The sequence below is a fragment of the Thrips palmi genome, unplaced genomic scaffold (assembly GCF_012932325.1).
Source record: "Thrips palmi isolate BJ-2018 unplaced genomic scaffold, TpBJ-2018v1 HiC_scaffold_15, whole genome shotgun sequence".
Lineage (NCBI taxonomy): Eukaryota > Metazoa > Arthropoda > Insecta > Thysanoptera > Thripidae > Thrips > Thrips palmi.
In genome coordinates, this window is record NW_023144624.1 from 7,271,841 (window position 1) to 7,333,550 (window position 61,710).

The 61,710-nt window shown below is 61.2% G+C and overlaps 7 protein-coding genes and 1 pseudogene across 8 annotated transcripts; 7 read left to right on the plus strand and 1 right to left on the minus strand.

Annotated features, from left to right (window-relative positions):
• The first annotated feature begins 4,061 nt into the window (after positions 1-4,061).
• Positions 4,062-8,629, plus strand: LOC117640967 (transcription factor ETV7). Its single transcript, XM_034378026.1, has 3 exons — positions 4,062-4,278; positions 6,283-6,378; positions 7,316-8,629. Exons 2-3 carry the CDS (start codon positions 6,285-6,287, stop codon positions 7,531-7,533), a joined length of 312 nt encoding a protein of 103 aa, XP_034233917.1. The 5' UTR covers positions 4,062-4,278; positions 6,283-6,284; the 3' UTR covers positions 7,534-8,629.
• An 8,488-nt stretch (positions 8,630-17,117) lies between these two features.
• On the plus strand, positions 17,118-28,724 carry LOC117641483 (aquaporin AQPAn.G). The gene is made up of 7 exons (XM_034378850.1): positions 17,118-17,228; positions 24,697-24,903; positions 26,333-26,476; positions 26,564-26,776; positions 26,934-27,014; positions 27,085-27,210; positions 27,642-28,724. The coding sequence occupies exons 2-7, from the start codon at positions 24,706-24,708 to the stop codon at positions 27,678-27,680; spliced, it is 801 nt and encodes a 266-aa protein (XP_034234741.1). The 5' UTR covers positions 17,118-17,228; positions 24,697-24,705; the 3' UTR covers positions 27,681-28,724.
• Positions 28,725-30,906: 2,182 nt separating this feature from the next.
• LOC117641200 (protein obstructor-E) lies at positions 30,907-32,386 on the plus strand (the record flags this gene model as incomplete). The annotated part of the gene is made up of 4 exons (XM_034378347.1): positions 30,907-31,141; positions 31,326-31,526; positions 31,607-31,802; positions 31,880-32,386. Coding segments are annotated over 4 exons (822 nt in total), but the record flags the coding sequence as incomplete, so codon positions are not given.
• Positions 32,387-34,177: 1,791 nt separating this feature from the next.
• LOC117641571 (protein obstructor-E-like) lies at positions 34,178-37,207 on the plus strand. Of its 2 annotated transcripts, none has more exons than XM_034379027.1 (5): positions 34,178-34,255; positions 35,092-35,292; positions 35,386-35,592; positions 35,666-35,879; positions 37,034-37,207. In XM_034379027.1, exons 1-5 carry the CDS (start codon positions 34,204-34,206, stop codon positions 37,134-37,136), a joined length of 777 nt encoding a protein of 258 aa, XP_034234918.1. In that variant the 5' UTR covers positions 34,178-34,203; the 3' UTR covers positions 37,137-37,207. The 2 variants fall into 2 exon arrangements, with proteins under 2 accessions (XP_034234918.1, XP_034234919.1); XM_034379028.1 differs by lacking the exon at positions 37,034-37,207 and adding an exon at positions 36,105-36,807.
• A 2,384-nt stretch (positions 37,208-39,591) lies between these two features.
• On the plus strand, positions 39,592-42,130 carry LOC117641572 (protein obstructor-E-like). The gene is made up of 5 exons (XM_034379029.1): positions 39,592-39,668; positions 40,431-40,661; positions 40,965-41,168; positions 41,349-41,562; positions 41,729-42,130. Exons 1-5 carry the CDS (start codon positions 39,614-39,616, stop codon positions 41,784-41,786), a joined length of 762 nt encoding a protein of 253 aa, XP_034234920.1. The 5' UTR covers positions 39,592-39,613; the 3' UTR covers positions 41,787-42,130.
• Positions 42,131-43,702: 1,572 nt separating this feature from the next.
• Positions 43,703-47,023, plus strand: LOC117641134 (protein obstructor-E-like). The gene is made up of 5 exons (XM_034378251.1): positions 43,703-43,804; positions 45,844-46,041; positions 46,129-46,323; positions 46,425-46,626; positions 46,732-47,023. The coding sequence occupies exons 1-5, from the start codon at positions 43,756-43,758 to the stop codon at positions 46,751-46,753; spliced, it is 666 nt and encodes a 221-aa protein (XP_034234142.1). The 5' UTR covers positions 43,703-43,755; the 3' UTR covers positions 46,754-47,023.
• A 533-nt stretch (positions 47,024-47,556) lies between these two features.
• Positions 47,557-49,542, plus strand: LOC117641001 (protein obstructor-E-like). Its single transcript, XM_034378088.1, has 5 exons — positions 47,557-48,004; positions 48,271-48,504; positions 48,611-48,811; positions 48,989-49,196; positions 49,315-49,542. The coding sequence occupies exons 1-5, from the start codon at positions 47,941-47,943 to the stop codon at positions 49,400-49,402; spliced, it is 795 nt and encodes a 264-aa protein (XP_034233979.1). The 5' UTR covers positions 47,557-47,940; the 3' UTR covers positions 49,403-49,542.
• Positions 49,543-49,837: 295 nt separating this feature from the next.
• Positions 49,838-56,906, minus strand: LOC117641000 (annotated as a pseudogene).
• Between the last annotated feature and the right edge of the window lie 4,804 nt (positions 56,907-61,710).

A 61,710-nucleotide genomic window follows, 5' to 3' on the forward strand; every position in this document is an offset into this window, starting at 1 on the left:
TATTCCAAGCTGTACTCCCATTCATGTGATTGGGAATTAGTATTTCCCCTGAACGGAGGAGGTGTCAGATGGGTTGAATATATTTGATTGGAATTTATTAGTATAGGAAATTGTTGTTGAAACGTTTAGCTAGGTACGTTGTATACCGAATGGCTCGGCAGCATAGGCCGGTAAGCCTTAGCAGTGACCGTCGGTTCAACTCAAGCATAGGCACCGATTTTTGAGGACTTTTTTTTGCGTTCAAGGGTTGAACGCGCCGTGCCTCCCCATACTGCAGGTTGTTTGTTTACACGCCCTTGTTGCTGTCATTGGGGGAGGCGGAAACGTGCCAACCCAGGAGGAATAATGCGAGCGGATGTGGTGGGGGGAAGGGGGGGGACAAAGGCCGCGTTCGGGGTTGGAAGGGCGGACGCCGGGCTGCGCAGGTAGAGCCGCGCTGCATCGGCTGCATCGGCTGCATCGCACTGCAGCAGCCTCGCAGAGTCAGGTGCAAAAAGGATGACTTCATTCAGGACACCGTTTCCGTTTTTTGCCGCTCGTCTCCGTTCGACAGCGCGGAAACATTTGATTGGTTCGCGCTCGCGAACTGAGCGGCGGCACGGTGTTGTTGGGGAGAGAGAGTGGGGGGAATGGCATTGAAGCTCTTAGAATAACGAGATTGCCCGACAACGACGACGGTCCTGGCGACCTCCTCCAGGGCGGGGCGGCGGCGGTCGGGGGCGTCTTGGAGGGGCTCACGGCGGGGGCAGGAAAGCACGTCCATGTCCTGCAGGACGCCGCCAGGACGCCGCCAGGACGGCTGTGAGAGCGCCCGCGACGCACCGACGCGAAAAGGCCGGGGAAATGGGAGCAATTAATTAAGACTATAGTGATGAGAAAGGAAACGGAGGAAGAAAGGGAGGAAGATGCGGGGGCGGCGGGGGCGTGACTCCTTCCCACGAGCAGGCCCCCCCGGGCCCCGCGCCACTGGCCAATTTTCCCCCAGGTCCACGACGACGACGTCGCAGACAGACGGACCGACAGACGGACCGACAGACGGACAGGCTATTGGGGATTATGTAATTTCCACGCCGCCCGGGCCCAAAATTTTTAGCAAAAATTTACCTCTCGTTTCCGGCGACTCGCAGGGCCCCCCTTTTGCATCCACTGGTCTGTCCGAGGCGGCATTTTGCTTAGAGAGCAAGGTCGGACCTGCCAGCCATGCCTCTGTTACCCCGGACTGCCGATTATATTTAGTTTGGGAGCAGTATTGTCTCAAATTGGCCAAAACGCCGAATGTCTTAAAAAATCATGGGTTTGGGGATTTTAGCAGCCACTGCGCTGATCCAGCGGGCCATTGCTCCCTCAAGGGCAATTGGTCTTTGGACTCCTTTAGCATTCTTTCGTGCGATTACGCTAGTTTGGGAGCAGTTTTCTCAAAGTGGCCAAACGGCCAGGTCAAAGACTGTTCTGGAGGCGTTGCAGCCATGGCTAGACTCGACTGCCATTTTGTTCACGGTGTCTATGAGGTCCTGCCCAATTGCTCTTAAGAATGGACGAAATACAGCCTTCAGACGCAGTCTCAAAGGTCCAAAACAACGATTTTTCAAAGACATTCTGACCGTTTGGCACTTTGAGACAATACTGCTCCCAAACTAAGACGAAATCACACTCCGTAACAAAGGCAGCTAAAGGAAGGGTCAAAGACCAATTGCCGTTGGCGGAGCAATCCCCGCCTCGGTCAGACGCAGTGGCTGCTTAAAATGGCCAAACACGATTCCAGCATGTCTGCCGGCTTGGATTTGACGCAAGTCTGCTCCCAACTGCGAATACACCTGCCCGATATATATGGCAGGAAATCGCTCAGGGGCCGGGCAGGCCGGCCGTGTACTTACGCGACGTTATGGGTATAGGGCCTTTTACTGCCGTTTTCCTTTCCCCCGGTGGGTGCTGCCCCTGCTGCCCCTGCTGCCCCTGGTGGCGGTCGTCTTTAACGAGGTAATTGAGACATTTTTCGGCCTGTAAACCCCCGTGAGGGTAACGCGTGTCGAACGCACCGCACCGGGGGCCGTCCCGCAACGCGGTGGTCCAGGCCGGTCCGGGCGGGGCTTGGCCGTGCTGGACCGCGCCGCCCCCGCTTCGCCTGGCTTACGCGCCGCCCCCGACTGCATCCTGTTCTGGTGTTCCACCGGTGTTCCGGAGCCGAGGCGCATTCCGAGGTGGTATATGGCCCCCGCATTATTCAAACGAGATCATTTCACTGCAGGCCGGCCGGCGGAGGTGCAGCGTGGTGCAGCGTGGTGCAGCGTGGTGCAGCCTGGTGCAGCACGCCGAGTGCCTGTAGGTGCAGCAGCGGCCGTGGCGGCGAAAGAGGCCGCCGAGGCCGCCGTGTGCGTACGTACGTAGTGGGCGCGGTGGGCGCGTAGTGCTCGCATTCCTGGCCCATTATTGGGCTGACCTGTAATGACCACCTCGGCGATGGCTTGCCCGGCTGCCCGTCAACGGAACCCGCTTCGGGCCCCTGCCCGCGGGGTGCTGCGGTGCTGCGCTCGGTGCAGCAGTCCGGTCTAGCCGGCCTGCTCTGCCAGTGCACTGTCCGGCCGGGACGGTCCGGGACGGCTAAAGGGATTAACGGTTCGGCATTAGTCGGACATGACGGACTCGTCGATACATCACTGCAGCTCCATTCTCGCTGTCTGCCTCGGCGTGCCTTGGACGCCACGAGGCTGGGGCTTGCTTGGGGCCCCCGGCGTGGGGCTTCGGCCGACAAAGTGCGTCCCCCAGGTTTGTTCCACATTTGCTCCACGATGGCCCGTCGGTTGGCCACTCCAGGCCGCCGCCCCCGGCCGGGGCACGCCGGGGCCTTCTGGTGGCGCGGCACTCCGTGGCACTCCGGGGCGCTGCACCCCGACTGCTGACGGGCACGCCGCTTCCGGTGGAGGTTCTGCGGAGCGGATGACGGAGCGGATGGGCGCAGCGAGCAGACGAGGCAGACGTCGTGGAGAGGAAGGGAAAGAGCGGGCTTGGGCCTCGGCTTGGGCCTCGGCTTGGGCTCGCTCTGCTCGCTCACCATCTGATCTGGCGCTTCCGGCCCTCGCACACCGGGATGGCGGCCTGGACGGCCTGGACGGCCAGCTCGCGACTCCCACGCGAGGTGCGTCGCGAGCCCCGCCGCTCACCTGACGGCCACCGCCACCGTGGCCGCCGGAACCAGTGTCGCCCGCGTCCCCTACAGCGTGGTCAGCATAACCGCCCTGTGCAGTGCGGTGCAGTGCGGTGCCTCTTCTTCGGACCTTGGCACTGACGTGCGAACACACGCACGCGAGAATGAATGAATGAGTGAGTGAGAGAGTGAGTCACGGCGCGTCCGCTGGTTGGCGGCAATCGGCACGCGCGTGACGTGGTGCGGTCGCCGCGGTCGGCAGACGGCCGGGGTGACTAAGGTTGGGGATGATAAGGCGCGGCCACGGCGACGAGGGTCATCGCCACCGCCAGCTCCGCCAGCCACTACGAGCCCCGCCAGCGCTGTGTGGGGCCGAAGTGCGCGGCGGATGCAGCGCGGGGCCAGTGTGTGAAGGCTGGCACCTAGACGGCGCCGGGCCGCAGAACCTGAGACTATCTGTCGTGCGAAACCAAGCCGCCGCCTCAAGGCCGCGTGTGTGACGGCGACGACGACGGCGACGGCCCGGTCATAGAGTTGACGTCGTTGACGAACGGACTGCATTCTGCGCTCCTAAGGCACGAATGCACCTCCCCCCTCCACCTGACCCGCTCCCGCCGCTCCCCCGCCCCGCCCCCTTCTTAAGGTGGCTCGACACCAGCGCGCTCTGGCGGCAGCCGCACGGCCGCGCCGCCAGCCAGGGCCGCCAGGCAGGCATACGGGCGCGAGTGCAGGCAGGCCAAGGCAGGCGGGCAGCCGAGCTGGCGGGGGCCCGAGCAGATGTTTTGGTCGCGGGGCCCGCACCACGCTGCGCCACCCTCCCCTGCCCTGCCTCGCCTGGCTTGGCTGCTCTGGCTCTGGGTCGGGGACGGGGGGAGGCAGCCGCCCCGCCACCGCCCGCTCCACCCGCCAGCCACCAGCCAGCAGCCAGCCAGTTCAGTTGGTTCCAACGCGCCGAGTCGATCGGTCGTGCCGACGCGCAGTCAGCGCCACGCTCCCGTTGCCCACGACGAGTACCTCGCGTAGTGCCTCACTTGGATTACACACCAGTGCACCCCGCTGCCCTCGCCGTCGACGCCGTCGACGAGCAGCCCTGTGGATTAGCCGAGCCTTCTTCTCCTCCTCGCCTGCTGAGCATTGTAAGCATTGACGCAGGCTTTCAGCTTTCAGCGCGCCCCGCCCCGCCCCGCCCCGCCCCGCCCCGAGCCCTGGCCGCGCCTGCCCCTCTAGGTTCACCGAGGTTCACCACCCCCCGGTGGGGCGGGGCGCGCTGCCGTGCTGTCGGGTCGGGTCGCGCGGAGGGGCGTTTCCCCTGACCACCCCTGTCGCGCGGTTCGATCCTCTATCCCCTCGCTCCGGGCTGCGGGTCCTCGGCGGGTCCTTTGCGCGGGGCAGCCAGGCGCAGCGGCAACCGCGGCGGCGCAGGGAAGGGCAGCCGTGCTGTTCCTTGTGAAAGTTGAACGGTACCCTACCAGCCTGTGCTGCGCAGCGCAGCCATGGCAGCGCAGCCCGCAAGCCTAGCCAGGCGGGCAGCACGGGAAAAGTCGGCCAGGCAGCCAGGCTGCCACAGGCATTCCATCCCGACGGGATTATGCGGCTGGATCAGGACCCTGCACCGAGCTCCAGTCACGACCGAGTCCCGTTGCTCGCGATTTGGCCGCGTTGCGCGGTAGAATCCCCGCAGCACCGCGCAGCAGGCCGTCACCGTCAGCCCCGAGGTGCCTTGATAAGCCGCCCCCCGGCCGCGACCCCCGCACTCCAGGACGCGCCGTAGTACTCGGGTGCAAGCGCCCCGCCAGCCAGCCCGCCCAATCGGGAGCAATTACGTGACGCCCCTGTCCGGGCTGCTGCCTGGAGGCGCGCTTCGCAGCGTCGCAGCCTCGTGGCGCCTCAGCCGCCTCGGCGCACCCCCTTCGGCGGGTGCCCCCTGCCCCGTCTCTTGTCTGCGCAAATTGAAGAGAATTGAGTTGGCTCGGTCGCGTCTGCCAAGTTTAATGGCTGCTGCGGCGGTGGTGCACGCATCGAGCACCGACGACGACGCGATGACGCCGAGCGTCTTGGGCCGCGGACGGGCATGGCGCCCGGCGCCCCGCCCCGCCCCGCCCGCCCGCCCCGCCCGCCCGCCCCGCCCGCGACGCCGCCGCCGGCGTCTGTACCACAACCTTGACGGGCTCGGCGGTGGTCGAGGTTGCAGAGGAGGGGCGCGGGGCGGTGCGGGGCGGTGCGGGGCCGTTCGGCCAAGACACACATCTTGGAGGGCACGGCACGGCGGCGCTTAGAGTCCGCCGAGCCGCGCCTCGCCGCCCCGCCCCGCCTCACAGCGCCAAAAATTTCCAATCCGAACCGGCTGCGAGTCGTCCTGAACTCTGAGCCTGGCAGCCTGGCAGCCCCGGCCGTGCGTGGCGGTGAGGGCACTCCTGCAAGGCCCTCCACTCGACTGATAAGGTGCGCCAAGCACGCCGCCTCGAGACCTCGTCGAGTGCATCGATAGCCACTGATAAGCTCCTGCACCACTCCTGCACATGTGCCGCTCTGCCGCTCCCACGAGTCCGCGGGCTGCCCCTCTGGTGCGCAATTAGCCACGCTGTCGCCGTCCTCCAGCCAGCCAGTCTCGGCCACGGCCTCCTCGAGGTCCACGAGCGCGGCCTGCAGCCTGCAGCAGGCGCGTGGTGCTCGGTCCAGTCACCTGCTTCCTGCGGTGCAGCGCCGCGCTTCGGGCCTTCGGGCCAGTCGGGCCAGTCGGGCCCCGGGGCGGCCTGGCAGGATGCAGCGTGCAGCACGCCGAGCAGGGGTGGCTGGTGGAGCTGGCGGGCTGGACGGACGGAAGGAGTGGCGACGTCCTGTTCGGGGTGCCTCCCCCTCCCCCTTCCCCCTCTGTTGGCTTCCGGGGGATATACACTCCGCGCGGAGCCACCCCGCCCTGCCCCGCCCCGCCCCGCCCCGCCCCCCGCGGTGCCGATGTAAACACAGATGTTCTAGCCGGATTCTTTCGCGGTCCCGCTACTCGCCCGAACGGCCGTGGCGCGCGGCCACGCGGCCACCGCACTGCAGGGCCTAACTGACCGCAACACGCTGTTGCTCCTCGCTGTGCTTTCTCGACGAGACGCTGTTGCTAACCTCCACTTCTTCTTCCTCTTTTGCAGAGATGCAGTTGAAAATGGGGGTGCAGACGGAGCTCAGATCATGGGAGTGGAAGACCTGCCACGCTCCGACCTACCCGGAGCCCGACCTACCCAAAGGTGAGCTCTCGATTTTGACAACGACTTGCCGGCGAGAAGGACAGGGTTTCGAGTTTGAAAGCCCGAATAACGTGGCTGGCGATGCCAAATAAAAGCAAGGCGCGGCGGGGCCGGCAGGCCGGCGGGGGAAGTCCATCGGAGAAAGTTTTCCCAACGCCGCGCCGCGGCGCGTGGCTCTGGCTTTGGCTTTCACACTCTCAGCCGCGCGTGCGCGGATCGGGTTTGCGGCGGCCCGGGCCGAGTCACTGCAAAAAAAAAGACCGAGATAAAAACATAAAACAAACTCTTGAAGCTTGTCGATTGTGCGGGCTGTGCGGGCGTTTACCCCGCGGGGGGAGGGGGGAGGGGGTCATAGACGCCGGCAGCGCTCCGCCGGTCCGCGGCTCCGCGGCCACCGAGACCGCCGCGGCGAGCCCCTAATTGCCAGATCGCGAGGCTCACTGACTGCCCTTCCTTCCGAAAGGCAGCGCGGCGTGTCCGCGACGCGGCGGGGCGCGGCGGGGCGCGGAGGGCACTCCGTGGGGCGGATGCGGCCCGAAGCCGCCTTATGCCGCGGACCTGGGGAACGGCTTCATTCTGGAAACGCGCGCCGCAAGGTGCATCCAGCCCGCCCCAGGCCCGCCCCATCCAGCCGCGCGTGGCGTGGCGGCGTGGCGGCGTGGCGTGCAGTGCGCACGCATCCGGCGTCGCGGTCCGCCCCGCCACTCCCCCCTCGCCCCGCCGCCGCGCCGCTCTTTGGCGGAAAGGCGCGCGGAAACCGGAAGCGGCATAAGAATAAGAATATGAGGCGCGGCGGCCGGAAGGGCCGGAAGGAGGCGGCGGCGGCAGACGACGTGTGGGAACACTGGGAACGCGGCGATTGTTGGCCGCGGGTTCGCGTCCCGTTGGCGGCTTCGAGACACTCTGACTAACGTGGCCGTTCTTGTTGTGTTTGCAGACCCGCGGTGCTGGTCCCGGTCCGACGTGGCCACCTGGCTGCACTTCATGGCCATGCTGCACCACCTCCCCTGCGTGCCCGTCGACCGCTTCCTCATGAACGGCAAGGCCCTCTGCCTCATGTCCATGGACATGTTCCTCGGCAGGGTGCCCCTGGGCGGCAAGCTCCTCTACAAGGACTTCCAGATCCGGCTGGGACGCGCCATGTACTCCAGTTGATCTGTCTGTAGTTGTATCGCCATGTGAGAGTGTGTGTGTGAGTGCGCCTATTCGTGTGAGTGTGTGTGACTGAATGATGTGTGCCTAATTTATGGTTTCTCTTATTGTTTAAGTTCAAGTGATATATTGTGTACGCACTGTGTTGAGGTGGCACCAAACTTGTTTCATTGGAGAATAGTTGGTAGATGCTGCAAAGTATGAGTTTATATGTGTGCGTTGTAGCACTTGTGTTATCATGGCTCTAGGCAATGCAATGCACAAGTTCACTTATTACAATTTGTGATAGTTTCTTTTGCTTTGCAGTGACAAAACGCTCTCGGTGCTTTCCCTCTCAGTGTACTTTTCCGCTACGTGATAGTCCACTTTTGCAATTGTGAATAATACAACTGTGACAATTGTATCTATTTCTATGCTTGTGGACGTGGCATTATGTGATATGTATAGAATTGAACAGTGTTGGATTCTTCAGCATTACTGTAGTGTTCTGCATTTTCCTTATTGATGAGTTTATGTTTTTTTGTACAATATTCCTGTAAAGAGAGATGCATTTAAAATTATTTTATTACCAGGATTTGATGCACTGGCAGCTAAGGTACATACATATCAGTATATTATGTAACTCCCTTTGAAGAATTTCATGACTTCAGTTTATGACTCCAAGGGAAGAACAAATAATAACTTGAGGTGTGCATCTAGTCATTAATTAATATGGTTGATTCATACAGACAATTCATTCATGTACGTAATATGGCTCTAGAGTATCAAATCAACTGTTAAATTTTGTTTTCATAAATTGATTTTGTTTTTCCTTTTCTTTTTTTGCATTTACTCTGGCTGCGCTATATTTATCTCTATTGTTGTTTAGCTGCATAATGGTGTGTGAAGAGATGATCAACATGCTCAACCCATTGGTTTCATCTTATGTGACTTAGGATGGTAGATTCATTGGAAAAGATAAGTAATTTATTAGTTCTCTGCCACTTTCCCTGTTGTAAATTTCCTTTCAGTATTTATGAATAATTTAAACTAAATGTATGTCTTGTGACATTACTGTAAATACCTTGTCTAGTCAATACAAAAAATTTGGAAAGATTAACATCTTGTTACTCAATGTTCTCATCCCTCCAACAACCGAACATATGCAACAGAGCCAACCAAACCACAGCAGAAATGACAGGAGTAGATAATATTTAATGTGTCATACTCCTGACTCATAAAAAAACACACATGCAAAAAAAAAGATATGGGATATAACAAGCTTTAATATGAAGTCCCATTCCGATAAAAATAATCGTCACTGAGTCCGTCGCTATCTGTACACATCACACTAACGTACCTCTACGATTTAAAACAAATATGAACGAATCACTGCCAACGCTGTCAAAATAAATGTCAACGCGGAAATTAGACGAGTCGATCTGGGAGGACTGCATTGAGCTTCGGCGCAATCGTCCCGTGGTGAAAAGTACGCGATAATGATCCGCTCGATCACTGGGTAGGCAACCCATCTGACTTGGCCGCGAGCCTCAGCCGGGGGCATAGGCGACCCATCGCACCGGGCCAGCACTGCGCCACCGCCGGGAGCCTAGGCAACCCAACCGCCACCCCGACGGTGCCGCCGCGGGCGAGTGGTCGTTGTGCAGCGCCCGCGCCATCTCGCGGACGTTGCTCGAACTCGGAGCGCTGGCGGCTGGTTTCGCTTAGTTGCGCTGGCCGCCGCCAGGTGGCTGCCCCGCGCGAGGCTAGCGTCCTGCTAGCGCAGGGCGGGAACGCGGGAACGGGCGCGGCTTCTAGCCATGTTCTAACGGGCTGCGGGCGCTGCGGGGTAGGTCCGCACCGACAAGCGGCCAAGCCACGCCGCCGCGGAGACAGAGCGCGATTAATCCACCTGTCGGGGCCCACCGCGGCACCGCGGCTGGATGGTGATGAGTGGATGTCGGCCTGCCAGCCGAGCGATTCTGCAGTGTGGCGGCCACGGCGGCGTCGCTTCGCTCTCCCTCGCACTCGCATGGCGCGCTCCGAAGGGGCGCAAGAGAGACAGAGCGACACAACTCTGCCCTGGCCGCGTGCCGCCGCGTGCCGTGTGGTCGTGGCCAGACAGAGCCCCGTCACACCGCTTCTCAGGACGGATGGTCGAATTAATTTCGGAATACTCGCGCGGGCCCGGGCCGCCGGCCCGCCTAGGCCCGTCTGCACAACAACAGCGGCGGCAATTACCCGATTTGGGAGGCTTGGACTTCCCCGCCTGGCCCAGCCTTCCACCAGGGAGTGGGGAGTACACTGCAAATGGACCGTGTCAGAAGACGAACGTCAAGGTGCGAGGAGGCTGTGCTCGCAGCAGGCAATCGAACCTTTTCGAACCGCAATTTTTACACGCTCTGGACATGGAGGCAGTCAGAGGCATGAGGGCGTACTCTCATGCAGAATAAAAGCAGTCGCCTTCTTGCTCACAGAGTAGTGTCTGAATTGTCGGAGCAATACAGCCGGGACCGCGATGTCTTACTCAGCTAGTAAGGACTGTTCCCGGTATACGTACCTGGAACCTGGAACCGGACTGACTAAGGGAACAGTGGCGTACAGTCGTGAGGCAGGAAGGCAGAGGCAGGGAGGCTGGCCGTCCGTGTAGTCTGGGATAGTCTGGACGCTTCTGATCAATATTCCACGCCCCGCCCGTTGCCATTACGTTTCGGCTTGACGTGGTTGGCCGGTTAGCCAGTTAGCCGCTCCGATGCGGGCAGTACTACTACTTTGGCGTGGGAAGCGGGGAGGGGGGGGGGCAGGTACAATCCGCGGGTACCAACAAGTTGCCGTACAGTTCATCTAGCAAGTACCCACCGCCTACGGGAGTAGAACTGTAGGGCCTAAAATGGTTTGAGAGGTTTTGGTAGTGTGGGCGCGGTCGGGATGGGTAGGCAGCAGCAGCCCTCGGGCCCGAAGAGTTAGTTCTACTACAGGGCTGCAAGCACACTAGCGGGAACGCACGACAGCTGTCGACTTCCGTCACTTTCCTCGGCGGAGGTCGTCGTCATGCCAGTGTCGTACCGCTGCGCCTTCCCACGACCACCGCGACTGCCGCGACTACCGCGACGACCGCGGCACATTGTACTTAGTCACCAGAGGACCAGTCAAGCCCCCGGCCGGCCGCAGACCACACACGCCGACCGCGGGACGCGCTGCAGCGCGTTGCACTGTTGGAAACATCAAAATGATGGTACTCGTCCTCCGCCGAAACTGCTCAAAAGCAAAAGGGGCGAGGATTACGTGTGGTTACCATGATATTCAACAAATGGGGCTGTTTGACTTCGCGGACGGGTTTCGATCATCGCACTGGGAGATCGCCGTTGAAGAATTGCTCCGCCGAACAGCGGTGCGACTTGTCTCAGAAAGCTGCAGACCGACTCCGAGAGTCGTTTTCGTCGCTCCGTCTCTCTCGCACCCGTGAGGGGTGAGTGCAAAGAGAGACAGAACGACGAAAACGACTCTCGGAATCGGTCGGCGGGAGTAACATTTTGAGAAATGCGCTGGCCGCCGGTCGGCGGGGCGCCAGCAATCAAACACCAGCGCAGCGAGCACAGCCACCTCGTTTGTTTTCCCCCGCGCCTCACAAAGCAAGCTGCGAGCAGCGAGCGCGCCCATCCATTCCCCCGGTTTCGCCAGTGTAGTGTCATGCTAGTGCTGCGGAGGGGTTTCGGCCTGCGCCCTCCCTCACGCCCTCGCGGATCAGCCTGCCAACATGTGTGTCCGGTCGCGTCGCGCAACCGTCCGCGACGTCGCCGTCCAAGTCACCGTCCAAGTCGCCGTCCCCGCCGTCGGGAGATCCTCTTCCTCGGCCTGTCTGTTTGTAAACACGGCACTGCACTGGGAGGGGCGGTGCAGCGCGCGGACCTGTGCCAAAGCAGGGGTGTGCCCCGGCCGTCACCTTCGGCAGTGACTTTGATGTCGCGCGGAAAAATATTAGCTTGCACATCACTATGGGAGATCAGGCTCGGACTGGCCCCCAAAAGGCCCCAGCAGATAAGACGGCAAAAGGCCCCCGATCATCATAGTTTTTACCCTTCATGACCAACTTTGTGAGTCTACCGCTCCCACACAAGTTGCGGTCAATAGCCTAGGCAAAATCGTTGTGGTCAACGTCTTCCCGATACAGGGCATGAAAGAGTAGGGTCTTAAGAATACTAGGACGTCGAGGGAGGCCTTTTACGGCTACTAGATTGGACACAGTGGCCCCCCAAAGTCAGCAAAATCGGCAAATTTCCGAGATTCGACCACTTTTTGACCAACTTTGGTCCCAAAATCGTTGCGGTCAAAGGCAAAATCGTTGTGGTCAACGTCTTCCCGATACAGGGCATGAAAGAGTAGGGTCTTAAGAATACTAGGGCGTCGAGGGAGGCCTTTTAAGGCAACTAGATTGGACACAGTAGCCCCCCAAAGTAAGCAAAATCGGCAAATTTCCGAGATTCGACCACTTTTTGACCAACTTTGGTCCCAAAATCGTTGCGGTCAAAGGCAAAATCGTTGTGGTCAACGTCTTCCCGATACAGGGCATGAAAGAGTAGGGTCTTAAGAATACTAGGGCGTCGAGGGAGGCCTTTTACGGCAACTAGATTGGACACAGTGGCCCCCCAAAGTCAGCAAAATCAGCAAATTTCCGAGATTCGACCACTTTTTGACCAACTTTGGTCCCAAAATCGTTGCGGTCAAAGGCAAAATCGTTGTGGTCAACGTCTTCCCGATACAGGGCATGAAAGAGTAGGGTCTTAAGAATACTAGGACGTCGAGGGAGGCCTTTTACGGCTACTAGATTGGACACAGTGGCCCCCCAAAGTCAGCAAAATCAGCAAATTTCCGAGATTCGACCACTTTTTGACCAACTTTGGTCCCAAAATCGTTGCGGTCAAAGGCAAAATCGTTGTGGTCAACGTCTTCCCGATACAGGGCATGAAAGAGTAGGGTCTTAAGAATACTAGGACGTCGAGGGAGGCCTTTTACGGCTACTAGATTGGACACAGTGGCCCCCAAAGTCAGCAAAATCAGCAAATTTCCGAGATTCGACCACTTTTTGACCAACTTTGGTCCCAAAATCGTTGCGGTCAAAGGCAAAATCGTTGTGGTCAACGTCTTCCCGATACAGGGCATGAAAGAGTAGGGTCTTAAGAATACTATGACGTCGAGGGAGGTCTTTTACGGCTACTAGATTGGACACAGTGGCCGCCCAAAGTCAGCAAAATCAGCAAATTTCCGAGATTCGACCACTTTTTGACCAACTTGGTCGGAAAATCGTTGCGGTCAAAGCCAAAATCGTTGTGGTCAACGTCTTCCCGATACAGGGCATGAAAGAGTAGGGTCTTAATAATACTATGACGTCGAGGAGGTCTTTTACGGCTACTAGATTGGACACAGTGGCCGCCCAAAGTCAGCAAAATCAGCAAATTTCCGAGATTCGACCACTTTTTGACCAACTTGGTCGGAAAATCGTTGCGGTCAAAGCCAAAATCGTTGTGGTCAACGTCTTCCCGATACAGGGCATGAAAGAGTAGGGTCTTAATAATACTATGACGTCGAGGGAGGTCTTTTACGGCTACTAGATTGGACACAGTGGCCCCCCAAAGTCAGCAAAATCAGCAAATTTCCGAGATTCGACCACTTTTTGACCAACTTTGGTCCCAAAATCGTTGCGGTCAAAGGCAAAATCGTTGTGGTCAACGTCTTCCCGATACAGGGCATGAAAGAGTAGGGTCTTAAGAATACTAGGACGTCGAGGGAGGCCTTTTACGGCTACTAGATTGGACACAGTGGCCCCCCAAAGTCAGCAAAATCAGCAAATTTCCGAGATTCGACCACTTTTTGACCAACTTTGGTCCCAAAATCGTTGCGGTCAAAGGCAAAATCGTTGTGGTCAACGTCTTCCCGATACAGGGCATGAAAGAGTAGGGTCTTGAGAATACTAGGACGTTGAGGGAGGCCTTTTACGGCAACTAGATTGGACACAGTGGCCGCCCAAAGTCAGCAAAATTAGCAAATTTCCGAGATTCGACCACTTTTTGACCAACTTTGGTCCCTAAATCGTTGCGGTCAAAGGCAAATCGTTGTGGTCAACGTCTTCCCGATACAGGGCATGAAAGAGTAGGGTCTTGAGAATACTAGGACGTCGAGGGAGGCCGTTGGCTGCAACTAGATCGAAGCAGTGGCCGCTCAAATTCAGCGAAAACGGCCACTTTCGGAGATTCAATCACTTTTTGACCAACTTCGTGACGTTACTGGTCACAAATCCAAAGGCCCCGGCAGATTTTTCTGCCTGTCTGCCCTGGCCAGTCCGAGCCTGTGGGAGATGCATCCAAGTGAATTTTTCACGACACAAAATAGGAAATATATTTTCACTCACCATAATACCCTTTCTAATCAGGCGCTCCTTAAAATTCATGTTCGTTGAGAGCAGGACTTCTGTATTGGTCGTGTGAGGTCAAGCACTTTATTATCGACCCTTATCAGATTTATCAAACATGACCAAGTTGCTCACCCAGAGCAAACCCGGATTCGGCCGGATTCGGCGAAATCGCCCGCGTTCCCAGGAAGGCTGACGCGAGGGCGCTTTCGGTGTAGGAGCCCGCGGCGTGCCAGCGCGAGGTGCTCCTCCCCGCGGGCAGGCGCTGCCGGGCGCTGCCACCTCCCGCTGGCACCGTCCCACCGCCGTCTCACTGTCTCTCCGTCTCTTGTCGGCATGTGGGGATGGTTTACGCTCCGCGACATCTGCCCCGGCCCGCCTCGGCGTTACAGTGCACGGCCATGGCACGGCCATGGCACGACCCAGGTGGACGCAGAGCGTCGCAGAGTCGCCAGCGGCGTCAGTCACTCGCCGGGCAGTCGAAGCGATGCCGACACGTTGCTGCCGTAAAACAAAGGCAAGCGGCGGCGATGCGGTCGCAGTGTCACCTCGAAGCTTCATTGACTCGCCTGCGAGCAAACGGGAAAAAAGAAGAATGAATTTTCCGAGCCTTTCGTGGGGTGATCTCCCTCAGGGCGCGTGCATCGTGCATCGCGGTCCAGACCGAGCTTGTGGAACGAAAATAGCTCGTGACGTTTGGAACGGCTGTAACTACCGGCCTCGTCGCGAGTCCTTCCTGTGCCGATTTGCCGTCGGCCGGACGGACGGACGGAAAGGACGACGGACAGACAGACGGACGGACGGACGGCCACGCGCCGCGGCGAGGCACGGCACGCGAGAGAGACCACGGCGCCGTCGTCGCATCCACCGTCCGCGACGACGGACTACAACGAGCGGACACTCGCTCGTCTCCGAGTTTGGCGGGCACCTTGGCGGCCATCGGTTTCTGGAAGCGTTGCCGCTGATGAGGCGGAGGACCCGGACCCTCGCTAGGACGGCCCACTCGTCGCCCTGTCTCTCTCGCTCCCTGACGCATGGCTCCCTGAGTGCGAGAGAGACAGAGCGACGAAAGCGCTGTGCTGAATGAGCGGCGGCTATCGGGAACGCCACGCAGCGGGGACTCCCGGGCCGCTCCAGCCGTCTCGTGCGGCGGTCCATTTGAGCCGTCCTTCGCTCCGCGGTCCGCGCCGCGCACCGCGATTTTTCCACTGCCGGTTCGCGCGAAGCATGAGCAACAGTGTCGCGCTGCGTGCCGCATGCAACCGCGGTGCTGCAGGCTCAGTCCGAAGCGCTGCGTCGCCCTGTCTCTGTCGCACTCTTGGCGCGTCCCGAGTGGGTGCGAGAGAGACGGCGCCGTTCGGAGCGGGCCGTCTGCACGGCACGGCACGGCGCGGTGCCGCCGGCGGAAGGACACGCCCCGGCGCTGCGCTGTCCGGCGATGCCTGGCGCGCCGACGACGCTGGGGTGCGAAGGGGGTACGCTGGACGCGCTCGACGATGCCCTTATAACGCTGCACTTGGAGCTGGTCGCCGGCGGTCGCTTTCCTCCGCAACGGACGCGGAAACAAGCAGGACAGACGACGAGAAGAACCCGGCAAGATAGTGGTGCTCTCTCGACTCCAGCGGCCCCCAGCGGCGAGCCCGGCCGGGCTAGGACTCGGCGAGGACCGACTCTCCGCTCGTTTATTATCGCTCTGCACTTTCATACGTCGTTTACGAGCGGCAAAACGGTGCGGTCTATATGCCCGACCGACGCCCGCCCTGGTTCCGAACGGCGTGCTCTCGTCGCCCCGTCTCTGTCGCTCTCGCGGCGCGTCGCGGCGCGTCGCGCAGGGGTGCGAGAGAGACGGAGCGCCCGGCCGCCCAATCGGTCGGCTTATACGGCTGCACTTTGCGCCGCCGCGGTGCGCGCACATAACTCCAATTGCAGGAAGCGCGCCTCGCGTCGCCTCGCGTCGCCTCGCGTCGTCCGCACCGTGTTTATGTGCTCGTGCGTGGCGGTGCGGCGATGCGGCCATTCGCTTTCTCCTTTCTTTCTGCGCTAATTCGGCCATCTTGACAGTGTCTGTCTCTGTCGCGCGGCGAGAAAGCACAGCGCAAGCAGCGAGGCGCCTGCGGACGTCGGGGTAGGCAACCCCCCCAGGCAGCCCGCACCGGAGTCCGACGGGACGGCCCGCCAGCAGGCGCTCTGGAGGAGGAGGACTGGGACAGCTGTGGCATTGGCCTCGCACTGCATTTTAATTCAGTTTTCGAATCTGTTTGGCGGAGGGAATTTCGGCAGAGGCCAAAGAGTCACCCCCAGCAGTGCGGCGAGAGCTGTGGTCGGGCAACTTTGCCCAGGGACAGAAGAAGAGAGAGAGACCGAGCTCGGGTTGATTCCATTCATCGCGGTGCGTGTTGCACAGCGCTTCGCTGTCCCGGCAGTGACGCCGTGGTCTTGCTCACTGTCATGTCGGGGGTAGTGCATGGCTCCGAGCCCCGCGGCCCCCGCAGCCCCCGCAGCCCCGCCTCGCGGGATTATCTGGGAAACCGGTCTGACTTAGCGCAGAACTGGTGCAGTTTGTTGGTGGTCTCTCGCTATCGAGAAGGCTAAGGCTGGTGGGGAGATGATGCGGTGGCGAGTCTGCTTGTTTTCCGAGAATAAGCAGCCCTCTTTCTCGGGTTTCGGCTTCGCGCCGTGCGAACCCCCATCACGTGTTCACACTGTAAATCGGCGGAAAAGACCCCCGCCCCCTCCCGAAAAAAACGAAAACAAAGGAATAAATTGGACGAGGAGTGGCACAGAAGCACCTCGAGGACCTCGTCGAGGACGCTCGGCAGTCCGCGCGATCCGGTCCGGTGCCGGCATGCCGCGGCACTGCCTTTACGACAAACCAAATGAGCGCTAAGGACTCGCAGCACTCGGAGCGTCACGTCCCCTCAATAAAACTGTTGGTGGTGATTGTACCTCGGGCGGCCCACGCCGTGCCGTGCCGTGCCGTGCCCTGCCGTGCCCTGCCGTGCCGTGCCGTGCCCTGCCGTGCCCTGCCCTGCGTGCCCTGCCCGTCGCGAAGCGCTACGCGGGGGAACGCATCGCGGAGCGCGGTGGAGGCGGGGCGGGGCGGGCGAGGCGGGGCGGGTGGGGCGGGGCGAGGCGGGGCGCGGTGGGGCGGGGCACGAGGGGCGCGGGCCGGGGCCTGGGGCCCGGTGCCGTCCTGCCGTCCACAGTCGTGCTTTGGAGGGCGTGAGAGACTGAGCTAGCCGTCGTACAGTGGTCGCGCGTGTGTGTGAGTGTGTGTGTGTTCACCCAATTTACCAGGACCATCCCCCAACAGGTGAGTGCCGGATCGAGGCAGCCGGAACCCATTAGTTCAAAAATGAATTAAAAAGTTCAAATGCCCCCCGAATGTGGTGGGTTTGTGTCTGTTCACTATGGATCGCTACTACTGTCTCGCGAGTGTTTTCGAAGTGTGCAAGTGAACGCAGTTTCCCATACAGTACTCCAAAACATTCTCTGAGGAATGAAGGGAAGAGGTTAAACTGGTGGGGGGGCGGTCGCGAGTGAACCCAGGTGAAGCGAATCGGAGCATTTTGGCCCACGTGGCACCTGTGGCTGGCCTGACCGTGCCCGGCCGCCTGGTGTGGGTGCCCGCAGTGCCCGCACTGTTTCGCCTTCGCCGCTTCGCCCCCAGGGGACCGACGCTACACTGCTGTCCTCCCGGACGCAGCCCGCGAGATGATAGTAGCGGCGAAGCCGAAGAATTCGAGGATGAAACGCGTCGCCTCGGAGGCGGCCCGGCAATTAATTCGCTCCTCAGAGCGCGGCGAGAAGGAGAGAGAGGGAGACAGGGCTGTGAGTGTGAGAGAGAAAGAGCGAACCTCTGCAGAGGCTCTGGGGAGGCGAAGCAGAGGAAGCACGCGGCCACACCTGCCTGCGGACGCTGTGGACGCTGCGGAGCTCCGGGAGCTTGAGAGGAGCCTGCGGCCGATGATGCCGATGATGGCATCCCCGCGTCATTTGGAGACTTTGTAATTGCCGCTCTCCGTGCGCGGCGCTTGGCGCTTCACGCGCAAGGTGGCAGGACTGACTGACGCGGCGACCGCGGCGCGCATCAGACAAAGAAACAAAAACAAAAAAAAACATAATTAGGAAGCGCCCTGTTATAGCACCCTGCTGTGGTGCCAACCTGCTGAAAAATAACAGTGGTGAAATACGATAACAATCGTAAAGAAGCCGAGTTAAGTCTTTTCTGGCAAGCTGCCGCTCGGGGGCGAAATAATTACTCGGATAGAGCGGTGCGCGTGCGAACGCCGGGAACGCCGCCGCGCTCATGCACTTGACGAACGGGAACCGAGCAGCGTTTGCCGGCCCGGCCCGGGGCGCGCTGCTCCCGCATGGCCGGGGGCCGGGCCGAGCAGGGCCCCGCGTGTAACTGGATAGTCCTGTGCGAGGCTAGGTAACGATGGCGAGCCGGGCCACCACAACAACATGCAGTACACACAAGCCATCGCCAAAGACAGCCCTGGGGATCGGGAAGAACAAGGTTGCAAAAAGAGCGGGCACTGTTCTGCTCGACTACAGTGGCGGCGATGGTCTTAATGAAGGCGTTGATGCTTGCACCTTGCTGGGGCTTTGACCGTCCGCCGGGGGCTGGCGGCCGGCCAGCAGGGAGCCTTGGGGGGGCCGGGCCGAGCGGTGCCGGCACTGCCGTTGTGCACAACGTGTCCGCGAGGTTGTTACATCTGGCGACAAACTGGCGGAAGGTTGCCGCGCGTTGAGCCTGGGCAGCCTCGTCGAAGGCGAAGCGCATACAGATGGCTTTTGGCAGTGGCGCGGATTGACTGGACTTCCTTCCGGCTGCAATTACCAATGCATCCCCGAACGCGAGGCCGGCGGGCAATGAAGCCAGCGGCCGTGCCAGACCCTCCGCGACAAGCGGCTGCGATCGCGAATTAAAAACATATTTCTGGATTAGTGGCGATTCCGGTGTGCTGGTTGGTTGTAATTCGCCTGTCAGCCTGCGGGACGACGCGACAAGACGGCACGCCTTCTGTCTTACCGCCTCGCCGTGTCCTTGGCATCCTCGTTCTGCTCCAGACAGCCGGAGTGGAGTGGAGTGGAGTGGCGGAGTGCCGGCGGCCGGCTCCTCGTTGGTCGTTCCGTTTCCGCGGAAATCGCTGGATCACTCACGCCGGGCTTTTCGCAACGACGCCGTGGGTATCGCGGGGCGGGGGGGCAGGCGGTGCTTCGGGGAACGGCGAGGTTCGGTTCGGCGGTACGCACAAGGAGCGTGTTCTTATCGACACGCTGCTGCCCGGTTGGCGCCGAGGCGGGTCCGGGCGGGGCACGCCGCCACCGCCGGCCGGCTATCTGCCTCCAGCCGTCGCCCTGTCTCTCTCGCACCCTCACGGGACGCCCCACGAGTGCGACAGAGACGGAACCAAGCGGCAGGACGCCACAATTTTCTCCCGTGACCAGCAGCCCCGGCGCCGGCCGCGTCATTTTCCAGGCGAGTCACGGCGGGAAATCGCCGCATTTCCACCATTTCCCCGCGAAGGGCCGCCGGGCAAAAGCGTTGCGACCATTAAAGGTGTAGTGCAGGGCGACAGTGGCGCGTGAGGCAACATTCTTACGAGCAATTAGCGCGGCACGGCGGCATCGCGGCATCGCTCTCACCTCCGACGCCCACACTGTACGCGCCGGGCCGTCAGCACCGGCACAAGGCCCGGCCGAAGGGACGCAGGGACGAAACTCGAGTAAAAAGGAAGGAACGGCCGCCGCGCCGCCGGGCCAAGGACTGGAAAGCACGCTTTTGATCGCCACTTAAGCGGCGCTTTCGAGTCCGTCATCGCCGCCATGGCGCCTGCAGCCGGAAGCGGGGTGCTGCGACGGCCTTCCTGGCTGAGGGCACGCACGGAGGGGGAAGTTCAGGAAAGCCCAGAACGTGAACGCAGATGATGCGTTTCATTAAAGTGTCCACTACGATAATTTTGAACTAAAAACAAAATAAACTCTCTGTGGGCCGTTCTTGTCGGTCTGCGGGACATCACAAAAATACCCAGAGCTGTTTTCTTTGGCGTGTTTTTTCTGTAATCTGGCTAACACATTGGTTTGCCGCCTCATTGTTTCCGCGGAAGACGCGTCGCGGCGACCGGAGTGACGACGTGGATGTAATTGCCGCCGACGCCATCCTGGAATGCGGGCCGTGACGCGGCCAGCCGCCACGCCGACGGGCCGCCGCGCGGGAAACTTTGACGACCTTTGAACCGCAATGTGAATCCGATTCCGCGCGGCCGGCGACAACAAGTGCGTGCGACTTAAGCCGACGGCGAAGCCGCCGCGGGAAACTGTGGCGACCTTTGGACCGCAATGTGAATCCGATTCCGCCTGATCCGTAGGGCCCAGGGCCGCCCGGGCGGGGGCCGGCGACACAAAGAGGAAAAGTCGGGGCCGTTCCCCGAAGTGAGACGTGTTTCTCGGCTCGGCGTACTCGGAGCACCCGGCGTGCCGATGGGGTTGGCGATGCGGCCGCGCGCTGACCCGGCGGCCTGGTCGGAGTGGACGGCCACCTATCTGATGGGCAGCCCGCGGATCGGCAGTGCGGTGTGGCGGCACGTTCGCGGCCACGCCGGGGCAGGCCCAGGGCAGGCCCTCGCGTGCCGCAGTGCCGCGGGACTCATCGGGAAAGCCTCTTGGTCTTCCAGTGTCTTAACCGGGGAACGACTTTCCGACGGCGGCACAGGCCACAGTCGACACAGAGTGTGCTCAGCGTAGAGGTCAATGTGCCTGCTCCGGGGTCCATCTGTCGCGGGTTCAACGCCCGCGGTCCGCCAAATTCTTATTTCACCAATCATTGCCGCTTGTTAGACAAGGTTCAAGAGCGGTCCTAAGCCAGCTTCCCGCCGTGCCCACGAAGGGGCGGTGGTCCTGGGAGCGGGCCGCAGATCGGCGTACAGATACAAGTTGACAAATCGGACCAGTTCGAACCTCGCTGGTCCGCACAGCCTGGCACAGCGCTCCGCGTTCGCGAACTCGGACTCGGGCGGCCCGAGCATTGGCTGGCCGCCCCTCCTCGGTAACGGAACGCCTTCTGCGCGTAATTATTCGACAAACTCGTAGCTCTGTCTCTCTCGCGCCCGTTGGGAGTTCCCTGTGGGAGCGAGAGAGACGGACCGACCAAGCACTGGGCGTTTCGTTCGATCCCTCTCGGATTTATTGCGACGGAGGGTCCGGCTAGAACAAAGCGGACTGGGCAGCTCCAAGCGCGGCGTGGTTCCCTGCCGTGGGCTGGCCGAGGCAGGCCGAGGCAGGGCCTCCATCTCCATATGACGTCACGGGATGATGTATCCGTCCAGTGGGGCCGGCCCGCCACCCCACGCATGTACCGCGGCACCACGACCGCGCCTAGAGAGACAGGCGAGACGAGGCGGCGGCGTGGCGGAGTGGACAGCGGGCTGGCCTCTCGGACGTCGTGGACGTCGTGGACATCATCCGCGGCCCTTCTGTTGGCGGGGCGGCCAAGAGGGCCACAATACAATGACGCCGTGCCAGGGCGCCTCGCGCTTTCCACCGAATGCCAGCGTGCGTGCGTGTGTGTGCGTGCGTGTGTGTGTGTGTGTCGGTGTGTGCAGCGGGCCATCGCGTGCCTGTGTGCGTGTGAAGGCATTCGCCACCTGCGATGCGTTTTGGGCGGTCTTCTCACGCAGACACGCTCTCCGGCACGGCATTTCGATGTCGGAATTTTTAAACGCCGAAACTGTTGTTGGTGTCTTGTTTCCCTTCAATTTTTGCCGTGCGCCATGTAGCGACTCCCGGCCCGGCCGGCCCGGCCCGACGATTTTGTCAATCACTGGCGCGGCGCGCAGTCGCCATCGGCCGCGGCGGTTTTATGCGCCGTTTAGCAATGAGAGGCGGAGAGGCTGGGAGGAAGTCAAAGTCGTACGCTTTTCGTGGACGCTTCGTGGACGCGTCAATTGGCACCAGCTCGACAGCTCCATTCGAGGCGTCAGCCCGCGCCTCCAGCAGGCAGCCGTCTCCCTCTCGCACTCCAGCCGGCGTCCAGCGGGGGCGCGAGAGAGACAGAGCGACGAAAGCGCCGCGCTGCCCGAAATCAGTCCACGGCTCTGCACCGGCCAAACCAGGCGGCCGACTGCTCGTTTGTTATTCGGCGTGTTACCACCGCCTTGCAGTGCCTTGCAGTGGCGTGCCTCGCTGCGCCGCGCCGCCTCGCCGGAAAAGGAAACGTGCAATATCGGGCCGGTTTGGTTGGAGCGCCGCCCCCCTGCCCGGAGACGGCCGCCCGGAGCGTCGCGCGGCCACCTGTCCGCGAGGGGGCCGCCGGGGGGCTAGCCGTAAGCCGCGAGCCCCGCCACGGTGCAGTCCCACGCCGTGTCGCACCGCCGCCGCCCCGTACCGGAGCAGCAGAGAGAAGCCGGCCGGATTTATGGCCAGTGTACCTGCCGCCCGGTACCTCCCCTCCCGTTCGTTCGCGAGCGCTTTTTAAAATTTTCCCGCTCACGTCCCGGGCGTCGCGAAGTCGCAACAGGGCTGCCAACCTTATTCGTACGAGAGTCGTGTCTTGTCGTGGGATGTGTCGCTGAAGTCTCACGGAGCGCCCCGCCCCCTTCCCAAAGGCCCGCAGGCCTCTTACACACACACTCGCCCACACTCACACTCCTCTAACTAATCCATTTTCCGTTCTGCGGGGCGCATGGCGCCGTGTCATTGCAACTTGATTATAATGTGTCCCATTTTCCTGACGAACAAGGTCAAGTTCTCGCGCACACACACACACATACCAATGCCAGCGCGTTGGGCTGATTATTCCCCGTCACGGTGGCGGGCCTGCTGCCGGCCCCGCTACCCCGCCAGCCCCACAAGGCCGTGATGGTCGAGGAAGGGCCCGCCGGGCCCGGGGCTCGGCCTTATTAGGGCCTGGCACTCAGCAACAAGAAGTACGAGTAGTACCCGCGGAATGTCTAGTGGACGCGGCGGCCGGCGAGGCAGCCAAGCCACACGGCTCATTTCGTTACCACAACCATTTTTTGCCCCGGACACATGTGATTCGAACGTCGCAATAACAGCGCGCTCTTTTTTCTCTGCTCGTCCCGTGCCCCGATCAGCCCGCGGAGCGCCGCGGTGTGTGTGTAGAGCGAGGAATTCCCTGTTTCGGGCGCGACTGGCGTCGGAACGTCGGAACGTCGGCATCCTGGAGGCCTGGCGGCGTGGAGGCGGCGCCCGCGGCGGGAAAAGTCCGGCAAGTGTTGCCGCGGTCTCGGGCGGGGCTCCGGGTCTCGGTGCGCGCGGCGCTGTAAAAGAGGGCGCGGCCGGCTGCCGCCAAACGGCCGGCCGAGGGCCGCAGGGCACACCGGCAAGGGCTGCGCGGGGCCGCACAGACCACACCAGGACCACACCCCGCGTAAGCACGCGTAACTAGCATTCGGCAGGCCCTCGTTTAAGGCTTCACTGCGGCGCGGCACGTCACCGCCGCGGACGTACTTTACCGAAATGAGTCCCCGAGGCAGCTTGAACGCAGCCAAACCTTAATTAGAGAGAGGGGGGGAGGCCGCGGCGGCGCAGTCGAGGAGGCGATGCGCCTCGTTGTTATGCACGCGCCTTGATTGTTTCCGACTGGAACGGAACTCGCCCGCGACGCCGTGAGCCGCATGCAGTGCAGGAGTGCAGGCAAGGCAGTCCGTGCAGCGCGTGCAGCGGGCAGGCCCGGCGCAGGCCGAACGGGACTGGGGCTGGCCGGGGCGGGGCCCATTTGCATTCTCGTGACTTCTTTTGTCCCTGCGATTAAAATCAATGCAGCTGGCCGTAGTTCGTTGCACGGATTTTCTTTTAATGCTTATGGTTCGTCGGTTCGAGCTTCGAGCAGAGCGGTGCGAGGCGGCGGGGCAAAACGACGAGGTGACCCGACCGGCAAAACCACGCCAAGAGCGCGCACCGCGTGGCCGACTGGCCGAGTCCCACAGTGGCGTGGCGACGGGCGGCCTGGCGCCATGGTCGCTGCAACGACGGCCACCTCGTCGCCACCGCGGCGGCGGCCAACCCACCCCACCGCATGGAGGGGCGGGGCGGCGTGGCGCTGACATTATCATATGTCTCGTCAAACACGAGGCATTTCGAGTGGCGCCCCTCCAACGATAATCACCCGGCGGGGCGAAACGCGAAATGCGGTGTGCCAACATTCGGGCCGGCGGCATTAGACGACCTGTCTGCATGGGACCGATCTAACGTGCGCTGACATTTCCGATATTTAGCCAGGCCGGGCAAAAGAGGGTCGGGCAAACTAGGAGCACCGGCTGCCGTCTCCTTACCCAATCATTAACAAACAACGACCGGTATGATCGACGCACGCACACTGCAGTGGCGCGCCGGCTGCACGCTGGCTGCCCGCCGGCTGCACGCACGCCGCGGCCGCAGCATCCCACCGGCCATTGTGCGCGGTGGGCACGCGGGCCGTGCGGCGTGCACTGCCTGCGCCGTGCGCCGCCTCGCAGTAAATCTAAATACGTGCGGCGCGGCGAGTGCAAGATCACACGGACGGTACGGACGGTCACGCCCGCGGCACCGCCAAGCCTGCCGCCGGCACGACGCAGGAAGCCGGGACGGCCGGGACTCCGCGATGACGCACTGCTCTGCACAGCCAGGGGTGCAAACAGAGAAACACACACACGAAATGAAAATAATACTGGGATTTGAACCTCGGTCTCTCTGGATGTAGCGCTCCCACCGGACACTGTCACTGGCCCACCCTTCCGAACTTGTTGTGTTGACGCCCTGCTTGTCTGTTCCAGACCGCCACCATGCCGGACGTGAACAAGGTCCTGGGGCACCAGGAGCTGAAGCAGCAGAACCTGTACCGCTCCCTGGCGGCGGAGTGCCTGGGCACCCTGCTGCTCAACTTCTTCGGCGTCATGTCCTGCGTCAAGACCAACTCCCTGAAGAACGACCTGGTGGAGGTGTCGCTCACCTTCGGCTTCGTGGTGTTCGCCGTGGTGCAGGTGAGGCGGTTTTCAACTGCCAGGTGTTTCGCAGGGTGTTCGTGCTGGGTTCAGGGTATCGGGTCGGTCCGTCTTGGAGAAGGTATACACGGGCCAGCAGATGAAGGAGGATAGAAGGAGCCCAAAATGGGCATGAGTGTCATCGGTAGTCGTTAGCTCGCATTCACGGGACGGAGATAGAATCTATCGCCTCATTGTGTGGCGTGGTGCTCCGTGTGCCGAGAGGGAGAGAGATGGATAGAGATAGAGCTCCAAGTCACGCCTCAGCAAACAAAACGATTTATTCGTTAATATCTTTTGCCACACCACTGCATCATCACGAGGCACTGGTTGCTCTTGCGTGCCCTCGTCCAACACAAGACAGACGGCGTGCTCAAGCGCACTGCATGTACCGCATGCATGTCCGAGTGAGTCCTCGCAGAGCTGCGGGATTACGGGGCTCAAGTAGTCGCGAACCGCGCGGTACAGCAGCGCATGTCTTGGGTCAGCGCTTGCCGGACAGCGACAGGCCGACCCTTCCCCACGCTTCAAGTGCCTGGCAGATCAAAGTCGCCCCGAATCCGTCCCGAAGGCCCCGCAGGCACGGCAGGCCCCGCAGGCCCTGACGGCGGGAAGGCCGGCGTTGCAAAGCCTCTGCCAGTGGCCCTGCCGTCGGGCCGTGAGGTGCCGTGCCGTCGTCGTGGTGGTCCCACGGCGCCGGGGTCGCGGACGACGCTGTCGCAAGCCGATGTAAACAACGGGGCCGATGGGGTGCCCGTCAGCCCGCGGCCGGGGTCCCCGGGTCCCCGTGGGTGCCCCTCGCGGCCAAGCGGGGCAGTGGGGCAGCGAGGCTGTCACCGCGGCGCCACGAAAATAGACGAGACGAGACGTCGCGGACCTTTATTCCCGCGCCGTGCAGCCCGGCCAGCCCGCAGCAACAACAACAACACCCACGCCGGCAACAACAACACCTCCGCCGGGGCGGCCGGGGCACTATAATGCGCGCACGGGCCGCCATCGGATATTCATAGGACGAGGCATGGGTGCCGCGCTGGGCGCTGGGCGCCGCGCCGCTCGCCGCGCCGGGCCGTGGGCGCCGTGCCGTTGTGTGGCGGTGGCGAAAATGTGGGTCGGGCTCGTTTCTGAGTGGGGACTGAGGATCGGGGGAATTTATGACAGCTTATTGTAGGCTTTCTTTATCCGAGGCGGTTTGGGATTGGCCCGTTGCTCTCCGCCGCGGGGTCCGCCCGGTCCACCTTGTCCGCCAAGCAAGCACCAAGCCAAGCGCCGCGGCGGCGACCTCAAAGAGGAAGGGACCGGACAGGAAGAGGAGCAGGGTGGAGAGGCGGAGGCTGGGCGCTAACTAGGCCCTGGCCTCTGCACGCGTGACGTGTGCCACACAAAGGATGCAACCTACACTCGAAATAATGTCGCTCTCTTCTGCTTCCAGGTGTTCGGCCACGTGTCGGGGGCGCACGTCAACCCCGCGGTGACGGCCGGCATGCTGGTGACGGGCAGGACCCCCGTCATCCGGGGCTTCCTGTACGTCGTGGCGCAGTGCGTCGGCGCCATCATCGGCACCGGCCTCGTCAAGGTGGGCGTGGGCTGGGTTTCAAATCCACCTCGGGTGCGATTATTTTTGTGCGTTTTCTGGTTTCATTTTGACACGTTTTTCGAGCAGGCGGTGACCCCCGAGGCCTTCGCTGACGTGCTGGGCAACACCAAGCTGACGGCCAAGGGCCTGACGGCGGCGCAGGGCTTCGGCGTCGAGTTCCTGCTGGGCTTCGTCCTGGTGCTGGTGGTGTTCGCCGTGTGCGACCCCAACCGCCCCGAGTGCAAGTACGCCGCCCCGCTCGCCATCGGCCTCACCGTGGCCCTGGGCCACCTGGCGACGGTGAGTATCGCCGCGGCTGCCGCGCGGGGTATCTGCAGGGTGCCGCTCCACAGCGCGGAGTAGCGCCGGCGGCACGCGCCGCAACGCGCCGCTGTGTGTTGGTTTGCCTACCCGCCGATGCGCAGGCGCTCGGGCTGACTCGCGTTTCCTGCCGCAGATCGACTACACCGGATCCTCCATGAACCCGGCCCGCTCGCTCGGATCGGCGGTCCTCACGGGAGACTACGAACACCACTGGGTGAGTGTCCTGCCTCGCCTGGCCTGCCACAGTCTCTGTCGGCGAGTCTCTACGAGTGTGGTGCTTGCAGGTGTACTGGATGGGGCCCTGCGCCGGCGCCATGGCGGCAGGACTGCTCTACACGTTCGTGTTCGCGGCGCCCGTGCCCTCGCAGACGCAGACCACCTACACCGTCGTCAGCACCAGCGACAAGGAGGTGAGGCTCGGACATTCCTACGCCCACACAGACGAAACGAAAGGAAAGACCCGTCGAGTATTCGAACCGGCGGCATCCCTCGGCCCGCCCGATTGCGAAGATACCCCGCGTTCTAATTGAGACGAATGTCGGGCCAAATGAAAAGAAGGGCTTAATTACCGCCTCGCCCAGTGCCCCGCCCGCAGTGGCGTGGGTGGTCCACCGTGTCATACTGTGACCTACTCCCCTCCCACCGCGAGATTGGCCCGTAATGAGCGCTGCCCTTCGCCCTTTCTGATTGGACAATGGAGAAAGGGAGCGAGAGGGCCTCGCGTCTCTCTCGCGGCGGCGTTACAATTACCCCGCCGCGACCTCCCCGGACAAGTCCCCGGACCTCCCGCACCACGAATCCCAAACTAAAGCCGCCTGTCGTTCCGTTCCGCTCCGTCCAGGTGAAGCTGCACATGAAGCGCCTGGAGGACGAGCCCTGAAGACGGCGCGCCCAGCTGTGCTGCAAGGCCTCGCCCTTCTTCGAGTGGACGCCGTCCCGCCTGTCCACCCTGCCGCCTCCCGCCGCCTGCTTGGAAGCGACACTGCAAAACGGCACCACTCTTCTTGTATTTAAAAAAAAAATCAAAATGGTGGTGACGAACGATGCACAGTTTGTCCATGACTCACTTGTACCGTCGTGGCGTCCTGCCTGAGCGTACAATACTTGTTTGCCGGCCAAGAAAGCGTACCTTTTATACTACATCAGAGTGCATTTTTTTGTTTGTTTTGTTTCTGTAGTAGACCTTTTTTACGCGACAAGTGCTTTCGATTTTGTTCTCTTCACCTGTTGCTTCCCATAGCAAGGGCCTTTAGAAGGCTGCCAAGATCACTGCACCAAAGAACATGTCAATTATACTGAGTCAGTAACTTTCTGGCTTGATCTTTTTGAGTGAAAATGAACAAGCCAGCATTTCCTGGGCACCATTGTACACTAAACAGGACATTCCTTTGCGCAAACTACCATAATTACAAAAGTTTCAATCTGGATCAGCGCTGTTGCTCTTGAACGTCTACCTTCTAGGTATTAGGTTTAAACTTAAGACAATTATATTTCTTTTGTTTGTATGTGTGTTTGTGAGTGTGATGTGCTTTATATTTATATTCATAGTGTGTATTTTGCAGTCTCAGAATGCTTGAACAACTAGTTAATCTCTGAAAAAAAAAATGTGTTCATTGTAGTGTAGTACAAAAGCGAAAAGAATTTCAAGACAATAGACCAGCACAGGCCTGTGCAGGCGATGACCCGAAATTTAATCCTTGCCGACACATCTTCTTCACTAGCTTCGTTTGCCCGGGCAGCCACTCCACTGTGTGGCGCGTCACGGAGAGTTGCTTCTTGCGGGCTTCGTCGTGCATCATGTGATATCTTTCTCTATTAATTTATTTCCATCCGCCCCTGACATTTATTATGTTTCAAAGTGTTTATTGTCAGTAAAATAATGCATGCTGCCTCATTCTCTAATAAACAGTGTTCTTTACATAAAGCGCGTTTACTCATTGGCCTTTTATTGGAAGAAGTGGGTGAATGCGGCTGGCAGAAGCGACGCTTTGGACCCGAAGGGTAACAGGGCAGCATCTCTGCTCAATGTGACAGGAGGGAGGCACTGTGGCAGCGTACAGTCGTACAGTGTATACCGCAGCAGAACATTGAAATACAGCAGCACCCCCGCGCAGACTTTATCAGCCTGGCCGGGCCGCTGCGGTAACGCCCCTAGGGTGGGGGTCGAGGGCGGGGCGGGGCGGGCGGGGCGGGCGGGGGCGGCGGGCGCGGGGGCGGCGGGCCGGGCGCATGGACGTGGCGGAGGGGGCAGCGCAGCTAAAAGGCGGCTCCAAGGTCGCAGATGTCCAGTCCGGCCGAGACACACCGCGCAGCACCGCGCAGCACCGCGCCGCCACGCCATGGCCCTCCACGCCTACGCCATCGTGATGCTCCTGGCGGTGGCCCTCGTGGGTAAGTAGGAGGCGCGGTCCAAAGCGAAAACGCGACGCGGCGAGACGTCGTGCCGATGCGCTGTGCGGCCGGTTGGCGGTTCGAGCGACACCGATAGAGAGGCCCGACTAAACCAAGACCTCGCCCCCTTCGCCGGCACTGCTTGCACTGCTTGCAGGCCCCGCGACCACCCTGACCTCCCCGCCGGCAGACTCACTTCCCGAGCACTTCTCGAACGACAGCCGCGGTTTGCCGGCGCCTCCGTTTTTTCGTTCGGCTCCAACTTTTTAGCGGGCGGTCCGCGTCGTGGGCGTTGCGTCACGGTATTGAAAGGGGCGAGGCGGCAGGGCGGCGCGGCGGGACGCAGCGGGACGCGTAACGCAGGGCGGTGGCGACACGAGGCGCTAAGGTCACGGGTTCAAATCCCGCACACCGAGTGAGTTTCCTTCTGTTAACACGACAGAACCCGGTTAAATAGAAGAGAGAGACGAAATCAGAGCATCACAAGGTGCTGGGGACCGCCGCAACGCCGTGATAGGCCCTTTTTTTGTGGGCGTTGGCCGTTTCCGGCGGCGTTTCCTCGTTTCTTGCCCTGCCTGCAAATGAAATTAAACGCCTGGCTCGGCCGCACTCGGCCGCACTCGGCCAGGCTCGCCCTTTCTTCCGCGTGTGATAGCAACAAGGTGTGCTCAGACTGCATGACCAGCACCAGCACCAGCCGCGGCGGCGCGCCGCTGGTCTGACGCTTTGGGTTCCGGAGTGGTAAAAGGGGATACAGCCGAGTGCGAACGGGAGAAAGGAAGGCCTGCGGAGGGGGAGGGGAGGGGGAGTGGAGTTTGGAAACGAGTCGTGGCGTGCGGAGCAATGCGAAGCGGCGAAGCGGCGAAGGGAGCAACGCGGAAGCGGAGCAGGGCCGGCGGGGCGGGGCGGGGCGGGGCAGCAGAACCACACGGATTTGATGCTCCCACTGGGATTCATGAACTGTACTCCTCGTCGGCCGCGGTACGGGACGGCGACGACGGATGCGACGGCGACCGGCATCGTGGTGGCGCACTGCTTGGCAGTCCCGGGGCGCGACGACGCGACGGGTCCCGTTGTCGCACCTCTTGGGGCCTGATTACGATTCCCGGCGTACCGCACCGCACCGCGTCGCGCCGCGCATGCCACTTCCACTCTCAAAGCGCTTTGCCCGCCCCGCCGCGGCGGCGACCTCAACGCGCGGCCGGCCTGGAGCGCAGCGCTGTTTTCGAACGTTTCGTCTCTATGTCTCTGTCGCCTGCTGCACGCAGGGTAGGGCTGCGAGAGAGGCAGACCGACGGGACGGCTGTTCGGAATCGCTCGGCAGACGGCAGGTCGCGGGTGAACGTTCCCGCCGAGTGCGGCGCGAGCACGGCGTGCCGCTCCGGCGGACGCGGAAGGAACGGCGTACCATGGGTACCCTGACCCTGGGGCACTCCACCGGCACCGCGCCGCCCCCGCACCTCGCGCCGGCCAGCCGAGCCAGCACCAAGGCAGGCGGCGCAGGCGGCCGGTGGGGAGAAAGGCCGTGTTTCTTATCGCACTGCACTCGCGCTGTGCTTTGCTTGAGTTCCATTGAGTTCCTTGAATTTCCCTGAGTTTGGATCACAGTTGTCGATTTCTGGTGCCGGTGTCTGCTGGAAATGAAACATGTTTTGGTGTCCGCAGGCGCCGCCGTGCCGCAGGCCCCTCGCCGCCAGCGGCCCACCCCCGTGGCCCCCAAGGCCACCACGGCGGCCCCCGCGGCCGAGGACGCCGACCTGACGGACGAGTGCCCCGAGCCCAACGGCTACTTCGCAGACGCGTACCAGTGTGACAAGTACTACGACTGCAAGGACGGCAAGATCACGGAGAAGCTCTGCCCGGACGGCATGGTGTTCAACGACTTCAGCCCCGAGCACGAGAAGTGCGACCTGCCCTTCAACATCGACTGCTCCAAGCGACCGGAGAGGCGTACGTATTGTCGAATCAACTGTTGGCCAGTGGCCCCTCCATCTGGCGAGCGATCTTGCCTGGGCAGCCGGTCGGCGCGGCTAGTCCGCTGCGGCGCTGCGCCCGGCGGGTAGGCAGCCCAACCTACCCGACGCCGCGCTGCGAGGCCCCGCGTCTGAGGTTCTAAGCGAGACTGCTGTTGCAGAGCCCCCGAAGCCCGCCCTGCACTGCGTGCGCCAGAACGGCTACTTCGCCCACGAGGAGGCCAACGTGTGCGACAAGTTCTACTTCTGCGTGGACGGCAAGTTCAACATGATCACCTGCCCCAGCGGCCTGGTGTACAGCGAGGCGACGGGCACGTGCACCTGGCCGGACGAGGCCAAGAAGAAGGGCTGCTCCTCGCAAGGTAAGCCACGCCGTCAAAGCAAATGCAAATTGAAAGCGCACAACACTGTTCTAACCGAAGGCTTGCCCGCGACGCCGCAGAGGTGCTCAAATTCTCGTGCCCCAACGTGACCGAGGCGGAGGGCGTGACGCACCCGCGCTACGCCGACCCCGAGGACTGCCAGTACTTCTACGTGTGCGTCAACGGCGTCACCCCGCGCCGCTCGGGCTGCAAGCGCGGCCAGGTGTTCAGCGAGGCCACCAGGACCTGCGACTGGCCGCGGAAGGTGCCGGAGTGGTAAGAACAGACGGACGGATCGCAGTGTAGCGCGTGAAGGAGCGGCCGTACTAACCCTCGCCCCTGTCCGCCCGCAGCAAGGACTGGTACAAGGGCATCCTCACCGACCAGGAGCTGGAGGAGCTGGAGAACCCCAAGCCCAAGGTGCGCGACCCCGCGGCCACGGCGGCCCGACGCGGCACCAAGGGCAGCCGGCCCAAGCCCAAGACCGGCGGCAGGCCGAGGGACGAGCCCAAGGAGGAGGAGGCCGAGCCGGCCGAGCAGTGAGGGTGGTGGCGTCACAGCGTCACAGCGTCACCGCGCGGCCCACATTCGACTGAACCGACTGTTTCGCGATCTGGGCCGTAGCTACGCCTACGGCCGGCAGCGGCCGCGGTTCGAATCCAGGTCGGCTGTAAAATGCGGAGTGAAGCCTACTGCCTACTGCCGCCGGCCCCGAGGCCGAGAACAATGGCAAGTGAAAACAGGAGTAGTGTTTCGTGCAGATTCTGCAATTATTGTTTTCTAGTCTAATTGGTTGCACGCGACGAATGCGACAGAGAAAGGGGGGGAGGGGAGCGAGATACAGAGAGAGAGAGAGAGAGAGAGAGAGAGAGAGAGAGAGAGAGAGAGAGAGAGAGAGAGAGAGAGGGAGAGAGAGAGAAAGGGGAGGGGGGGAGACAGAGAGAGAAGTGTTGATAACGATGGTGGATACTGGGGACGCGACTATTGCAGGCGGGCCCCGGGGGAGTGGAAGGACTAGCCACCGAGCGAGCCGAAAGGACTTTGCCAAAGGATTTCCCTTTCCACCTACACATGGGCTTCCCTTCAGCAGGTTCCAGCCCAACAACAGACTGCCATCGAAATGAGTTCCTGAAAGAACGGACCTCAGAGTACAATCGTACTCCTCACAACATAATTTGCGACTGAAAACCTTGACAAACTTTTGAAATAAATTATTTTTTGAAGAAACCTGAGCATCATTTTTTTGCCCTTCATGACCAACTTTGTGAGGCCACCGCTCCCAAACTAGTTGCGGTCAATAGCCCTCCCGATAGAGGGCACGAAAGAGTAGGGTCTTAAGAATACTAGGGCGTCGAGGGAAGCCTTTTACGGCAACTAGATTGGACACAGTGGCCGCCCAAAGTCAGCAAAATCAGCAAATTTCCGAGATTCGACCACTTTTTGACCAACTTGGTCGGAAAATCGTTGCGGTCAAAGCCAAAATCGTTGTGGTCAACGTCTTCCCGATACAGGGCATGAAAGAGAAGGGTCTTAAGAATACTATGACGTAGAGGGAGGCCTTTTAAGGCTACTAGATTGGACACAGTGGCTACCCAAAGTCAGCAAAATCAGCAAATTTCCGAGATTCGACCACTTTTTGACCAAATTGGTCGGAAAATCGTTGCGGTCAAAGCCAAAATCGTTGTGGTCAACGTCTTCCCGATACAGGGCATGAAAGAGAAGGGTCTTAAGAATACTATGACGTAGAGGGAGGCCTTTTACGGCTACTAGATTGGACACAGTGGCTACCCAAAGTCATAAAAATCAGCAAATTTCCGAGATTCGACCACTTTTTGACACACTTGGTCGGAAAATCGTTGCTGTCAAAGCCAAAATCCTTGTGGTCAACAAACTGTTTTTGACTTTGGGCTGCTTTGGGTGGGCACGGCGTTGACTTTCGGTCTGGTCTGTCTGACTCAGACCTTGTTTTAACGCATTAAATCGGGCGATAGGTTTGGCCTAACGTTACTTCGTGATAAGACTGTCCAGTTTGAGTGTCCCGGAGGGAAAGCGAACTCCAAAGAACTGCTCTCGCGGGCGCGCGGCCGGGGCGGGGTGCACCTCTGACTGTTCCTTAATTAGTCGCGATTACTGGCAAGAAAGCGGCCTTATACGAGCGAGGGGGAAGGGGGGAGGGGCGGCGGGGGCGTCGGCGGGCTGTCCGCGGCCTGATCGACACATTTTGCCAAGTTTCTCTCCACACGTAATTCGTTCCTTGTGATCGGAGCACCCGCACCACTTCCTCCGGCCAGTGAGAGGGAGAGAGAGAAAGGCGGTGGCCGTCTCCGTCGCCGCGACGGCCAGAGGGCCTTCTCGCGACTAGCCTCGGACTAGGCTTCTGGCGTAGTCTTGACCCACGAGGTCGCCCCCTGGGCGGAGGAGGGGAGGGGGAAAACTTAGTCTATTGCAAACCAACCAGAAGTGATAGCAAGTCGGGGCCGCCTCGGATGCAACCAATAGGATCCAGACAGACCGCCGGCGGGGCGGGGCGGGGTGGGGCCGGCGGGGCGAGGTGGGGTGGGGCGGCGGCTGGGGGGTGTTGTGGGGGAGGGGGCACCGAGCGGGCAGGGCTGCGCCGGGCTGCGCCTTGCTCCGCGCGGCCACACGCTCCATCCAGTCCTCCACCGTCCGGGCCACCATGCAGACGACACTCCAGGTCGTGGTTTCCTTCGCCGTGCTGGCCACCGCCTGTGAGTACATGCTCTACTAGCCAGCCCGGGCGACCTCTGCGGCCCTCGGTCTGCCCTCCCGGGCCTGCGGCCCTGCGCAGGGCTCGCACACTTCCAGCCCACCGTGCGTCCTCCGCCGCAGCCACGCCGTGCTCTCGTTTGGGGCTTGGCTGGCCGTGGGCGCCGATCGCGACTTAGCCGTTGCGTCGGCAGGCCTAGCGCAGCCCTAGTGCAGTCCCAGTGCAGCGGGCGCGGCTATCCCAGGGCACTGCCAGGGCACTGCGTGGCGTGCCGTATGAAGTAACAGAATACGCAACGCAGCCACCATTACGGCGACAAAACCTGTCTCGTGTGTGCGCGCGTGTGTAAGTGTGTGCGTGCGCGCCGCGCGCCCCACCACGCTGTTTGGCGCAGGAAGTATTTTCTGTCGCGCCGACGCGGTTTTACCGAGATCGGGATGATCACGTCGAGCCCTGCCTGATCCAGTCTATCCGAACGTCCGTCTGTCCGTCTGTGCGTGTGGCCCGGAAGACCGTTGCGTCACCCCTTCGCCCAACAGCCCCCCTGTGCCTTCCCCTTCTCGGCCTTCTCGGCCTTGAGCGCGAAGAAAGTACCGGGCCGGCCGGCCGGTCGGACAGGCGGGCAGACAGGCGGGCAGACAGGCGGACACGCGTGGGCCGCGCCATGTAACAGGCGGCCACGGCGCCTGCCGCGCGGGCCGGCCCGCCGAACAGCCACGCCGCGGGGCTGCCTACCTCGAGCCCCTACCATTACCATTAAGGGCTGGACCACACATGATCGCATGCCATTTCGGGGCCGCAGCCTGGCCTCACATTCCGCTGCCTCCTTGTTCGCAGTGGCCGCCTTCAAATGCCCCGACGCCAAGTACGACCTGTACGAGGACCCCGTGCAGTGTGACAAGTACTACGAGTGCTACGAGGGCAAGGCCACGGAGAAGCTGTGCCCCGACGGCCTCGTGTTCGACCCCCTCAACCGCAAGATCATCAACCGCTGCGACCAGCCTTTCAACGTGGACTGCGGAGAGCGCACGGAGCTCCGTAAGTCACTTGGTTTCTCTTTCAAAAAGTGAACAGCCAGCCCGATGCTGTCCGGAGAATGAGGCGAAGTGTGCTGACTGTCTTCCGTCGCAGAGGACGCCAAGCCCACCGCCAACTGCCCGCGCCAAAACGGCTTCTTCCCGCACCCCAACCCGGCCGTGTGCGACGTGTTCTACAACTGCATCGACGGCGAGCCCATCGAGAGCCGCTGCCCGCCCGGCCTGCACTTCGACGAGTTCCAGGGCGTGTGCGTGTGGCCCACCTCGGCGGGCCGGCAGGGCTGCCAGGACGCCAACTCCAGTAGGTGTCCCTGCTCGGGGTGGAGCGTGACTGGCGTGAATGGCGTTTTAAATGCTCCGCTTTTTTCCTCCAGACAAACTCAAGGACGGCTTCCAGTGCCCCACCGAGGTGAAGCCCGACAGCAACGGCCAGGCCCTGGCGCACCCCCAGTACGCCCACCCCACCGACTGCCAGAAGTTCTACATCTGCCTGAACGGCGTGCAGCCGCGCGAGCAGGGCTGCTCCCTGGGCGAGGTCTACAACGAGGAGATCGGCAAGTGCGACGACCCGGACAATGTCCCCGAGTGGTGAGTACACTAAGGCCCGTTGCTTTGCGAGTACACTAGAAACCAGTCCGACCGGTGGCTCGTGCCAATAGCGGTACTGTTTTATTCAAACAAGAGAAGCGGGGACTGTTATTTTGCCGTATGGCCTCGGGCCACCTCGGGCCGCCTCGGCTCGGCCGCCCGGGGCGGGGGTGCAGTGCCGTGCAGTGCCGTGCAGTGTCTCGACGATGTTGTTGTTTGTTTCAGTGCCGACTGGTACAAGGACGACCCCGAGGTGGCCGAGCTCAAGGCGAAGGCGGCCGCCAAGGCAGCCAAGAAGAACAAGAACAACTAAACGTCGAACGTGACCACGCGAGGGCAGCTTTAACCCATGCCTCTGTCTAATCAAAATAACTTAAGTCCCGAAAACCAAAACCAAAAAAATCAGGACAGCTATAATAGTGCATCGAAAGACTCCGCCTAAAAGTAATTAGTCAAAGTTCGGCAGCCGTTCATGAAAACGAAAAACGCGGAACAACTGTTTCGGTTACGTGGTTCGTTAAAAAAAGAGGCCGTTGTCGGCCGCATCTCGCTGCCTGGTCATTTTTGCCGCGATCGCCGAACGAAAATAATGCCTCGGTTGCGCAACGAGGCGGAGTCAGAGCCAGAGCCGGGCGGAGCGCGGAGCGGGAACCGAGGGAGCCGCCCGCTACCCGCTAGCCTCTTAGCCTGTTCCCAAAGGTCACCGGGTGACAATATTGGGCGACGACCAGTTCCAGTGGGTCACAAGTACAACGAGTCAGACTGATAGAAAGATGTTGCCACGTGGAGGGAGGAAGAGAGGGCACCGTTTATTTTGCACATCTTGCATTTTTCATAGTCATCTTGCTAATTGTAAGTGTTTTTTTTTTCTACTATCATGTTTGTAAATACGCGTCACAATAAATGTTTTTTTATTATTATTACGAAACGAGTACGTCGTTCATTGCCACGATCTCTACGCACACCATTGAACGGAAGAACACGGCCACCCCTCGGGAAATGTGTTTCAATTTGTTCTGTTCGACAAGGCGTCGTTTTCCCGAAAAGCCTTCGTCGCGTTTCGTTGGCGACCACAAGGCTGTCGCAACGGCCCTGGCGAGGCCTGTGGTCGCGCAGTGCCGCGGCCCTCAACCTCGTGCCTTTTCTCTTTGCAGCAAGGACTTCTACAAGGACCACCCCCAGTTTAAGGAACTCTACACGGACGAGGACGGCGACGGCAAGAAGGACTTCGGCAAGAAGAGGGTCTTCCACAGCTGAAACACGGACTGACTTGTACCCAGCTCGCCCATAACGTTTAAGGATTTTAATAAATTGACAAAAACAGAAAAGGTTGATGTTGGTTCAGTTTCCTGAGAATCCCATGAAAACGCCTACGCAAGTCGGCAAAAAAGTCACTTTTTGTACGACACATTCTGCTTGTTTGCCGGTCGAAATGATAAGGATTTGGCTTTATCGACGAGGAAATTGCGAGTGCCTCTGGCACCTTCGCCAGTTACGGGCCCATCAGCTCGCTCGCGCTGCTCCGCCACGCACTCACTCACACACTCACAAAGTTGCATTAATGGCCAGATTGGCAAAAGAGTATGAGAAATGGGCGTCCCGTGAAAGGGACCGCGTTCCAGCCGTTCCACTCTGACGTAACAATTTCTCATACGAGTTTAATAAGGAGTGCGATGCCAAGCGCGGTTGGCAGTAGTTTGTCACCCCATTAGGGTGCGTTCGGAACGGTTCGGCACGGCCGGGGCGCTTCGGAACCCCCCGGACGGGTCCGCCGTCCCGTCCCGCCGGCCGGCGGCGGCCTGCCTTGCCTGTGGCCTGCCTTGCCAGCGGGTGCGACAGAGAGGCGACGACGCGGCGAAGGCGTCCTGCTGCAGCGCTGCAGCGGCGCGCGGGGGCAAGAAGGACAAGAAGCGCCTCATCCGAGTAACGGACCCGGCTAGACCGCCTGCGCCGATAAGAGGATGGCTCCGCTGCTCGCAGTCCGGAGCAGAGCGCGCAGGGAGCGGGGCGTGGCGCGGTGCAACCCTTTTTCACTTGACACTGACTGGGCGAAAGCTCGATGGCGCCGTCTAGCTGCGCCGAGCTGCGCGCTGTGCGGGACTTCCCCGTGGAAATGCCTCCGAGAAATTTGAAAGGGAAAAGAAAAAAATTTGAACTCTACACCCCCTCCCCAGTCTTAATGGGGAGGCCTCCTGCTTTACTTCGGTGTTCGGGATGGGAACCGGTGCTATCAGGTACCTGGGGTTAATCCCGTCAGCGACTCTAAGCGTTCGCCGGGGGACCCAGTAGGACCCCAAAGCTCAGGCAGCTGGGTGAGAGCACCCAGTACGAAGCTCTTTGAGGGGCGGGACGTAGAGTGAGACGACAGAGAGACAGAGAGAGACTCAGACAGAGAAGAGGTTTGGTGGGAGCTTTTTGTTTTCGTAGGGTTGGTTGTGTACCCCATGGTACCCCCACTGTCCGGCGCTCCCGTACCGAACATACAGCGTTTTAGGCCAGCTTCAAAGGACTTATCATCGCCTCCCCGACGGATCGAGGAGGCACCACCCGCAACCACACACCGGGTGGTCTGGATTGATGGATCAAATACGCCATCGCTCCAGTGCCGAGGCCAACCCGCCGAAGCGGATTGCTTTTTAGACACCCACAGCGGAGTGGCCAGGTGAATGTGACTCTGACCACTACGCTATCACGCTTGTACGTCTGGCAGCGTGTTGGACGACGGGTTTGAGTTGCACTGGGAGGAAGGCGGTCGAAAAATGTAATGAAATGATGGGATTCGATCCCCGGACCCCACCATCGGGATCACACGACTTTACGCTCTCGGCCACCAGGGCCCATGATGAGGGGACCGGCGTGAGGTGGGTTCTTGACGCAACAGGACTCGACTGACCCGGTCAAAATTTCGCATGAAGTTGGGGGAGTCGAACCGCCGACCCTAGTATTATGAATCGACGCCTCTACTCCCTGGACCACCACGTCCCATGTACGGAGTGGGCTCACGTTCACGGGTTTCAACCGCACTGGGTGAGGCAGTAAAATTAAATGGAAATATTTGTTAGGAGTCGAACCTCCGGCATGTGGGTCTGTTGCACACGGCTCCGCTCGGATGGCCTCGAACCACCACCCTTAGGATAGTAAGTCGAAAAAACGTATGTGACGCAGGTATTCGAACGCCCGCCTGCGGTAACTCGATCCCACGTCTCTAACCTCTCGGCTATCACAGCAGTTGTGAAACGCGACGGATCATCTGCTTTCATTAACGTTCGTTGAATGAGATTTTTTTGTCGTGCACCGCGAACTCTAAGTCCCCCCTCGCCTCGTCCCGCCTGGCGGCGGCCACCGGTTGACAAAGCCCCGGTTGTCATCCGCCCCCGCGGCCCACAGCGAGGCCCACAGCGAGGCCCGCAGCAAGGCCCGGCCGGGCTGCTCGGCGCACAAATTCTGTAAGAAGGAATGTTGAAAGTGCGCGCTACGCGTCATGAAGTAACGGATTTGAAAACGGCTCGGCGCCTCTTTGCGGTGGGGAGGAGGGGACGAACGTGACGAGAGCGACGGCCACCTCCTGTACCCGGGGGCCTGGGGGCCCAGGGGGCCCAGGGGCCCTAGAGGGGGCGGTGGAGGGGGGCGGGGCCGAGGCAGCAGGCAGGCCTGAGGCAGGCTTGGTACACCCGGGCCGGTGAGTACCGTCGTGCCAGTCGTCGTCGGGCACCCCAAGCAGCCGCACCATCGCCATGCAGGTCCTCCTGTGGGTCGCCGCCCTCGCCGCCGCGCCGGCACTGGTGTCCGGTGAGCATCCCGTCGAACAGCCGCGGCTGTGTCAAGATTAAGTTGGGCTTGGATAGGCCTGGTAAATCTGGAGAAGTAGTACCAAGGTGTTAATTGGCTTGTCACAAAACCGTTCAAACTTGAAATCGAAAAAAAAGGCCAATTTAAAAGCCGGTCCGAAATGCGCTGAAATTTGGTGTGTCGGCTGCCCTCCAGTCCAGTCCTGGTGCAACCGGCTGTTTTTGTTGTGAGCCCCGGAAGTCCTTACCGCCCGGACGGCAGCTTTTCGACCAATTGATGCCAACTAAATCGGTGGCTTAGGTAATCGCCCCCTTTCCCGTCGATCGACTCGCGTTGGCTTCGGCTCCACCAACGGCAGCGCGGCGGCGCCAAGTCGAACAACAACATAAAGTTCGCAGGGACTTTATTTTTGTCCGTGTTCTGGACTGATGCGCTGTTGTGACGTTGGCTTCATACGGGAAAATAGAGAGTATTGAATGTCCTGCCAAAATTATTCCAAATTTTTTCGGGTCATATTACTCGTCCAAAAAAGGGGCTTTAAGGGTGCAGAATCTAGAGTTACCTAAAGTCAATGGCAACTTCGGAATGCTTTGAATGGGTACTCGCGACTCACTTTGATAAGGGCGATGCTTACTACTTCACAAGGTAGTAAACACCTGCGGCCATTAAGATGTACCCAGCCAAGCACGAAGCTGTCTGTAGATGTGCGCCTGATGTAAACCCAGCCAGCAATCGTCACAATGAGAGCTTTTCTGCCCGCAGCCGCGCCACAACACCAGGACGCCGCCGCGCCCGCGCCCTCCGCCTACAAGTGCCCCGAGCCCAACGGGGTGTACCCCGACCCCTACCAGTGCGACCTGTACTACAAGTGCACCAAGGGGGTGGCCGAGGAGAAGCTGTGCCCGGACGGCCTGGTGTTCGACGACGAGAAGACGAGCCACGAGCGCTGCGACATCCCCGCCAACGTCGAGTGTGGCGACCGTCGGGAGCTGCGTGAGTATACCGTCTGAAGCCGTCACACAGTGGGCCAGAACACCGGCGAAGGCGGCCTATTCAAGACGCGTTTTGAGCCCCAGAGTCACTAAACAGGACTCGAATCGAACGTGTGACCCCACCAATGGATTGCTCTCCGAACGAGGAATCCATTGGTGGGGTCGGTGGGGTCACACGTTCGGTTCGACTCCCATTTAGCCACAGCTCAAAACGTGTCTAGAATTCTGGCCGCCTCCACCGGTCGGGCTCACTGTGCGCCAGTGTAGTACCGCATTGCTGACCACGTTGCCGTCGCCCTTGCAGAGGAGCCCAAGAGCACCAAGGAGTGCCCGAGGGCCAACGGCTACTTCCGGCACGCCGACCCCACGGCCTGCGACAAGTTCGTCAACTGCGTGGAGGGCGTGGCGCACGTGCTGCCCTGCCCGCCGGGCCTCATCTACGACGACGTGCGCGCCACGTGTGCCTGGCCGCACGAGACCAAGCGCGAGTGCGGGGTCGCGAAGCGCGGTGAGTCACCCGCCGGCCTGGTGGCCCCGTCGCCCCGTCTCCGTCGCACGCACGGGGCGGCCCGGCCTGGGCCCGGCAGTCCCGTCGGGTGCGACAGAGACGGAGCGACTTTTCGGAACTACTCGGCTGCCGCGGCCACGGCTGAGCTCAAATTGATCCCGCTTGTTGCGCGCGTTGCAGACGCCCTGGAGGACGGCTTCTCGTGCCCCGAGGGCGAGGTGATGGGCCCCACCGGCAGGCCGCTGCCCCACCCCACCTTCCCGCACGCCGACGACTGCCAGAAGTTCTACATCTGCAGGAACGGCGTGGTGCCCCAGCCCGGCTCCTGCCCCTACGGCGAGGTCTACAACGAGGAGACCTTCAAGTGCGACGAGCCCAGCAACGTCCAGGGATGGTGAGTGCTTCATCACCAGTGCGCGTCGGCCGGTGGCGTGGTTACAGTGTGGTGCAGGAGGCGCGGCTTGCCGTCGGCCTGCCACAGCGCGGGATGCGGGATTCCGACGCTCAAGTCGTGCAGTGGAATTTATAACCTTACATCACCGATGTCTTTTTTTTTTCAGTGAAAAATGGTACGAGAGTGGTAACGCGAAGCCCCCTCCACCCGCCAGCGAGGTGTAGGGCCCGCGAGGCCCGCGGCGGCCCCGCCAGCCCCGCCAGCCCCGCCCGTCCAACGACTGAAGCACACCGCCACCATCCCATGCATCCACGCATCCCCATGACTCATAGTTAAGTCAAGCTGAGGCGTTTTCAAGCATTACTGTGATGTTAACGTATTTCATACTGACAACGTAGAATCTCTAAGCCTGCCTCCACCGGCCCGGTGGATCCACATCGCCGGTGCCTCTAGCTCACCTTAGCTAAGCCAAACATTGTTTTTATATACTTTCAAAATAGTTTAAGAATTAGTAAGGTCCTATGTGTGTAAGTTTTTTTTAACGTTAATAAATTTTATTTCTGTTTAATTCCGTTTTCACTCGCTGCGTGACTCCCCACCCCTGCTAATCCCCGCCGCGAACGCGGAACGACATGCAACACTCTCAATCACGCAATATGTGCGTTTCTCCTGTTTCTCCTCGACTCGGTGCCGCCGCGTCGCGCCGCGGTTGACTGACGTGACCAGAGGAAATCCCGAGAAATCCGACCCAAAGTCGGATCGAAAGAAGCGCCGCTCTTTGGCGTCGGCGCGGTGCTCCAGTTAGTCGAGAATTGAATCCGACGGCCAGGAAGCGAAGGCAGAGAGGGCGGGGCAGAGAGCGTTGCCAACTGCAGAGCCACCGACATCACTCGATGGTGTACAGTGAGTTTACTCAAAGTGTCTAAGTTTCAACCTCAAGCCCCGACCTGACACTGGACAGAAGAAAACTGATCTGCGTCGGTCGGAGAGCTTCTCGGCCAACCGCCTGCTTCTGGACTGGGCCTGGAGTCCAGACTCTGGAGCAGTGCGAAGGGCAGCGGGCGGCCGGGTCCTGGAAGGCCTGGAAGCAGGCCTGGAAGCCTGGAAGGGACATTAACGGCGAACTCTGATCTTTGCGCCGGCCGGCCGGGCTCGGGTCCGGGAGGCTTCCCGGCGGCCGGTCGACGGCAAGACGGGCCGGCGACGCGGACGCTTCGGCACCCCGGCGACCTTGGGCGGCCTCGGGGCCGCGCCGGGCAGCCGCCACGGACCGCCACAGACCGCCACGCCCCGCACACTCCAAGCGCGTGCGGTATGAAAAGTTGCGCGTAACGTTTTGTCGAAAGCGAAGCGCGCCAAGGCGCCAAGCAACGCCTCCTTTAATGGGGTCACCTTTAATTAGCAGTGCAGGAAGCAGCGCTCCCGATCTGCATGTTACACCGCATCCGCGACGCATCCGCGACTACAACGCATCAGTAGTGCGGAGCAGGAACTGAGAAACGCGTGGTGCAGCCTCGAGGCCCGAGGCGCCCCCGGTCGGTCTTTCCACCGCAAGGGAGCGGCGCTGGCGCCGACGGAGCGCCCGTCGAGGCGTCGGTGCAGCCCCGCGGGGCAGGCGAGCGCGGCGGGCTGGCCTACCCTCGACTCCGCAGGCGCTTGCCAGGGGGGCTCTCGGCCCGAACGCGGTCGGCACGCAGCCTCACGACCAGTTGGCATGTCGGGGTGGGCATGGCCAAACAATCCAACTTTCCCTTATCTCAGATTTTGTGCGTCCTTCGTTTGGTAGGAAATGTGGTTTTAAGTGCAAATGCAGCGGGCGAATATTCCCGCCTGATTGTCTGGTGTGATTTCGGCCACCCAGGGGATGCAAAACGAGTTGTACTCTGGACCAAACGCCGAATCAGCCGCTCTACACCGCAAACGCCTCAACCGCAGGGGCGACCACGCCGCGGCTACGCCCATGGACACTGCACAAGGTTCCCCTTCCCGCAGTGCCTGGCCTGGCTGGCCTGGCTGGCCGGCCTGGCAGTGGCGTAGTGATCCATGCGGTCACATGGTGCGCAGGGGCCAGGGTAGGGGGGCAGCCTGGCCAGCCTGGACGTGGGGCGTGGCGGGGCGTAGCGGTGTGTGTGCGGTAGGTGGTGGTTGGGGCTCCCTCAGTCTCCAGCCCGCCGCAGCCGCAGCAGCAACACGATGACAAGAGTATTAGCAGTCCTCGCCCTCGCCCTGCTCGCCGGCCTGGGTAAGTGTGAGTGTGTGCGCGTGTGTGTGAGTGTGTGTGTGCCTGACCGTGCGCCTTTCTGTCCGTGAAAACCCGCGTGGGGTGTTGCGGAGGACAATATGGAGAAGGACTCCAAGGACACACCTGGATGAACTTCCCCGGGGTGGCTGAACGGTGAATCGCGCCGGTAGTGCCTCGTGCGCCTCGTATTTGTGTCAAGAGTGTAGCCAGTGCTCCCAAGAAGGGTCTCGGGAAATGAGGTTGCCTTATGGCGTCCAGGAGGGTGGCTGCAGCGCCAGCAGCGCCGCGGCACTTCCTTCGAGAGGCCTGCACCCAGCACGCTCCAACGCTGCCAACACAACGGGCCGCGCGCCCAGACCGCCACCGCCGCTGTCAAGCAGGCCCAACGGCCCAACCCAATTCATGGCTGCCAACTGCCAACTCAATACGTTGCGCCAGGACTGCCAATGGGCCGCCATTACTCGCAGCGCAACACTGGCACACACCACACACTCACACTCACACCCACTGCGCCGCCCGACAAGGTGACCGCCATGACGTGCTTGTCAGACGCGGGTTCGAGTCCCACCACCGGCCATCGATTTTTCTCGATTCCCATCACGGGATGCAGTGGGTGCATCGGACAGCGTGCGAAAAGGCATTGCATCACCGCGTACTAGGGCGGGGCGGGGCGGGGCGGGGTGCTCGCAACGCCGTCAGGCAGGGTCCGCGCCCCGCCCCGCCCCGCCGCGCCTCGGCAACAAACAGTGTTTTAAGGCATAAGGCCTTGCTGGACCCAGCTTGAGCTCAGTCACTTTCCATTTCACCGCCGTGTGGCCTGGCGTGGCCCGTTGAGCGCCAAGGTCTCGAGGGGCGGGGCGGGGTGGGGCGGGGCGGGGCTGACATGCCCTGTCGTGACGCGCGCTGGCTCCCGCGGCTCAGCCGGGCCGCCGGCCGAATCCAAGCTCCGTCCGGGCAGCCAGCCTCCAGCCAGCGCCGTGCCCCATCTCTTGCCCGCCCCGCCCCTTGACTCGACACGCCGAGCACTCCATAGGGAAGACGTAAAGCGAGCGTTGTTCTCCGTTACGTCATTTCGGCGTGCATGTTTGAATGCCCCGCGCCGTGCATGCAACTTGGAACGCCGCATCGGTCGGTCGGAACGCCGTTGCAAAAGTGGGTCGAAGTTCGGCTCGCCTCGCGCGCTCGTTGTGCGTCACGGGCTGCGAAACGGAGACGCGGACGCGAATCCGCCAAGCCAATCCGTTTGGCGAGAGCCTGCGCCGACTGAGGCCTTGCGACGCCACTGTGAGTGCGGCTCTGGATCGCCGGACGCCAGGTCCGCGTGGTTCGCGCGCCCCCCTGTACCACGCCGCAGTGGGCCAAAAGGCCGGGGTAGGCGAGAAAAAAACTCTAGACATGTTTTGAGCTCCAGAGGAGCTAAACAGGACTCGAACTGAACGTGTGACCCCACCAATGGATAGCTCTCCGAACGAGCAATCCATTGGTGGGATCACACGATCGATTCGAGTCCGATTTAGCTACTCTGGAGCTCAAAACGCGTTCACAATTTTTGCCACTCCAACAGTCTTCTGGCCCACTCTGTGCACGCCTCTCCGCGCCGCTCCGTGCCACTCCGTGCGGCCGAGGCGCGTTGTGCGTTTCCTCCAGGCCGGCAGGTGCGGCAGGTGTTTCCGATGGATTGAGAGGAATGCACAGCCACGCCGCGGGCCCCGCGCACCGCGGCTCAGTGCGGTTAACGACAAGATCAAACGCGAGCAGTTGGGCATTTCGGCCCACCGGCCCCACCGGCCCGGTGTTGCAGAGAGCCAGAGCGACCGATTCCTGTTTTATCCATCCGCTCCGCGAGGTACAGCGTGTGTGCTTGGTCGTCGTGGCCCGGACGCCGCGTCGAGCACCGCGTCGAGGCCCACCGAACGCCGTGCAGAGGGTTCAAAGTTCAAGGCTGGGGCAGGGAGAAAACGTTTGGCGGTCGAAGCTACTAGACATCGTGGACATTCATCGTGACGGTGGCAGTGAACCCCATGTCCTCCTTTTTCCAGCCAACGGCCAGGGCTGCCCCGAGCACGGCGTCGTGGCCTACCCCCACCCCGAGCTGTGCGACCACTTCTACCTGTGCACCAACGGCACGCTGACCGAGGAGGTCTGCGAAAACGGCCTGCTCTTCGACGGCAAGGGCGCCGTGCACAACCACTGCAACTACCACTGGGCCGTGGACTGCGGCGTGCGCAAGTACCAGCGTGAGTAGTGCGAGCGCGGCAGCGCAGCCAGGACGACGTGAAATGAGCGAGTGCGTTTTTTTTTTAAAACCCCGACCGGTTTGACAGTGGTGCCGCTGTCCACCCCCGGCTGCGAGTTCCAGTTCGGCATCTACGCCGAGGCGCCCTGCTCCCCACAGTACTACAAGTGCGCCTTCGGCGTGGTGCACCCCGAGCCGTGCGAGGCCGGCCTGGCCTACGACGAGCGCACCCACTCCTGCAACTGGCCCGACCTCATGCTGGAGCAGGGCTGCAACCCCGAGCGTGAGTACCGCTCCGCCGGCACGGCAGAGGCTCTTAGTTTGTGGATCGCCGAGTGTGCCTGCACGAACAGTGCGCTGACTGACCGAGTCCGGGACTTGCAGAGATCGTCGGCTTCAAGTGCCCCGAGAAGGTGACCGGCAAGGCCGCCAAGTTCTACCCCTTCCCGCGCTACGCCATCCCCGGCGACTGCTCCCGCTCCATCACCTGCGTCAACGGCTTCCCCCGGATCACGGCGTGCGGCGAGGACAAGGTGTTCGACGCGGAGAGCCTCACCTGCGACGAGCCCGAGCTGGTGCCCGGCTGGTAAGTGTCTGGCGGCGCACGGCGGCGCGCCCGCGAGTAGGCAGCCAATCATACTCGCGGCGCCCCGGCCAGACCGCTCCTAACCCTCCTCGTCGTCTGTTGCAGCGCCCACCTCAAGAGGAAGTGATTCGAGCCGACGCGACCACCAACGCGAATACCAGTGACTGCATTGACGAAATTGTGACGCCTCGCCTTCCACGACCTCCAAATACCTCACTTTGTTCCCCCCAAGTTACCAGGCAGCAGAACCACGCTCTCATGTACCTGTTGTGATTGTGATTCGCGGTATATATTTTTTGTTTAGGCTTCGATTTTGTACAAATGACCTTTTATGTGATATAAACTTAATAATGATTTTGAGGCTAAATAATAAGACATCGACGGTTTAAAAACAACAGCTACTGCAGTGATTTATTTCCGAAAGACCCGCCACCTCAAGGAGCCATTCATTTCTATTCAACCATTCTAGTGTCATCTACACTCGCCGGGATATTCAGATTCGCGTTCTTAGTATTCTACAATATTCTTATCAGATGATATATTCAGAGAAATTCATAATGTTCACACATTAGTTGGAACGCTGTTAAATATTTATCTGTATGTATTTTGATTATTATTCAATGGCATCGACAGATGGATTCTGTCGATGGCCATGCTAAAGAAAGACGGCATACTGCAAATTTGCAACATTTCGCATGCAGTCGACGATGCCGAGTGGGTGCTTGACGACGGTGTCGAGTGGCAGCACTGAGTGATGCCGTGGATGGCGCACCCGTTCGTCTTCCGGCGCAAACGGATCGCGCCTTTTCGCGGCGGGGAAAGCAACGCGCGACGCGGGAGGCGCTCCATCGGCCCGCGATAAAAACAACGTCAACGCAATCAGCGCCGGGAGGGCAGGGCCCTTCCACCAGAAAAATCACGACCACTCCAATCCCCGTCCGTTTCTTTTTCGCTCCTGTTTTTCACTCTGCCGCGACTTTTTGGCGTCCCGAAGGCGCCGTGCTGAGCTGGGCTGCGCAGGGCCCCGCGGCACTTCCAGTCCGTTGGCAGTCCGGCCCGGTAGCGGTTCGCGTCCACCCAGTCCCGGACCGCCTCGCTGCGCCTCGCCAGCATCACCGCCATCTCCGTCAGCACCGCCCAGCACCGCCTAGCACCGCCTAGCACCGCCCGGGGCGAGGCGCTGCCCCCACTCCACGCTGCTCCTCTCTAGGATCGAGATCAGGATCGGGATCGGGGCGGCACGCGGCGAGGCCACACCAGCACGGGCGGCAGGGGTGCTCGGTTCAGTTCAAGTTCACGGACAGCAGCACCGCCATGGCGTCCCGCACGGCCCTGCTCCTGGGCACCGTCGCCGTCCTCGCGGTCGCGGACCTCACAGGTAGGCGTGGCGCCGCGTGGCGCACAGCCCGCGCGCAGCGGCAGTTAGGGTGGGCGGTACATCGCAGTGGGTAACCTTAAAACTAGCGGAGGTGGCCGCCGCGGGCGGGAAGCCTATCGAAAACTCGATCTTATGACGTGTCAAAAGCGTCACACTGCAAATACCCCATGCCTTGAGTCTGCCCAAAGGCCTCGCGCGCGGAGTAGTGACGACGTCATCGCCATTGTGACTCCCCGTCTTCTTCCTGCTGTGCGTGTGGCTTGCAGGGCTTGCGGGCGGCGAGCAGATCGCGGCGCTGCCGCAGGTGGAGTGCCCGGAGAAGGAGGGCGTGCAGACGTACCCGCACCCCGAGCTGTGCGACCAGTTCTACCTGTGCAGCAACGGCACCCTGACCCTGGAGCGCTGCCAGAACGGACTGCTGTTCAAGGGAGGCCCCGGCGCCACGCACCACCACTGCCACTACCACTGGGACGTGGACTGCAGCAGCAGGAGCGTTGAGCGTAAGCCCGTCCCGAAAAGCTCGGACTGTCTCTCTTGCACCCTCTTGACGTGCTTCGTGAGTGCGACTGAGACAGAGTGACGACTCTGATTCTGAATGTCTGGCAGTGATACCGCTGTCCTCGGACGGCTGCGAGTACCAGTTCGGGCTGTACTCTGACCCGGCCAACGCGTGCAGCGGCAAGTACACCCGCTGTGAGTTCGGCCGCCCCCAGCTGGTGGACTGCCCCCCGGGGCTGGCCTTCGACCTGGCCATCCACCGCTGCAACTGGGCCGACCAGATGGAGCACGCGGGCTGCACGGCGGAGCGTGAGTAGCGACGCCCGCCGGGACTACCCCGCGACCCAGGGACCCACTACTCGGGTCGCGGGGTATCGCCGCCAGACACTTCCAGCCTCCGCACTGGAGAGTGTCCTCTGTTCCTTCCTGTACTTTTCGACGCACTTCAACCAGCCTCAGCACTTCCACGATTCTATTTTTTGGCAGAGGTGATCGGGTTCAACTGCCCCTCGAGCCCGCCCTCCGACCCGGTGTCGGCGCGCTTCTGGCCCTTCCCGCGCTTCGCCATCGAGGGCGACTGCGAGCGGCTCATCTCGTGCGTCAACGGCCACCCCAGGATCGTGACGTGCGGCGACGACATGGTGGTGGACGACTCCACCCTCATGTGCGAGGAGCCCGAGCTGGTGCCCAACTGGTGAGCGCGCGTACAGTTAAATTCAACTTTCAGTTATAGGCCTCGTGGGAGCTTGCTGGGATCATTCCATCTGCATGTGTAGGAAAAAAAATTAATTCATCATTTCTCTTTCCTCTAGCCAATTTGTGCAGAGGAAGAAGCGTGAAGCATCGCAGGAGCAAGGGGCGAGCAGTTCCAACAACCGGTTCGAGAACGTCGTCCTTTAGAATTGTTAGTGTTTTTAAAGATTTATTTGTATTTATTAATTTTTAGTTCCCCTATACCTCGTGTTCCTTTTATTCTTAATGTATGCATTTTGTTTTCAAAGAAGTCGAAAGGTGAAATTAACAAGACTCTGTTTTATTGATGTTTTTTTTTTATTTTCTTAAAAATCCTAAACCTATAAATCATATGGTACAAAAATTTGATTCTCGAATGGATGCATGGTCCGGCATGAAAGGATGAGGGATGCGGTGAAAGGGGCGACAACAAACAAAGAGCAAGAAGGGACAGGTAGACAAGGGCTGGTTCAGTCTCATTCACTCACACAGACGCACATGCACGCACACGCTCACACGACACACACGCACACACAGGGACTATAAGTAACACGTGCTCACACGAGTGCGTTCTCTCTGCCGTTCTCGCTGCACTCCGGCAGGACAGGTACTGTACAACGGGTGGCCGGGCGGGCCGGGCACGCCGCCCCGGCTCAGGTTCGAGCGACTTGACGCACTTGGTGTTCTTCTGGACAACAACAGGGTGCCGTCACGGCCTCGGTCACGGCCGTCGTCGTGGACTAGTTGTTGTTGTTCCGCGCGCGCGCCCCGGAGCCGGGCCTCACGGGCAGGGGGATGGCGCCGGGCGGCACGTGGATGTTGATGGTGCCCGAGGTGCGGCCGCTGTTGGAGTTGGCCTGGTTGGGCACCACCTGCACCTGCTCCCGCCTGCTCTGCTGCTGCTGTTGCTGCTGTGGCCGCTGCTGTTGCTGTGCTGTGCTGAGGTCGCTGTTGCTGCTGTTGTTGCTGCTGCTGCTGGGGGCGCGGCTGCTGTCTGATGGGGGCCTGCTGGGGGTAGTTCTGGCTGCCGTTGTCGGCGTCCTCGTTGCCGTTGCGGTTGCGGTCCTCGTCGGCGTCCTCGGGCGACGGCGCGGGGGTGGTGGGGATGTCGCAGTCCTCGGTGGGGGGCACGACGCAGCGCAGCGACTGCTTGTCGAACACCAGCATCGCGGGGCAGCGCTGCAGGCGCGGGTAGCCTCCCTGGCACTGCCAGTACCGGTTGCAGGACTTGCCGAGGGGCACGTTGCCGTTGGCGTCGTCCACGCAGAGGGCTGCAACGGAGAGGTTTCGTGAGGTTCGCGTCGAACGCCTGGTGGGTAGGCAGCCCGCCGACGGCGTGCTCGGCGGGCTGGCCTACCCCGAGTTCGTTAGGCGCTCCGACCCGGGCGCCAGTCTCGCGTGTCTCTGGTACTCACGGTGCTTTTGACAGCCGTCCACGTTGTCGGGCCAGTCGCAGGAGTGCGTGTCCTCGTTGTAGAGCAGGCCGCCGATGCAGAGCTGCTCGGTGGCGGTGCCGTTCCAGCACGTCCAGTACCTGGAGAAAGGGAAAGCCTTGTTAGCGCGCCGATCGGCAGGCGGACATTTCGGCGCCAAGTTCGAAGCGGGCGAATGCCGGCGAATGCGTACCTGGTGCACGATGACTCGTGGCCGAAGATGCCGTACAGCCAGTCGCAGTGCTCGGTGCTGATGGGGCCGTCTGGGGACAGAGACAGGTCGTCACTAGCGAGTCCCTACCACAGCGTGAACGAGAAGTTGGCCGGTCGCTACGTACTTGCGAGCTGCTTGTCCTCGCAGTAGTTGGCTCTCCAGGGGTAGTCGCAGCCCTCCGTCACGCCGCGGTGCTTGCCGGCGAACACCAGCCCGTTGGGGCAGTCGTACAGCTCTGGCTGCCCGTTGACGCACTCCCAGTACCTGCGGGCAGACGCGAGCTTTCAGACTTGAGACTTGGGGAGGCCTGCTACAGCGTGCCGCTCTCTCACAGTGTGCACAGAGTGTTGTTGCGCTTCTCGCTGGAAAAGAAATCCTCCTTTCCACATGTCTCTCCCCGTCTGTCTCCAGGCCAAGGACAGCCACAACGCGGAGACGCGCCGCTCAAGAAGAATCCCATCCTTAGGAAAAAAGAGGTGTATTTTTTTCATTCGTGGAACCCGTCACAGTTTTGCCAAGATCCGAGAGGCGAGTAAATAACTGTGATGACAGTGATCTACTACTGCCACCTGAGGATTACTCACAGCCAGCAACGAGGCGCCCGACCTGCCAAAATGTTAAATTAAATCAACGGCAGGGCTTTTTTTCTCGCGAGGAGTGGCAACGTGCGTGGGAAAGGGTCCGCCGGCCTCGCCGCGCCCTCGCCGCGCCCTCGCCGCGCCCTCCCGCCCAGGCAGCAGTTGCAGCGACGCCTCAATTGTCACACCCATCAGGCTGCCGCCGCCTCGGCGCCACCTCGGTGACAGAGAGAGAGAGAGAGAGAGAGAGAGAGAGAGAGAGAGAGAGAGAGAGAGAGAGAGAGAGAGAGAGAGAGAGAGAGAGGAGAGAGAGAGAGACGCCGCGGGGAGTCCCGCTCGCGTGTCGACACCACTGTGTGCACCACTGTGTGCAGATGGGCACGTACACAGCAGCGGAAATAGGCTTTTTCAAGCACCCCGTTGAAACGACTTTGCCGTCCGTCCGCACACGTTACTGGTACTCACGCGGAAACATTGCCGACGACCCACTGCTTACCTATCACAGTATGTGGCGTCGGACACGACTCGGGCCTTGTTCTGGCACGGGTCCTCCACCTGCTGCTTCTGGGGCTTGTTGTTCTGCTGGGCGCAGCATCCTGGAACAACAACAACTCGGTCACTATCTGCATCGGCAGCCCGGGGCGGGGCGGGGCGGGCGGGGCGGGGGGCGGCCTCCACGCCTAGCCTAACCTGGCCAGGCCAACGGCCGGCACGGCGGCCAGGGCACGGCGGCCAGGGCACGGCGGCCACGGCTTGGCCTGACCCGGTCCGGTGATGCAAAGAGCCGGCAGGGCGGCCAGGACGGCCAGGGCAACGCGGTGCTTCACCGCGGGGCACCGTTTAGAATATTGCGCGTGCTGTGTGTGCCCTGCGCAGCCCCGGCGCTCGACTGCCCCGGGGCACGGGTTCGAACCCCGCCGCCCGGCGCCGTTTTTGATCCGTTCAAACGGCGGCGCGGCGGCGCTGCGGTTTGGCGCGCGCGGGCCGCGGGACTCATCCCATCCCTGTGTCGACACGCCGCCTCGCTGCGCCTTGCCGCCTTGCTCAATGGTGTTGGAATAGGCGTGCCTACTGCAGTAGGTGGAGTGGCACCGCGAGGCACCGTCAGGCACCGAGCGGCGACTCCGCCAACGACTCCACCCTCGAGGAACACTCGCAGAGCCCTCGTGCTCGCACCACTGCAACCGCAGCCGTTTTGTAACCAATTCTGTAAGATTGAAACAAGGGCTGAGACCGCGTCGTGACACACCCCCCACCACCAGCGCGCCGAGGCGGACCGCGGCACCGCGGCACCGCGGCGGCGACGGTAGTGACCTTGGGGGAAAGCCGACCTGGTCCCTGGCGGTCCCTAGCGGTCCCTGGTCCTGCAGCGTGTGCAGGCTGCAGGCCGCAGGGCGTGGTGCTTGGTGGGCCGTGGCTGCCGCCGCCCTGCGAGGCGAGGCACCACTCGAACAGTCAGGGAAGTGGAAATTACTTTTCGCGCTCGCATCGTCCCGAAGGGTTTGGACTTAAACACAGCCTGCCTAAACTGGCTAGCGCGCGGAGCGAAAAAACACACACTCGCACACACGCGCGCACTCACACTCACTCACTCACTCACTCACACTTACGGCCGCACACCGGCCCAATGCAAGCGAACGCTAATTTGAAGCACGCGTGCACTTTCACCGATTCCAGGCTTTCTAATTAATTAGAAACTGTATCGGTGCGCCTGGAGCAGTTGTTTTTGTTTGTTCCAATTATGTGTTGTTGTTACGTGACTTGAACACTGGCTGAGGGGCCATTGTTCCGATGGAAATTCGAACGGGCCGCGGTGGCGGGGCGGGGCGGGCGGGGTGGGGCGGGGTGGGCGGGGTGGGCGGGGTGGGGCGTGGCGCGGCGGGGCGGGGCGAGGCGGGGCGAGGAGTGTCGGCGCGCCCTCATGATGCAACGAGGTCATCATTTGTTGTTCTGATTTGGAAGGCGTCAGAGGCCGCCGCGAGGCCCGGCGCGCACCCCCACGGACACGGTCGACACGGAGTCTTGGAGGAGTCTTGGAAGGACGAGAAGAAAGTGACGTCTCTCCTGTCCTCGGCCCTTCCCCTTGACCTTTGGCCTCGCCTTTGGCTGGTCGACCCTTGACCTCCGCCGGGGCTGTTCCGTCGTCTCGTCTCCAAGCGCGATCCACCGCAGACTTGCCGGCCGGCGCGTGGCACGTCTCCAAGACTCAAAACGTCAAACGGTTTTTTTTCTCACTGCCGTTTTATTGTCGCTTCAGTTTTTGCTGCCGGAGCCGAGCCAGCTGGCCGTCTCCACACACGCGCCGCGGCCGTGCCCCGCCGTGCCCGGCCCTGCCGCTCGCGGGACTTTCTCGCCGATTTGGCACCGGGCTGCAAATTCGCCCCGCTTCCGTCCTCCGTCCGGACGGCGTCCCCCGTGCCTCCGTCACGACGAGGAACACCAGGCTTTCTTCCGTCGGACGAATCGCCGCATCCTGACCGTTTCGTTTTGCTTCCTCATTTCTCACCGTGATTCTTCTCGCCGTGACTGGCGTCGCGCCTGCCTCTCTCTCTCTCCCTCTCGTTGCCGGGCAAGTGTGAAAAGCCTCGCCGTCCGCCAAGCAGCCCCGCGTGAAAAGCGCAGCGCCAACGCACTAAGAAAGAAAAGCCTCTCCTTTTGAGCTTATCCCGAAAACGGGGCGGCCGGGCGGGGCGTGGCGGGGTGGGCCCTTCCCATATTATGCGCTGTTACAACACACGGCAGGCGACCCGGCCAGGCCCGGCAGGCCCAGCTCGGACGACGGGCTTACCTAACCGGGCGAGCCCGTCTGGTACCCGTGGGCCTCATGAGTACTCGGGCAACGGGGGGTACCGGGGGGTACCGGCGCGGCGTGGCGTACCGGCTTCCCAAACCAGTCCAGGTCGCGCTGACAAATGTATAACCGAGTTGCCCAATTTGATCGGGTTGCCGCATCGGACGTATCAGCGGGTCACCTTTAGCGACCCCGGAATGATAACCGTGTTGCCGACATCGCGGCGTCGGCGGCGTCGGCGATGCCAGCGTGCCGCCGTTGTTGTCGCCAGTCGTACTCGTTCTCACGACCGAAAGGAGGCACCGCGTCGGCCACCGCGGCCGCCTCCAGGGTCAGGCACACGATCATCTTCGCGGCCACGTGGACCGAGCGGCCCCAGGGGTGGCCCGGCCCCACCCCGCCCCCGCCGCGTCGAACATCGGGGTGGCTTGGCTTCTCGCGCCGAACGGTTGTCAAGCGTGTGTGAGCGCGTGCGAGCCTTTTGGCGCGAGAACAAAAGGCGGGAAAGGAAAGGCAAGGCGGTGGAAGGCAGGCACCGCCTTCGCTTTCTTGCCACCATGAAAAGAAATGTCAAACGCCTCTCCGCTCCGAGCCCTGCAGGGCGTGGCCGCGTGGCCGTGTGGCCGCGCAAGGCGCGCGCCAGGAAGCGGTGGGAACCTAACCTCACACGGAGAAAGCGTGTTTAATAGCGCGACGCGCGCGACGCGTGCAAACGTTTATTTAGGCCGCCATAACCTCACATTTCCGCGTGCGCGGCGCGTCCTCGGCAGTCTCTTTGTCGCAGGGCCGTGCTGTGTCGGGCCGCGCCGTGCGTGTGTGACCTTGACCCTAACGGCACTAGCAGTGCACTAGCAGTGTCCACGGACGCCTTCGGTCCCCATTCTCCTAAGTCAACAATAACAGCGGCAGCAACAACGAGAACGCGAGCACGACATGTGCGACGTGAAAGGCCGTGCGTGCCGCCGCCAGTGCAGCAGCACAGCAGTGCGGCTCGGCCGCGGCTCGCTCGCTGGTAGCGTTCCGATAAAATTCGCAACACGCCGCAATAATGCATTGTCAACGGTTCAAGGTGAGTGTGGGACAACGGCGACGCGGCGGCGACGACAACGCCCACAGAGAGGCAGCGGGTGAGCAGAAGAGGGCGACTGATTGATCAGGTACGACAGGCATGTTTCCGTGTTTGTCAGCGCTGTGTACGCGGTACGCGGTACGGACTGCATGTTTTGAAACAGCGCGGCTTCCGCCCTGCAGGCAGCGCGCGGTCCACGCGGCAACGCACACTGCCATAAACAGCAAAAACAAAGTGATAAAAACATGGCGCTTCTTGTTTAGAAAGGTGCGAGTGGCCGGCCTCAAGAAAAATGGAAGCAGGAAACATTGTTCGCAAGTCGTGCTAGCGTGGCAGTGTGCCTTTGAATGGCGGCGATGTGCCGTGCCTCGCCCCGGGGCCAGGGCCTGGGGCCCACAGCCATGCAAGCTGACAGATCGCGGCTTGGCTCGGCTCGGCGCGGCCTGGCGCGGCTCGGCTCGGCTCGGCTCGGCCTGGCGCGGCTCGGCTCGGCCCATGTAGTGCTGTAGACCAGAGGGAAGCATAATGCATGCCACTGGAGACGGAAACGACCCCGTTCGAGTCTTTTCCACCGACCGCCCCGTTTGGAAGCGCCGCACTCCTCATAATCGGTCCAAGCTCGGCGCAGTGTTTGGGTGATGCTGCGAGGGAAAGGAGCATCTAGGGAAAGGGGGTGGGGGGGCCGAGGCGGGGGCCGAGTGCCTTTCTCTCACTAGTACCGGTTATACCCAGCCAGTGATATGAAAACTGTCCCTCTCACTCGAGGTGATCTCGCTTTCATCGCGGTCCGATAGTGCCCTCATCATTCATGCACTTCCTGGCCTGCTGGGCGCTGCTGCTCGTTGCTCTGCGCCAGGCTGCGCCAGGCTGCCTGCAAGCCCAGCCCGACCTTTGAGTGCCGTCCGTCGATGGGCCGCTAGGCCGCTACCAGCGGCGGAGTAAAAACAGCGCGGATGCTGCGCGTCAGCTGTCCGCCGGCCGCGTCAGCTCTGTCAGCTCGCGTGTCTGCGCATTGGCTGATCGTAAACGAGGTGATGTCACCGTTATGCGGGCCTACGAGGCCTCGGAATGGCTGCGGGCACCCCGCCGTGCCGCCGTGCCCGCCGAGCCGGTTATATCACCAGGAACACAATGCATTGGGTGAATATGGTCCGGGCGGCCTGCGGGTGGCCTGCCTGCAGTCGCTTCCGGCCTGCACTGCAAGCAGGGCGGGGTGGGGTGGGGCGGGGCGGGGGCCGCACGTCGACTTGGTGCAGCCCCGGCCGACCGTTCGAGAAGCACAGACGCACGTTGGACTTTCACTGAAATCACCCGCGGCCAGCCTTCAGCCGAGCCGCCAGCCACCGGCCAGCCCCCGGCCCTCTGGCCCGCCCTCGTGCAAGCCGAGTCGGCGGCCGGCCAGCACTACCGACACACACAGCCACGTAAACACACACACACACATTCACGCACACAAACACCCAGCCAGGGAGGCGTACCTGCGGCGAGGAGGACGACGGTGATGACCACACTCCTCATGGTGGAGACGGTGCGGCGATGTGCACTGGGACCGCGGCCACCAGGGAATGAGTCGAGTCGACGCGGAGCCCCGAGTCGCGGCCCGGCAGCCCGGCAGCCCGGCCTCGGCGTCCCTGCCCCCCGCCACCGAGGAAAGTCGCCCCCCGCCACGCACCCCCAGTGGCCCCAGTGGCCCCCACCCTCCGCCAGGATCACCTGGACAGCTTGGACGGCCGCGGCCAGGACGGCGACGAGCCACCCCGCCGCTGCCTACCCTGCAGGCCGTGCAGGCCGTGCAGGCCGTGCAGGTGGTCCAGCCGCTCGGGGTCATGTCAGGCCGGGGCTGGGGAACGCTAAACCCGTAAACTGCACAGAGTTTTGGGAGCGGCGTTGACGCCTCCCGGTTGGTAGCGGTCTAGCGGGCTCCACCCGTCGTGGAGAGTCGCGTGGAGTGGCGTGTGGAGAGGCGTGGCCGTCGCATCGTCACCATCGTCACACTCCTCTGCCTCCCGAGTCGCCCAAACGCCCAAAAGCGAGACGGGCAAGGGTGGCGGTGCATTGTTCCTCAGCGGTGCTGGGATTCGGGACCTCCCCCCTCCCCTCCCCCGCCTCCCCTCCCCCGCCCGCTGCCTTCCCAGCGCGCACCGCACGACACGAACTTGACCGAGCCCCGCTGGGGCTCTGTGACTGGGACTCTGGGACTGGGAAAAGCGGCGGCCGCCGAGGCGCGGCGAAGCGGTGAAAGAAACGAAAAATCGAGATGCGGTCCGTGCCACGGCGTGCCACGGCGTGCCACGCACGGATTTCGAGTTTGGGCCGCGTCTCAAAGCGGGCTGCAGACCGCGCCGTTGGGAAACCGGCCTAACTTCGTTTGCTTCGTTCCAGAACAAGCCTTGACTGACCAAAACAAATCTCGCGCTTCGCAACGGTGCGGGGCGGGGCGGGGCGGCGCGTGCTCGAGGGTGGTGTCAGTTTGCACAACAGCCCAAACAGTATTTCTTTTTCCGAGGCAGTGGGGCCGGGGGCGGGGCGCTGCTGCGAATAACCGGTTCACTTCTGTCATCGCGGGGCGTCGCGGGGCGTCGCGGGGCGTCGCGGGCAGCTCCGGTGGCCCCTCGGGAGGTCGCATTGGTAGCGCGTTTTGTGGAAGCGGCGGTCACGCGTGCTTGCGCGTCGTTAGACAGCCATGTATGTCAGTGTGCCTCTTCGCGGGGCTTCGGGCTTCGCGGTCCTCTGCCGCCTCCTCACGACGACGCGACGCCTCGCTCGAAAACCGGGTTAACCCGCTGTTTCAAAATACCGGCGGCATCGCGTTAGCCAGGCGTTAGCGGTTGGGGTGTCCGAGCGGTCGCCCGGCCGCGGCACCTCCAGTCACCTCCAGTCACCTCCAGTGATGCGCCGCGTACTCGCCGCCCCTCCCTGCCCCGCTGACCCGCCGGCACCCGCCGGCCCGCCAGTCGTGGGCCACGCCGTGGGCCACACTGCTAGGCACGCGCCACGCTTAAGAGTGCTGTTTTAAAAGAAGTGAACCCCCCGGTGAACAATTGCCAACCACATTATTCTTTCAATAAACTACGTCAAAAATGCTTGAGTTAAAAAGAAACAACTAAAAAATTGGAGGCAAGAGTGTTTTTTTTTCTTTTCGTCCTGCGAATAGCACCACGGGCCGCGGAGACGGAGGCGTTTCGTTATTCGCAGAGGGATGCGCTGCGGCCTTAATACCGCCCGCCATTTGTAGAAAACTGCGGTCCTTTTTGGTCTACGAGCCGTGCCGTGCCGTGCCGAGCCGGCCAGCGTAATTACATGTAAAGCAGCGCTGCGGTCAACTCGACTAATGCCGCTCGCTGCTCGCCCTTAAAGGTTCGCTAATTAATTAGTTAATTTGACTACAAGCGAGCTGCAGTGCAGTGCGCGGCCCGGCGGCACGGCGGCGCACTGAGCGGCTGGCCTCGCCGGGACACCGCCAAAAAGAGACGGCCACATTACGCGCGCTAAACAGCCAGCTATGAAAAAAAGAAACATCCTCGTCGCATCGTTCTTAAAAAAAATAAAAATATAATTACATCTATTCCTAAAGCCTCGCCAACGCTCGCACGTTTCTTAACATAAAATTCGGGGAACCATACGGACCGCTGTCACTGCGTCATTTTTTTTATTTTTTGTCTCGGCTGTGTCATCACCTAGGTGGCGCCACCAGTGGCGTGAAAACCACTCAACTGGAAGGCGACGGGTCGCGCGATGCGCGCTTCTAGCGCCTCCAGAGCCGCGGGACACTTCTGGACGAGTCGCGTTGCGTAACGTACCTTAGTGGCCGCCTCTCGTAGTTTTGAGGGCGATCCGGGGGGCGCATGACCAGGTGTGTGTGAGAGAGAGATAGAGTGAGTGTGTGTGTTGGTGTGTGTGTGTGTGCGGTCCCCTGCCGCTCTCTTGGGGCTGTACGCGTCCCATAGGCTTCCCTGCATTTTACGTCGTGCTTATATGAGACACGACCTCAGGCGATTCCCTCCTTTCCTCCTCTCTGCCTGTCTCTCTCCCCCCCCCTCTCTCTCTCGCTCTGACACACACACACATGCACTCAGGACGTGGGACATTTTCTCTGGGAAGGACGATGTTGTTCACGTTCACGCCACGCCAAGCCACGCCACGCCACGCCACGCCACGCCGCGGAGGGACGAGGCGGCGGCGACGCACGTGTTTCGGAGACCCAAACGCACGGGACGGCGACAGCACCGCCAGTGCCGCGCAGTGCCACGCAGCAAGCCTCAGCAAGCCGCAGCAAGCACGCCGGCGGTGCGTAAACAAGCACAGAGTGTGGTTGCCCACGGGCCGCCCGGTTGCCTACCTCGCGGGCGCTCCATCGGCCATGCCACCAACTTGTCCGGCCGAGCCGAGTGACCCGCGGCCTGTCGCAATTTGTTTGCATATCTCGGCAAACGCAGTGACTGCCTTTACGCGGCGCTATAGCTGCCACCGACTGCGGAGATAATAGAAACAATAAAACAACAACAACTACGACTGTGAACGCACGCCACAATGGCATTGTTCTCGTCAGGCAATGATCGCGCGGGGCGGGCCAGGCCGCGCCCTGGAGCCTTGCGGCGCTGCGCAGCCACCGCGATGCCGTTGCCGCTCGCTCACTCATCCCGGCGACTGCTGAACTTGACGGCGGGGAGGTTGGCGTTCGCGAGGCGCCACCCCCGGCCCGGCCGCCCAGGGCCTGCCGCACAGCGTCTCGGCCATCGTGTGGGTGGAGAGCACGCCGCCGCCGTTCGCTTCGGCCGCGCGCTGGGAGAAATCGCCGGCCTTCCCGCGAGATAAGGCGACGTGTGCCAGCCGCTGTCCCTCTCGCTCCCCGTGTTGCCGACAGAGACAGAGCGACGAAACGGTCCTTCGGGACCTGGCCGCTGAACGCCTTGCTTGGCTTTGCTGCGGCGTGCTGGCGGTGGAGCCATTTTCATGAGTCAGGGACTTGACGTGCCGCTCCGGAACCTCTGGGCATCTGGCCGCTGGACCATGGCACTCATGGCGGCCCGCCTGGATGTCCGCCTGGACGCTGGCTCGCTCTGGGGCTGGCGCTGCCCCTGCTGGAACTACGGCAGTCGACGGCAGCGCTTCGGCCGCCGCGCGCCCCGGCCGACAGATGGCGGCACCGCCGCGTCGCGGCAGCCGCAGCAGTGCGAAGCAGCCCCGCAGCGCGGAGTATCGCCGGCCGGCGCCAGGTCCGCCAGGCGCGCACCGTGCATCCAGCATCCACACACCGGCAGGGCAGCACCGAGAAAAACGAGTCGAAGAAGAGACGCGGCTGCGAGCGCGCACAAAGACACCATCCCTCTTTCTTGTGATTCTCCTTGTAACCGGTTTTGTGGAGCAGTGCTGCTTTTATAATGGCCTGGTCTATGTTTGTCGAGGGGTGCGTTGGGCCCGGCCTGCAGTTCAGATCCTGTCTCTGTCGCTGCTGCTAGCTCAGTGGTTCTCAACCTTAGGGTCGCGACCCCAAGTGGGGTCGCGAAAAAATTTTAAGGGGTCGCGGCGAGGTAGCTGGGATCGTGTTTTGGGCCGATTTTAAGCAGCCACTGCGTCTGATCCGAGGCGGGCATTTTGCTCCCTCAACCGGCAATTGGTCTTTGAACCTTCCTTTAGCATTCATTTGTTACGGAGTGTGATTATCAGTCTTAGTTTGGGAGCAGTATTGTCTCAAAGTTTACCAAAACAGTCAGAAATGTCTTTGAAAAATCGTGTTTTGGGCCGATTTTAAGCAGCCACTGCGTCTGATCCGAGGCGGTATTTCGTCCTCCTTCAACAGGCAATTGGTCTTTGGACCTTCTTTTAGCATGCCTTTGTTACGGAGTGTGATTATCGGTCTTAGTTTGGGAGCGGTATTGTCTCAAAGTTGGCCGAAACGCTCAGAAATGTCTTTGAAAAATCGTTGTGCCTGTTTTGGTCAACTTTGAGACAATACTGCTCCCAAACTAAGACTGATAATCGCATTCCGTAACAGAGGCATGCTAAAGGAAGGTCCAAGGAACAATTGCCCGTTGAGGGAGCAAAATGCCCGCCTTGGATCAGACGCAGTGGCTGCTTAAAATCGACCCAAAACATGATTTTTCAAAGACATTTCTGAGCGTTTTGGTCAACTTTGAGACAATACTGCTCCCAAACTAAGACTGATAATCGCATTCCGTAACAGAGGCATGCTAAAGGAAGGTCCAAGGAACAATTGCCCGTTGAGGGAGCAAAATGCCCGCCTTGGATCAGACGCAGTGGCTGCTTAAAATCGACCCAAAACATGATTTTTTAAAGACATTTCTGAGCGTTTTGGTCAACTTTGAGACAATACTGCTCCCAAACTAAGACTGATAATCGCACTCCGTAACAGAGGCATGCTAAAGGAAGG

Coding starts and splice junctions, on each gene's coding strand:
- LOC117640967 (XM_034378026.1), top strand. CDS start 6,285: ATGCAGTTGAAAATGGGGGTGCAGACGGAGCTCAGATCATGGGAGTGG. Junction 6,379..7,315: donor GGAGCCCGACCTACCCAAAG/GTGAGCTCTCGA, acceptor TTGTGTTTGCAG/ACCCGCGGTGCTGGTCCCGG.
- LOC117641572 (XM_034379029.1), top strand. CDS start 39,614: ATGCAGGTCCTCCTGTGGGTCGCCGCCCTCGCCGCCGCGCCGGCACTG. Junction 39,669..40,430: donor CGCGCCGGCACTGGTGTCCG/GTGAGCATCCCG, acceptor TTCTGCCCGCAG/CCGCGCCACAACACCAGGAC. Junction 41,563..41,728: donor CCCAGCAACGTCCAGGGATG/GTGAGTGCTTCA, acceptor TTTTTTTTTCAG/TGAAAAATGGTACGAGAGTG.
- LOC117641571 (XM_034379027.1), top strand. CDS start 34,204: ATGCAGACGACACTCCAGGTCGTGGTTTCCTTCGCCGTGCTGGCCACC. Junction 34,256..35,091: donor CGCCGTGCTGGCCACCGCCT/GTGAGTACATGC, acceptor CCTTGTTCGCAG/TGGCCGCCTTCAAATGCCCC. Junction 35,880..37,033: donor CCGGACAATGTCCCCGAGTG/GTGAGTACACTA, acceptor TTCTCTTTGCAG/CAAGGACTTCTACAAGGACC.
- LOC117641134 (XM_034378251.1), top strand. CDS start 43,756: ATGACAAGAGTATTAGCAGTCCTCGCCCTCGCCCTGCTCGCCGGCCTG. Junction 46,042..46,128: donor CGGCGTGCGCAAGTACCAGC/GTGAGTAGTGCG, acceptor CCGGTTTGACAG/TGGTGCCGCTGTCCACCCCC. Junction 46,627..46,731: donor CCCGAGCTGGTGCCCGGCTG/GTAAGTGTCTGG, acceptor CGTCTGTTGCAG/CGCCCACCTCAAGAGGAAGT.
- LOC117641001 (XM_034378088.1), top strand. CDS start 47,941: ATGGCGTCCCGCACGGCCCTGCTCCTGGGCACCGTCGCCGTCCTCGCG. Junction 48,812..48,988: donor CGCGGGCTGCACGGCGGAGC/GTGAGTAGCGAC, acceptor ATTTTTTGGCAG/AGGTGATCGGGTTCAACTGC. Junction 49,197..49,314: donor CCCGAGCTGGTGCCCAACTG/GTGAGCGCGCGT, acceptor TCTTTCCTCTAG/CCAATTTGTGCAGAGGAAGA.
- LOC117641483 (XM_034378850.1), top strand. CDS start 24,706: ATGCCGGACGTGAACAAGGTCCTGGGGCACCAGGAGCTGAAGCAGCAG. Junction 26,777..26,933: donor CCCTGGGCCACCTGGCGACG/GTGAGTATCGCC, acceptor TTCCTGCCGCAG/ATCGACTACACCGGATCCTC. Junction 27,015..27,084: donor GAGACTACGAACACCACTGG/GTGAGTGTCCTG, acceptor TGGTGCTTGCAG/GTGTACTGGATGGGGCCCTG.